The sequence below is a fragment of the Oncorhynchus masou genome, chromosome 16 (assembly GCF_036934945.1).
Source record: "Oncorhynchus masou masou isolate Uvic2021 chromosome 16, UVic_Omas_1.1, whole genome shotgun sequence".
In the NCBI taxonomy this organism is placed as follows: Eukaryota; Metazoa; Chordata; class Actinopteri; order Salmoniformes; family Salmonidae; genus Oncorhynchus; species Oncorhynchus masou.
In genome coordinates this window covers 37,567,515-37,639,603 of record NC_088227.1, presented here as the reverse complement: position 1 = coordinate 37,639,603, position 72,089 = coordinate 37,567,515, and positions in this window count along the sequence as shown.

The window sequence follows — 72,089 nt, the reverse complement described above, 5'->3', positions numbered from 1 at the left end:
CTGAGACTAGTGCCGGGCTACACTCCCCCCCACTGAGACTAGTGCCGGGCTAAACCCCCCCCCACTGAGACTAGTGCCGGGCTACACTCCCCCCACTGAGACTAGTGCCGGGCTAAACTCCCCCGCCCCCCCCCCACTGAGACTAGTGCCGGGCTAAACCCCCCCCACTGAGACTAGTGCCGGGCTAAACCCCCCCCCCACTGAGACTAGTGCCGGGCTACACTCCCCCCACTGAGACTAGTGCCGGGCTACACTCCCCCCACTGAGACTAGTGCCGGGCTACACTCCCCCCACTGAGACTAGTGCCGGGCTACACTCCCCCCACTGAGACTAGTGCCGGGCTAAACCCCCCCCCCCCCCCCACTGAGACTAGTGCCGGGCTACACTCCCCCCCCACTGAGACTAGTGCCGGGCTACACTCCCCCCCCTGAGACTAGTGCCGGGCTAAACTCCCCCGCCCCCCCACTGAGACTAGTGCCGGGCTACACTCCCCCCACTGAGACTAGTGCCGGGCTACACTCCCCCCACTGAGACTAGTGCCGGGCTAAACTCCCCCCCCCCCCCACTGAGACTGGTGCCGGGCTACACTCCCCCCACTGAGACTAGTGCCGGGCTACACTCCCCCCCCACTGAGACTAGTGCCGGGCTACACTCCCCCCCCCCCCCCACTGAGACTAGTGCCGGGCTACACTCCCCCCCCACTGAGACTAGTGCCGGGCTACACTCCCCCCCCCCCACTGAGACTAGTGCCGGGCTACACTCCCACCCCACTGAGACTAGTGCCGGGCTACACTCCCACCCCACTGAGACTAGTGCCGGGCTACACTCCCACCCCACTGAGACTAGTGCCGGGCTACACTCCCACCCCCCTGATACTAGTGCCGGGCTACACTCCCACCCCACTGAGACTAGTGCCGGGCTACACTCCCACCCCACTGAGACTAGTGCCGGGCTAAACCCCCCCCCCCACTGAGACTAGTGCCGGGCTACACTCCCCCCACTGAGACTAGTGCCGGGCTACACTCCCACCCCACTGAGACTAGTGCCGGGCTACACTCCCACCCCACTGAGACTAGTGCCGGGCTACACTCCCAACCCACTGAGACTAGTGCCGGGCTACACTCCCACCCCACTGAGACTAGCGCCGGGCTACACTCCCCCCCACTGAGACTAGTGCCGGGCTACACTCCCACCCCACTGAGACTAGTGCCGGGCTACACTCCCACCCCACTGAGACTAGTGCCGGGCTACACACCCACCCCACTGAGACTAGTGCCGGGCTACACTCCCTCCCCACTGAGACTAGTGCTGAGATGGCTCTCCTTACATAATGCTACTGCTGCTGCTGTCGTACACACCAAACACACACACTGCACGCAAATATATACACATATACATGCATATACACTCAGAGTGTACAAAATAAATAGATTGTGTATGTGTGCCATTCAGAGGGTGAACGAACAAAACACAATATTTAAGTGCCTTTGAACGGGGTATGGTAGTAGGTGTCAGACGCACTGGTTTGAGTGTGTCAATAACTGCATCGATGCTGAGTTTTTACGCTCAACAGTCTCCAGTGGGTAGCAAGAATGGTTTCCCACCCAAATGACATCCAGCAAACTGGACACAACCGGGGGAGGAAAGTGTTAAAGAAATAAAATAATATTTTATGTTTGAGATTCTTTAATAAACAAATTAGGCACATTTGGGCAGTGTTGATACAACATTTTGAACGGAAATGAAATGGTTCATTTGATCAGTCTAAAGCTAATACACTGCTGCCATCTAGTGGCCAAAATCTAAATTGCACCTGGCCTGGAATAATACATTATGGCCTTTCTCTTGCATTTCAAAGATGGTACAGAAAAATACAGAATGGTTGTTTTTTTCTTTGTATTATCTCTTACCAGATCTATTGTATTATATTCTCCCACATTATTTTCAAATTTCCACAAACTTCAAAGTGTTCCCTTTCAAATGGTACAACCAATATGCTTATCCTTGCTTCAGGGCCTGAGCTACAGGCAGTTAGATTTGGGTATGTAATTTTAAGCGAAAATTTAAAAAAAGGGGAGGATCCTTAAGAGGTTTTAAAACACTCACTCCCTAAACTTGCTTCCCGACTCTCAGCGCACACCGCTACACCTTCATTATCAAATTGCTGCAAAGAAACCACTACTAAAGGAGACCAATAAGAAGAAGACACTTGTTTGAACGAAGAAACACAATCAATAGAAATTAAACCGGTGGAAATATGTCCTTTAGTCTGATGAGTCCAAATTTGAGATTTATGGTTCCAACCTCTGTGTTTTTGTGAGACGCAGAGTAGGTGAGCGGATTATCTCTGCATGTGTGGTTCCCACAGTTAATGGAGATAGAGGTGAGATGGTGTGGGGGTGCATTGCTGGTGACACTGTCTGTGATTTATTTTAAATTCAAGAGACACTTAACCAGCATGGCTACCAAAGCATTCTGCAGCATTACGCCATCTGGTTTGTGCTTCGTGGGACTACTATTTGTTTTTCGACAGGACAGTGACCCATTACACATCCAGGCTGTGTAAGGGCTATTCGACCAATGAGAGTGATGGAGTGCTGCATCAGATGCCCTGGCCTCCACAATCACCAGACCTCAACTCAATTGAGTTGGTTTGGGATGAGTTGGACCGCAGATAGAAGGAAAAGCATCCAACAAGTGCTCAGCATATGTGGGAACTCCATCAAGACTGTTGGAAAAGCATTCCAGGTGAAGTTGGTTGAGAGAATTCCAAGAGTGTGCAAAGCTGTCATCAAGGCAAAGCGTGACTACATTGAAGAATCTCAAATATTTTGATTTCTTTAACACTCTTTTGGTAACTACATGATTCCATAATTTTTATTTCATAGTTTTGATGTCATCACTATTAGTCTGCAATGTAGAAAATATTATAAAAAAAATGTAAAAACTGGAATGAGTAGGTATGTCCAAAACTTTGACTGGTATTGTGTACACACACACACACACACACACACACACACACCTTCTGCTCCATGCAACTGTTTGGTCACACTTCAAGTCACCTCGCTCCCATCCACTTTCGTAAGGAAAGGACCAACCCTTTAGGTAGGGTGGGATTCATATTGATTTGTCTTCAAATCACATGATCCATGCTCAGTAAAAAGGATCACTTTAGGCTACACATTGTGTAAAGCCTTAGTAGAATTCAATAATTTGATAAACTGTATCAGATGATCGTCTGTGTAACATTTAAGCATGTTAATCCTGCCCAGACGGCATCCTTAGCCACATCAGAGCATGCGCAGACCGGCTGGCTGGAGTGTTTACAGACTAACTCAATCTCTCCCTATCCCAGTCTGCTGTCCCCGATTGCTTCAAGATGCCCATCATTGTTCCAGAACCCAAGAAAGCAAAGGTAACTGAACTTAATGACTCGCCCTGTAGCACTCACGTCTGTCATTATGAAGTCCTTTGAGTGGCTAGTTAAGGATCATATCACTTCCAATTTACCTGACACCCTAGACCCACTGCAATTAGCATACCGCCCAATAGTTCCACAGGCAATGCACTCCCCATCGCACTACACTGCCTTCTCCCATCTGGATAAGATTTATAACTATGTAAAAATGTTGATCATTGACTACAGCTCAGCCTTCAACACCATAGGACCTTCAAATTCATCATTAAGATCAGGGCCCTGGGTCTGAACCCCGCTCTGTGCAAATGGGTCCTAGACTCATACTCAGCCCCCTCCTGTACTCCCTGTTCATCCATGAATGTATGGCCACGCACACCTCCAACTCAATCATTAAGTTTAAAGACAACAACAGTAAATGGCCTGATTACCAACAATGACGAGACAGCTTACAGGGAGAAGGTGAGGGTCCTGACAGAGTGGTGCCAGGAAAATAACCTTTCTGTCAACATCAACAAATGAAGAAGCTGATCGTGGACTTCAGGAAACAGCAGAGGGAGCACGCCCACATCCACATTGACGGGACCACAGTGGAGAAGGTGGAAAATGTAGTTACTCAGTGTACACATCAATGACAATCTGAAATGGTCCACCCACACTGACAGTGTGGTGAAGAATGCTTAACTTCATATTGCTGCAGGTGCAGTATTGAGTAGCTTGGATGAAAAGGTGCCCATTGTAAACGGCCAGCTCCTCAGTCGCTAATATGCATGTTATTATTAGTATTGGATAGAAAACTCTAAAGTTTCCAAAACTGTCAAATATTGTCTGTGAGTATAACAGGACTGATATTGCAGGCGAAACCCTGAGGAAAATCAAAATAGGAAGTGGTTTCTATTCTGAAAACTGCATGTTCCATAGCCTCCCTTTGCTGGATTTAAAGGGATATGAACCAGATTCCTTTTTCTATCGCTTCCTCAAGGTGTCAGTCTTCAGACAGTTTCAGGCTTTTATTTAGAAAAATGAGCCAGAACGATAACATCGCGTCAAGTGGTCACGAGTTTTGCTCGCACAACGGAGTTTGGAGAGGTATTGCTTTTCCCTCTCCTACTGTGAAAGACATTTGCATTTGATATATTATCAATTATATATTTTAAAAACAACTTGAGGATTGATTATAAAAAACGGTTTGACATGTTTCTGTGGACATTATGGAAACTATTTGGAGTTTGTCTGCGTTGTCTTGACCGCTCTTTCCTGTGGTTTTCTGAACATAACGCAACAAACAAACGGAGGTATTTTGGATATAAAAATAATCTTTATGGAACAAAAGGAACATTTGTTGTGAAACTGGGAGTCTCGTGAGTGAAAACATCCGAAGATCAAAGGTAAAACGATTAATTTGATTGCTTTTCTGATTTTCGTGACCAAGCTTCCTGATGCTAAGTGTACTTAATGTTTTGTCATGCGATCGATAAACTGACACAAACGCTTGGATTGCTTTCGCTTTAAAGCATCATTTCAAAGTTTGACACAACAGGTGGATTAACAAAAGGCTAAACTGTGTTTTCCTATATTGCACTTGTGATTTCATGAATATAAATATTTGTAGTAATATTTATTGAATGTAGCGATATGCTTATCAGCGGTTGTTGATGACACTTATCCCTATAGTGAGATTGCAGACATAACAAGTTCTGTGTCTTCAACCTCAGAATGATGAAGAAATTCATCTTGGCCCTTACAAACTACTTATGGCTTGGGGGCAGTATTGAGTAGCTTGAATGAATAAGGTGCCCAGAGTAAACGGCCTACTCCTCAGTCTCAGTTGGTAATATATGTATATTATTAGTAGTATTGGATAGAAAACACTGAAGTTTCTAAAACGGTTTGAATGATATCTGCGAGTATAACAGAACTCATATGGCAGGCTGTTACGAATCCCTTTTGGCCCGACAGTCTAGGGGAGATGGCAACGAGACCCGTAACATAACTCATGCAAATTATAATAGTGAAAAAGTAAGTGTGAACCACGACAACTCTACCGTCAAACTCAGGGTTTATTAAACTCCCCATCCCGGATCCGGGATCGTGAATAAAGCCTCAGGCTCATTAGCATAACGCAACGTTAATAAACACATGGTAATGGGTGGAGCAGGAAAGGGGGCTGAGATGGACCCAAGGAAAGAAACAATAAGTATTCAAAAAAACCCTAAGCTAGACTAGCCTACTTTAACAACAGCTAACTAACTGACCAAAAAATACAGTGGGTGGTCCGCCCAGTTCTAACTAGTGTTTTTAACAAAGTTTACCTACGGGTAGTGTATGCCCATGGGCGACTTGTCTTGGTTCCCCCTTAACCAAAAACAATACTCACAGGTGATGACAAAGTGCTATGGTGGTGCTCAAACAAAAGAGAGGTCAATACACAAAGCGAGAGTGCAACAGAGTCCTACAGACATGGCACTTACAGAGAGATTGAGCTCCACAGCAAACTACTGACAGGGTTTTTAAACAAAGGGAAAGGAACGGTGATTGGGTAGGAAACAGGAGGAGGTGTGTCTTCTGATTGATGATTGGTGACTGATTGGGGAGTGATGATTTTCACCTGTGAGGTGAGAAGGAGAGAAAAGAAACACACATACACAGGATACACACACAGGATACTTGTATCCGTAACACAGGCCAAAACCTGAGAAGAAATCCAAACAGGAAGTGAGAAATCGGAGGTTGGTAGATTTTCAACACAGTTCCAATTGAAATCCCATTGAGATATGAATGAAGTTGCACTTCCTAGGGCTTCCACTAGATGTCAACCGTCTATAGAAATTTGAATGAGGCTTCTAATGTGTTATGGGACTGAATAAGAGCAGAATGAGCCATGTGTCTGGCAGTCAGCCATTTCCTGGTCTTGCGCATTCCACATGATATCCACTTGCGTTCCGTTGCTCCTCAATACACAAGGAATTCTCCGGTTGGAACTTTATAGAAGATGGATGATAAGAACATCCTAATGATTTATTGTGTACTTAGTTTGAAATGTTTCGACCTGTAATATAACTTTTTGAAGTTTGTATACCAAACGCGCTAACAAAAGGAGGTATTTGGACATTATAACGGACATTATCGAACAAAACAAACATTAATTGTGGACCTGGGATTCCTGGGAGTGCATTCTGATGAAGATCAAAGGTAAGGGAATATTTATCATGTAATTTCTGGTTTCTGTTGACTCCAACATGGCGGCTAATTTTATTATTTTTCTGAGCGCCATCTCAGATTATTGCATGGTTTGCTCTTTCTGTAAAGTGTTTTTTAAATCTGACACAGCGGTTGCTAAGGAGAGGTATAATTCCATGTGTATAATTTGTATTATTATCTACATTTATCATGAGTATTTCTGTTGAATCGATGTGGCTATGCAAAATCACAGGATGTTTTTGGAACTAGTGAATGTAACGCGCCAATGTAAACTCAGATTTTGATATAAATATGAACTTTATCAAACAAAACATACATATATTGTGTAACATGAAGTCCTATGAGTGTCATCTGAAGATCATCAAAGGTTAGTGATTCATTTAATCTCTATTTGTGCTTTTTGTGACTCTGGCTGGAAATTCTTTGGCTGTTTTTCTGTGGCTTGGTGGTGACCTAACATAATCATTTGTGGTGCTTTTGCTGTAAATCACATTTGAAATCAGACATGGTGGGATTAACAACAAGTTAACCTCTAGCGTCGAACAATCCCGTATCCGGGAGCGTAATCATAGCCTCAAGCTATGCTTAACGCAACGTTAACTATTCATGAAAATCGCAAATGAAATTAAATAAATATTGGCTCACAAGCTTAGCCTTTTGTTAACAACACTGTCATCTCAGATTTTCAAAATATGCTTTTCAACCATAGCTACACAAGCATTTGTGTAAGAGTATTGATAGCTAGAATAGCATTAAGCCTTGCATTCAGCAGGCAACATTTTCACAAAAACAAGAAAAGCATTCAAATAAAATCATCTACCTTTGAAGAACTTCGGATGTTTTCAATGAGGAGACTCTCAATTAGATAGCAAATGTTCAGTTTTTCCAAAAAGATAATTTGTGTAGGAGAAATCGTTCCGTTTTCTTCATCACGTTTGGCTAAGAAAAAACCCCGAAAATTCAGTCATTACAACGCCAAATTTTTTTCCAAAATTAACTCCATAATATCGACAGAAACATGCCAAACGTTGTTTCGAATCAATCCTCAAGGTGTTTTTCACATATCTATTCCATGATAAATAATTTGTGGCAGTTGCCTTTCTCCTCTGAACTTAATGGAAAAGTGGATGCAGCTGGAGATTGCGCAATAATTTTGGAGGACACAAGCGGACACCTGGTAAATGTAGTCTCTTATGGTCAATCTTCCAATGATATGCCTACAAATACGTCACAATGCTGCAGACACCTTGGGGTTACGACAGAAAGTGTAGGCTCATTCCTGGCGCATTCACAGCCATATAAGGAGACATTGGAACACAGCGCATTCAACATCTTGGGCATTTCCTGTATGAAATTTAATCTTGGTTTCGCCTGTAGCATTAGTTCTGTGGCACTCAGACAATATCTTTGCAGTTTTGGAAACGTCAGTGTTTTCTTTCCAAAGCTGTCAATTATATGCATAGTCGAGCATCTTTTAATGACAAAATATCTTGTTTAAAACGGGAACGTTTTTTTATCCAAGAGCGCCCCCTATATCGAAGAAGTTAACCTTTAAAATGGTACAAGATACACGTATGTTTGAGGAATTTTAATTATGAGATTTCTGTTTTTAATTTGGCACCCTGCACTTTCACTGGCTGTTGTCATACCATCCCGTAAACGGGATTTCAGCCCTAAGAAGTTTTAAGACCCTCACAAACTTTTACAGATGCACCATTGAGAGCATCCTGTTGGGCTGTATCACCGCCTGGTACAGCAACAGCAACTGCACCTCTAGCATCCACAGGGCTTTCCAGAGGGTGGTGTGGTCTGCCCAATGCATCACCAGGGGCACACTGCCTGCCCTCCAGGACACCTACCCCACCCATGTCACAGGAAGGCCAAAAAGATCATCAAGCACAACAACCACCTGAGCCACTGCCTGTTCACCCCGCTATCAGCCAGAAAGCGAGGTCAGTACAGGTGCATCAAAGCAGGGACCGAGAGACTGAAAAACAGCTTATATCTCAACAGCCATCACTAACATTGAGTTGCTGCTGCCAACATACTGACTCAACTCCAGCCACTTTAATAATGAAAAAATATATGTAATAAATATATCACTAGCCACTTTAAACAATGACACTTTATATAATTTTTACATACCCTACATTACTCATCTCATATGTATATATTGTACCATCTACTTCATCTTGCCTAAGCTGTTCGGCCATTGCTCATTCATATATTTGTATGTACATATTCTTATTCATTTCTTTACACTTGTGTGCATAAGGTAGTTGTTGTGAAATTGCTAGGTTAGATTACTTGATAGATTTTTACTGCATGGTCGGAACTAGAAGCACAAGCATTTTGCTACACCCACAATAGCATCTGCTAAATATGTGTATGTGACCAATACAACTTCATTTGATTTGACTTGTGTGTGCATGTGTTCTTGCATGATCATGTGTGTTTTTATATTATCATTATTATTGTTATAAACTTTTATTTTACCCAGGTAAGTTGATTGGGAACACATTGTCATTTACAGCCATGACCTGGGGAATATTTATAGGGGAGAGGACAGATAAGTATTGTCTAAAGTGGTTATAATCCATATGAACACACACACACACACACACACACCTGAGTAAATATTGTGTGTGTGTGTGTGTGTGTAGCCCTTATTATAGTAATATCCAGACTGGCTTGCTATTTCCCCCAGGGCAGAGGCAGTAACACAGTTTAATCAGAGGATGGAAAAACTGTCAACTGTCAAAATTCCTTTTGTACTCTCAGCAAAAGATAATTTAACAAACCACAATTTGTAACGCTAATGCAGCCTGTGTGTTTGTAAATGTGACCTGCAATGTTTATCCCAATCAAATTGAATAGCGTGTCAAATCAAATGTGCCAGGCTCAAATAATTAAAAAGGCGATGACTGAAGGCTTGCTGGGGGGTTGGTGGTGTTAGCCGGCGGATTGTTGTTGGTGTGGGCTGGCGGGTTGGTGGTGTTAGCTGCCGGATGGTTTGTTGGTGGTGTGGGTTGGTGGTGTGGCCTTGCAGGTTGGTTGTGTTGGCTGGTGGGTTGGTTTGTTGGTGGTGATGCCTGGCGGGTTGGTGGGTTGGTGGTGTGGGCTAGCAGGTTGATTTGTTGGTGGTGTGGGCTGGTGGGTTGGTTTGTTGGTTGTGTGGGCTGGTGGGTTGGTGGTGTTGGCTGATTGGTTTGGTTTGTTGGTGGTGTGAGTTGGTGGTGTTGGCTGGTGGGTTGGTTTGTTGGTGGTGTGGGCTGGCGGGTTGGTGGTGTTGGCTGATTGGTTTGGTTTGTTGGTGGTGTGGGTTGGTGGTGTTGGCTGGTGGGTTGATGGTGTTAGCTGGCTGGCACATTGGCTGTCGGGTTGATGGTGTTGGCTGGCGGTTTGGCTGGCGGGTTGGCTGGCGGTTTGGTGCTGTGGGTTGGTGTGAGCAGGTGGGTTGCTGCTGTTGGCTGACTGGTTTGGAGGTGTTGGCTGTCGGGTTGATGGTGTTGGCTAGCTGGCGGGTTGGCTGGTGGGTTGGTGCTGTGGGTTTGTGGTGTGAACACTGTTAAACTAAGCTTCCAGTAATAGAGTTGGTAGAAAGGGTCTGGCTTTGACAATGAGTACAGGATAGCCACAGCCAGACGTAATTAACGATATCTTCCAGGTTGAATCATCATAGCGTCAGAAAACCTCTACACTCCCACACCCTTGTTCTTTCCTCGATGTCTTGATAGGATTCCTCTCTCTCTCTCTCTGTTTCATTCTCCATCTAACTCCTTAGCCCAACCTCTTATGTCGTAGTTGTGTTGTCATGTCATTTCAACTATAATTGATGATAATGAGGTAGAAAGAGAAGTGTAGTTTCCTGACTCTGTCTTTGCCGTGTAGGCATGATTCAGCACTTTCCTGGACAATAAACTATTTTCCATTTGTTTTACTAGGTCAGTGAGATGTGTTTCACCCATAATTGCCTATGAGGAAGGCAGGTCTGGTCTTTGCGCACTGAATAATACACTCTATGATGGCTTCTGGTGAATTGATAGGAGATGAGAGATCTGAAAATAAATGTAGTCCTGCTTTGTGGCATTTCGCAAAGGCTCTATGTTATACTGATCGTACTATAAGGCTCTATGTTATACTATGTCACAAGACGCAGGCCTCCTAATTGTCCCTAGAATTTCTAAGCAAACAGCTGGAGGCAGGGCTTTCTCCTATAGTGCTCCATTTTAATGGAACGGTCTGCCTACCCATGTCAGAGACGCAAACTCGGTCTCAATCTTTAAGTCTTTACTGAAGACCCATCTCTTCAGTGGGACATATGATTGAGTGTAGTCTGGCCCAGGAGTGGGAAGGTGAACGGAAAGGCTCTGGAGCAACTAAGCGCCCTTGCTGTCTCTGCCTGGCTGGTTCCCCTCTTTCCACTAGGATTCTCTGCCTCTAACCCTATTACAGGGGCTGAGTCACTGGCTTACCGGGGCTCTCTCATACCGTCCCTGGGAGGGGTGCGTTACCTGAGTGGGTTGAGTCATTGATGTGATCATCCTGTCTGGGTTGGCGCCCCCCCCTTGGGTTGTGCCATGGCGGAGTTCTTTGTGGGCTATACTCAGCCTTGTCTCAGGATGGTAAGTTGGTGGTTGAAGATATCCCTCTAGTGGTGTGGGGGCTGTGCTTTGGCAAAGTGGGTGGGGTTATATCCCTCCTGTTTGGCCCTGTCCGGGGGTGTCCTCGGATGGCGCCACAGTGCCTCCTGACCCCTCCTGTCTCAGCCTCCAGTATTTATGCTGCAGTAGTTTGTGTCGGGGAGCTAGGGTCAGTTTGTTATATCTGGAGTGTTCATCTGTTCAAACAATAGTACGCAAGTATAAACACCATGGGACCACGCAGCCGTCATACTGCTCAGCAAGGAGACGCGTTCTGTCTCTTAGAGATGAACGTACTTTGGTGGGAAAAGTGCAAATCAATCCCAGAACAACAGCAAAGGACCTTGTGAAGATGCTGAAGGAAACAGGTACAAACGTATCTATATCCACAGTAAAACAAGTCGTATATCGACAAAACCTGAAAGGCCACTCAGCAAGGATGAAGCCGCTGCTCCAGAACCGCCATAAAAATGCCAGACTACAAGCACACATTCAAAGTTGTGGCAAAATGGAAAACAAAGTCAAAGTATTGGAGTGGCCATCACAAAGCCCTGACCTCAATCCTATATAGAAAATGTGTAGGCAGAACTGAAAAAGCATGTGCAAGCAAGGAGGCCTACAAACCTGACTCAGTTACACCAGATCTGTCAGGAGGAATGGGCCAAAATTCACCCAACTTATTGTGGGAAGCTTGTGGAAGGCTACCCAAAACGTTTGACCCAAGTTAAACAATTTAAAGGCAATGCTACTAAATACTAATTGAGTGTATGTAAACTTCTGACAGACTGGAAATGTGATGAAAGAAATAAAAGCTGAAAAAAATAATTCGCTCTACTATTATTCTGAGATTTCACATTCTGGAAATAATGTGGTGATCCTAACTGACCTAAGACAGGGAATATTTACTAGGATTTACTGTCGTAATTGTGAAAAACTGAGTTTAAATGTATTTGTCTAAGGGGCATGTAAACGTCCAACTTCAACTCTATGTTCCTTTTTAATGTATTGTTCATAGACCATAGCAGCAAATGGTAGCAAAATGTTAGCTCAGGTCCCCTTTAATTAAGGCATGACCCTTTAGCCACGGCTGTATAAAAAATGAGCCTATCTGTGTAGGAGTGCATTCATCCGTTGCTCTGACAGACAATAGGAGTGAATGGTGAGACCTTGCATTGTACCTGACAGGGTCAGATATGTGTTGGCGCTGTGTAGGTGTCAGGACCTCAGGGATCTTCTCTGTTCTCTGCTTGAATCGGCACGCACGCACACACACACACTACGCACATACGCATGCACGCTCGCACACACACACACACACACACGTCTTTGCATCTCCAAAGGACTCCTAATGACCTCCCGCTCTTCCTGAACAGCTCCCACAATCCCCCAGGGCGCCAAGAGTGTGTGAGTGTTCTCAGTGTGACGATCAGAGACTTTTATTAAGGAATAGGATGCCATTTGGGATGCTTTCTATGTTGTTCACTACTTTTGACCAAAGCCCTATGGGCCCTATAGTGCACTATGTAGGGAATATGGTGTTATCTGGGACACACCCTTAGAGGCTCGACAGCCAATCATCATTCTTCCCTCGTCCTGTTTGGCTGCTTCACTTCACATTCCAGGAGAGGACTTTCATTTTGGATTTCCTGGCAGACTGAAAGATAGGACTATGCTTTATCTCTCTCTCTCTGTCTCTCTTTCTTTCTCTCTCTATTTCTCTGGCTGAGATGTGACAGAAACGTCATGTTTTACTATACCATAGTATCTGCAGTAGTCAGACACGTTTTTCTTCATAACCATCTGCCATGTCCAAGTTGTATGATTCTGACTCGATTTCAGGAAAGTACATGGATTAGTCGCCAAGGAAACAAAAATGATCATCAGCCGCAAAATGTTTTCTAGAGGGCGTCTCCCCAATTTAAAATGTTCTGGCTCTCAGTTCAGTTCTGTTTGTGAGGAGAACAGTTCAGTTCTGTTTGTGAGGAGAACAGTTCAGTTCTGTTTGTGAGGAGAACAGTTCAGTTCTGTTTGTGAGGAGAACAGTTCAGTTCTGTTTGTAGGGAGAACAGTTCAGTTCTGTTTGTGAGGAGAACAGTTCAGTTCTGTTTCCGAGGAGAACAGTTCAGTTTCCGAGGAGAACAGTTCAGTTCTGTTTGTGAGGAGAACAGTTCAGTTCTGTTGGTGAGGAGAACAGTTCAGTTCTGTTTGTAGGGAGAACAGTTCAGTTCTGTTTGTGAGGAGAACACACCAGAGGGATTTTGCCAGAGCAAATTAGAGATGTCTTCATGGTCACATTCCAATATTAGTCTGGAACTAACCCTGAATCACTGTTCCTTTTGTGCTTAATTAACCTTGTGAAGTCAAGAGACACATAGTGGCTCTGAACATGGACACACGACACCACCCCTGTAGAGATGTTTCTCCACTGAAACTCCCTGCAGTAGTGAACACAAACGCACACATCATTGTGTACACACACACACACACACACACACACACACACACACACACACACAAAAGCATCCAATGGCTCTGTAGTGTCAGTGGATGGAGTCAGATATCCTCTGCCAATACAGTCTGCTCTCAGCCCTGTCCAAACAGTCTGCTCTCAGCCCTGTCTAAACAGTGGGTCTGCTCTCAGCCCTGTCTAAAAACAGTGGGTCTGCTCTCAGCCCTGTCTAAAAACAGTGGGTCTGCTCTCAGCCCTGTCTAAACAGTGGGTCTGCTCTCAGCCCTGTCTAAACAGTCTGCTCTCAGCCCTGTCTAAACAGTGGGTCTGCTCTCAGCCCTGTCTAAAAACAGTGGGTCTGCTCTCAGCCCTGTCTAAACAGTGGGTCTGCTCTCAGCCCTGTCTAAAAACAGTGGGTCTGCTCTCAGCCCTGTCTAAAAACAGTGGGTCTGCTCTCAGCCCTGTCTAAAAACAGTGGGTCTGCTCTCAGCCCTGTCTAAACAGTCTGCTCTCAGCCCTGTCTAAACAGTCTGCTCTCAGCCCTGTCTAAACAGTGGGTCTGCTCTCAGCCCTGTCTAAACAGTGGGTCTGCTCTCAGCCCTGTCTAAACAGTGGGTCTGCTCTCAGCCCTGTCTAAACAGTGGGTCTGCTCTCAGCCCTGTCTAAACAGTGGGTCTGCTCTCAGCCCTGTCTAAACAGTCTGCTCTCAGCCCTGTCTAAACAGTGGGTATGCTCTCAGCCCTGTCTAAACAGTGGGTCTGCACTGAGACCTGTCTAAACAGTGGGTCTGCTCTCAGCCCTGTCTAAACAGTGGGTCTGCTCTCAGCCCTGTCTAAACAGTGGGTCTGCTCTCAGCCCTGTCTAAACAGTGGGTCTGCTCTCAGCCCTGTCTAAACAGTCTGCTCTCAGCCCTGTCTAAACAGTGGGTCTGCTCTCAGCCCTGTCTAAACAGTGGGTCTGCTCTCAGCCCTGTCTAAACAGTGGGTCTGCTCTCAGCCCTGTCTAAAAACAGTGGGTCTGCTCTCAGCCCTGTCTAAACCGTGGGTCTGCTCTTAGCCTGTCTAAACAGTGGGTCTGCTCTCAGCCCTGTCTAAAAAGTGGGTCTGCTCTCAGCCCTGTCTAAACAGTGGGTCTGCTCTCAGCCCTGTCTAAAAAGTGGGTCTGCACTGAGACCTGTCTAAACAGTGGGTCTGCCCTGAGACCTGTCTAAACAGTGGGTCTGCACTGAGACCTGTCTAAACAGTGGGTCTGCACTGAGACCTGTCTAAACAGTGGGTCTGCACTGAGACCTGTCTAAACAGTGGGTCTTCACTGAGACCTGTCTAAACAACAGTGGGTCTGCCCTGAGACCTGTCTAAACAACAGTGGGTCTGCCCTGAGACCTGTCTAAACAACAGTGGGTCTGCCCTGAGACCTGTCTAAACAACAGTGGGTCTGCCCTGAGACCTGTCTAAACAACAGTGGGTCTGCCCTGAGACCTGTCGAAACAACAGTGGGTCTGCCCTGAGACCTGTCAAATGTCTGCCCTGAAACCTGTCTAAACAACAGTAGGTCTGCCCTGAGACCTGTCTAAACAGTGGGTCTGCACTGAGACCTGTCGAAACAACAGTGGGTCTGTCCTGAGACCTGTCGAAACAACAGTGGGTCTGCCCTGAGACCTGTCTAAACAGTGGGTCTGCACTGAGACCTGTCGAAACAACAGTGGGTCTGCACTGAGACCTGTCGAAACAACAGTGGGTCTGCCCTGAGACCTGTCTAAACAACAGTGGGTCTGCCCTGAGACCTGTCTAAACAACAGTGGGTCTGCCCTGAGACCTGTCTAAACAACAATAGGTCTGCCCTGAGACCTGTCTAAACAGTGGGTCTGCACTGAGACCTGTCTAAACAACAGTAGGTCTGCCCTGAGACCTGTCTAAACAACAGTGGGTCTGTCCTGAGACCTGTCTAAACAACAGTAGGTCTGTCCTGAGACCTGTCTAAACAACAGTGGGTCTGCCCTGAGACCTGTCTAAACAACAGTGGGTCTGCCCTGAGACCTGTCTAAACAACAGTGGGTCTGCCCTGAGACCTGTCTAAACAACAGTGGGTCTGCCCTGAGACCTGTCAAAACAACAGTAGGTCTGCCCTGAGACCTGTCTAAACAGTGGGTCTGCCCTGAGACCTGTCTAAACAGTGGGTCTGCACTGAGACCTGTCGAAACAACAGTGGGTCTGCACTGAGACCTGTCGAAACAACAGTGGGTCTGCCCTGAGACCTGTCTAAACAACAGTGGGTCTGCCCTGAGACCTGTCTAAACAACAGTGGGTCTGCCCTGAGACCTGTCTAAACAACAATAGGTCTGCCCTGAGACCTGTCTAAACAGTGGGTCTGCACTGAGACCTGTCTAAACAACAGTAGGTCTGCCCTGAGACCTGTCTAAACAACAGTGGGTCTGTCCTGAGACCTGTCTAAACAACAGTAGGTCTGTCCTGAGACCTGTCTAAACAACAGTGGGTCTGCCCTGAGACCTGTCTAAACAACAGTGGGTCTGCCCTGAGACCTGTCTAAACAACAGTGGGTCTGCCCTGAGACCTGTCTAAACAACAGTGGGTCTGCCCTGAGACCTGTCAAAACAACAGTAGGTCTGCCCTGAGACCTGTCTAAACAGTGGGTCTGCACTGAGACCTGTCTAAACAGTGGGTCTGCTCTCAGCCCTGTCTAAACCGTGGGTCTGCTCTCAGCCCTGTCTAAACAGTGGGTCTGCTCTCAGCCCTGTCTAAACAGTGGGTCTGCTCTCAGCCCTGTCTAAAAACAGTGGGTCTGCTCTCAGCCCTGTCTAAAAACAGTGGGTCTGCTCTCAGCCCTGTCTAAACAGTGGGTCTGCTCTCAGCCCTGTCTAAAAACAGTGGGTCTGCTCTCAGCCCTGTCTAAACAGTGGGTCTGCTCTCAGCCCTGTCTAAACCGTGGGTCTGCTCTTAGCCTGTCCAAACAGTCTGCTCTCAGCCCTGTCTAAAAACAGTGGGTCTGCTCTCAGCCCTGTCTAAAAACAGTGGGTCTGCTCTCAGCCCTGTCTAAACCGTGGGTCTGCTCTCAGCCCTGTCTAAAAACAGTGGGTCTGCTCTCAGCCCTGTCTAAAAACAGTGGGTCTGCTCTCAGCCCTGTCTAAACCGTGGGTCTGCTCTTAGCCCTGTCTAAAAACAGTGGGTCTGCTCTCAGCCCTGTCTAAAAAGTGGGTCTGCTCTTAGCCTGTCCAAACAGTCTGCTCTCAGCCCTGTCTAAAAACAGTGGGTCTGCTCTCAGCCCTGTCTAAAAACAGTGGGTCTGCTCTCAGCCCTGTCTAAACAGTGGGTCTGCTCTCAGCCCTGTCTAAAAAGTGGGTCTGCTCTCAGCCCTGTCTAAACAGTGGGTCTGCCCTGAGACCTGTCTAAACAGTGGGTCTGCACTGAGACCTGTCTAAACAGTGGGTCTTCACTGAGACCTGTCTAAACAGTGGGTCTGCACTGAGACCTGTCTAAACAGTAGGTCTGCCCTGAGACCTGTCTAAACAACAGTGGGTCTGCCCTGAGACCTGTCTAAACAACAGTGGGTCTGCCCTGAGACCTGTCTAAACAACAGTGGGTCTGCCCTGAGACCTGTCTAAACAACAGTGGGTCTGCCCTGAGACCTGTCGAAACAACAGTGGGTCTGCCCTGAGACCTGTCAAATGTCTGCCCTGAGACCTGTCTAAACAACAGTGGGTCTGCCCTGAGACCTGTCTAAACAGTGGGTCTGCACTGAGACCTGTCGAAACAACAGTGGGTCTGTCCTGAGACCTGTCGAAACAACAGTGGGTCTGCCCTGAGACCTGTCTAAACAACAGTGGGTCTGCCCTGAGACCTGTCTAAACAACAGTGGGTCTGCCCTGAGACCTGTCTAAACAACAGTAGGTCTGCCCTGAGACCTGTCTAAACAGTGGGTCTGCACTGAGACCTGTCTAAACAACAGTAGGTCTGTCCTGAGACCTGTCTAAACAACAGTGGGTCTGTCCTGAGACCTGTCTAAACAACAGTAGGTCTGTCCTGAGACCTGTCTAAACAACAGTGGGTCTGCCCTGAGACCTGTCTAAACAACAGTGGGTCTGCCCTGAGACCTGTCTAAACAGTAGGTCTGCCCTGAGACCTGTCTAAACAACAGTGGGTCTCTCCTGAGACCTGTCTAAACAACAGTAGGTCTGCCCTGAGACCTGTCTAAACAACAGTAGGTCTGCCCTGAGACCTGTCTAAACAACAGTGGGTCTGTCCTGAGACCTGTCGAAACAACAGTGGGTCTGCCCTGAGACCTGTCTAAACAACAGTGGGTCTGCCCTGAGACCTGTCTAAACAACAGTGGGTCTGCCCTGAGACCTGTCAAATGTCTGCCCTGAGACCTGTCTAAACAACAGTAGGTCTGCCCTGAGACCTGTCTAAACAGTGGGTCTGCCCTGAGACCTGTCGAAACAACAGTAGGTCTGCCCTGAGACCTGTCTAAACAGTGGGTCTGCCCTGAGACCTGTCGAAACAACAGTAGGTCTGCCCTGAGACCTGTCTAAACAGTGGGTCTGCCCTGGGACCTGTCTAAACAGTGGGTCTGCCCTGAGACCTGTCAAATGTCTGCCCTGAGACCTGTCTAAACAGTGGGTCTGCACTGAGACCTGTCTAAACAGTGGGTCTGCACTGAGACCTGTCTAAACAGTGGGTCTGCACTTAGATCTGTCTAAACAGTGGGTCTTCACTGAGACCTGTCTAAACAAACATCTGCCCTCAGCCCTGTCAGACGTCTGCCCTCAGCCCTGTCAAAAGTCTGCCCTCAGCCCTGTCAACTGTCTGGTCGGCAGGTATCCTAGTGGTAGGAGAGTTGGGCAAATAACTAAAAAGGTTGCTCGTTCGAACACCTGAGCTGACAAGGTGAAAAATCTGGCGATTTGCCATTGAGCAAGGCAGGGGTGCCGTACTACTATGGGTGACGCTGTACAACAACGCAATTCACTTCACCTATCCCCTGGACTCTATGGCATCTCAAAACCATACATCCATAGGCTGCATTTGTTGTAGCTGGGGATTTTAACAAAGCTAACTTAACTTCTTATGGCTGGGGGGCAGTATTGAGTAGCTTGGATGAATAAATTGCCCAAAATTAAACGGCCTGCTCCTCAGTCTCAGTTGCTAATATATGCATATTACTATTAGTATTGGATAGAAAACACTCTACAGTTTCTAAAACTGTTTGAATGATGTATGTGAGTATAACAGAACTCATATGGCAGGCAAAATCCTGAGGAGAAATCAAAACAGGAAGTGAGAAATCTGAGCTTCGTATGTATTCACCACAGTTCCCATTGAAATCCCCTTGAGATATTAATGATGTTGCACTTCCTAGGGCTTCCACCAGATGTCAACCGTAAATAGAAATTTGAATGCGACTTCTACTGTGTTGTGGGACTGAATGAGAGCAGAATCAGGTGAATGGCAGTCAGCCATGTTCTGAGCACGCGCATTCCTCATAGTATCCACTTGCGTTCCACTGCTCATCAAGACACAAAGGAATACTCCGGTTGGAACTTTATTGAAGCTATATGTTAAAATCATCCTAATGATTGATTCTGTACTTAGTTTGAAGTGTTTCTTCGACCTGTAATATAACTTTTTGAAGTTTTTGTCCGACATAACGCTGACCAGAATGAGAATTTGGATATGTATACCAAACAGGCTAACAAAAGGAGGTATTTGGACATAAATAACAGATATTATGAACAAAACAAAAATGTATTGTGGACCTGGGATTCCTGGAGTGCTTTCTGATGAAGATCATCAAAAGTAAGGGAATATTTATCATGTAATTTCTTGTTTATGTTGATGCCAACAGGGCGGCTATTGTGACTATTTTTCTGAGCGCCGTCTCAGATTATTGCATGATTTGCTTTTTCCGTACAGTTTTTTTTAAATCTGACACAGCGGATGCATTAAGGAGAGGTAAAATTCTGTAAAATTGATGTGGCTATGTAAAATCACTGGATGTTTTTGGAACTAGTGAACGTAACACGTCAATGTAAACTCAGATTTTTTTATATAAATATGAACTTTATCAAACAAAACATGCATGTATTGTGTAACATGAAGTCCTATGAGTGTCATCTGATGAAGATCATCAAAGGTTCATGATTCATTTTATCTCTATTTGTGGTTTTTGTGACTCCACTCTTTGGCTGGAAAAATGGCTGTGTTTTTCGGTGATATGGCTCTGACCTAACATAATCATTTGTGGTACTTTCGCTGTAGAGCCTATTTGAAATCGGACATTGTGGTGGGATTAACAATAAGATTACATTTGAAACGGTATAAGATACATGTATGTTTGAGGAATTTTAATTATGAGATTTCTGTTGCTTTGATTTTGGCGCCCTACACTTTCACTGGCTGTTGTCATATCAATCCCGTCAACGGGATTGCAGCCCTAAGAAGTTGTTTAAGAGGCCCAATCAATTAGAAGCCCAGCTGAGAAGCAGCCAGTGACAATTTTCTCATGGCTTCTGGGAGGAAATGCTGTAGGAATGCTCAAACGGTGTCGCTAACTTTCAGAAACTTTCAACCGGTTTTCCCATTAACAGCGAGTCAGAGTCAGAGCCAGAGTCTTCTATGGTCTCTCCTCCACTCGTTATGGGGTCTGATATGCCAAAGCCCCCAACCATTAGCTCTGACAAATTAAACACCCTAGTCATTGGCGACTCCATTACCCATAGTATTTGACTTAAAAATAATCATCCAGCGATCATACACTGTTTACCAGGGGGCAGGGATACCAACGTTAAGGCTAATCTGAAGATGGTGCTGGCTAAGTCTAAAACTGGCGAGTGTAGAGAGTATAAGGATATTGTTGTCTACGTTGGCACCAACGATGTTAGCATGAGACAGTCAGAGGTCACCAAGCGCAACAAAGCTTCAGTGTGTAAATCAGCTAGAAAGATGTGTCGGCATCGAGTAATTGTCTCTGGCCCCCTCCCAGTTAGGGGGAGCTCTACAGCAGAGTCTCACAACTTAATCGTTGATTAAAAACTGTTTTCTGCCCCTTCCAGATGATAGAATTTGTAGATAATTGGCCCTCTTTCTGGGACTCACCCACCAGCAGGACCAAGCCTGGCCTGCTGACGAGTGACGGACTCCATCTTAGCTGGAGGGGTGCTCTCCTCTATCTATGAACATAGACAGGGCTCTAACTCCTCTAGCTCCATAATGAGATAGGGTGCAGGCCAGGCAGCAGGCTGTTAGCCAACCTGCCAGCTTAGTGGAGTCTGCCACTAGCCTAGTCTGTGTAGTTAGCTCAGCTATCCCCATTGTGACAGTGTCTGTGCCTCAATCTAGGTTGAGCAAAACTAAACATGGTGGTCTTAGCCTTAGTAATCTCACTGGAATTAAGACCTCCTCCATTCCTGTCATTATTGAAAGAAATTGTGATATCTCAGATCTCAAAATAGGGCTACTTAATGTTACATCCTTCACTTCCAAGGCAGTTAAAGTCAGAATCTTGATGTGATTGGCCTGACTGAAACATGGCTTAAGCCTGATTAATTTACTGTGATAAATGAGGCCTCTCCTCGTGGTTACAGTAGTGACCATATCCCCCACGCATCCCGCAAAGGCGGAGGTGTTGCTAACATTTATGATAGCAAATTTCAATTTACAAAAAAAAGACTGTTTTCGTCTTTTGAGCTTCAAGTCATGAAATCTATGCAGCCTACACAATCACTTGCTATAGCTACTGTTTACAGGCCTCCTGGGCCTTATACACCGTTCCTCACTGAGTTCCTATTGGACCTTGTGGTCATGGCAGATAATATTCTATTTTTTGGTGACTTCAATATTCACAGGGAAAAGTCCACAGACTCACTCCAAAAGGCTTTCAAAGCCATCATTGACTCAGTAGGTTTTGTCCAACATGTCTACTCACACCTACTCACTGCCACAGTCATACTCTGGACCTAATTTTGTCCTGTGGAATAAATATTGTGGATCTTAATGGTTTTCCTCATAATCCTGGACTATCGGACCACCATTGTATTAAGTTGCAACAAATAATCAGCTCAGACCCCAGCCAAGGAACATCAAAAGATTCCTTGATGCCCTTCTAGACTCCCTCCACCTACCCAAGGACATCCGAGAACAGAAACCAGTTAACCACCTAACTGATGAACTAAATGTAATCTTGCATAATACCCTAGATGCAGCCACACCCCTAAAAACAAAAAAACGTTTGTCATGAGAAACTAGCTCCCTGTATTACAGAAAATACCCGAGCCCTGAAGCAAGCTTCCCGAAAATTGGAACGTAAAATGGCGCTACACCAAACTGGAAGTCTTCTGACTGGCTTGGAAAGACAGTACTATGCAGTATCGAAGAGCCTTCACTGCTGCTCAATCATCCTATTTTTCCAATTTAATTGAGGAGATTATGAACAATCCAAAATGTATTGTTGAAAATGTCGCAAAGCTAACTAAAAGCAGCATTCCCCAAGTGAGGATGGCTTTCACAGTGATAAATTCATGAACTTCTTTGACGAAAAGATCATGATCATTAGAAAGAAAATTGCGGACTCTTCTTTAATGATCAGTTGTCCTGAGTCTGCACAACACTGCCAGGACCTAAGATCAAGGGAGATAAGTTTTTTTAATACTCTATCTCTTGACACATTGATGAAAATAGTATTGGCCTCTAAACCTTCAAGCTGCATACTAGACCCTATTCCAAATCATCTATGGAAATAGCTGCTTCCTGTGCTTGGCCCTCCTATGTTGAACATAATAAATGGCTCCCTATCCACCGGATGTGTAACAAACTCACTAAAAGTGGCAGTTATAAAGCCTCTCTTGAAAAAGCCAAACATTGATTGAATCTCCCATTCCTCATTAAAAACAAATTAAAAGCTATTGCACAGAAACTCACTGCCGTCCTGAAGACAAACAATATATACGAAACACTTCAGTCTGGTTTTAGACCCCATCATAACACCATCATTGCACTTGTGAAGGTGGTCAATTACCTTTTAATGGCATCAGACTGAGCCTCTGCATCTGTCCTCGTGCTCCTAGACCTTAGTGCTGCTTTTGACACCATCGATCCTCACAATCTTTTGGAGACCCTAATTGGTCTACAAGGACAAGTTCTGGCCTGGTTTAGATCTTTTCTGTAGGAAAGATATCAGTTTGCTTCTGTGGATGATTTGTCTTCTGACAAATCAACTGTAAATGTCAGTGTTCCTCAAGGTTCCGTTTTAGGACCACTATTGTGTTTATATATATTCTACCTCTTGGTGATGTCATTCAGAAACACAATGTCAATTTTCACTGCTATGCGGACTACACACAGCTGTACATTTCGATGAAACATGGTGAAGCCCCAAAATGGCCTTTTCTGGAAGCCTGTGTTTCAGACATACGGAAGTGGATGGCGGCAAATGTTTAACTTTTAAACTCAAACAGAGATGCTTGTTCTAGGTCCCAAGAAACCTACAAAGCATTACATGGGTTTGCTCCTACCGATCATCCCAATTTGGTCTTGCCGTACATACCTACACATACGCTATGGACACAAGACGCAGGCTTCCTTACTTTCCCTAGAATTTCTAAGCAAACAGCTGGAGGCAGGGCTTTCTCCTATAGAGCTCCATTTTATGGAATGGTCTGCCTATCCATGTGAGAGATGCAGACTCATTCTCGACTTTAAAGTCTTTATTGAAGACTCATCTCTTCAGTAGGTCCTATGAATGAGTGTAGTCTGGCCCAGGGGTGTGAAGGAGAACGGCAAGGCACTGGAGCGACAAATCTTCCCCTCTCTCCACTGGGATTCTCTGCCTCTAACCCTATTATAGGGCTGAGTCACTGGCTTACTGGTGCTCTTCCATGCTGTCCCTAGGAGGGGTGCGTCACTTGAGTGGGTTGAGTCACTGACGTGATCTTCCTGTCCGGGTTGGTGCCCCCCTCTGGTTCTTGCCTTGGGGGAGATCTTTGTGGGCTATACTTGGCCTTGTCTCAGGGTAGTAAATTGGTGGTTGAAGATATCCTTCTAATGCTGTGCGGGCTGTGCTTTGGCAAAGTGGATGGGGTTATATCCTGCCTGTTTGGCCCTGTCCGGGGGTATCGTCGGGCAGGGCCACAGTGTCTCCTGACCCCTCCTATCTCAGCCTCCAGTATTTATGCTGCAATAGTTTGTCTCAGGGAGGCTAGGGTCAGTCTGTTATATCTGGAGAATTTATCCTGTCTCATCCTGTGTGAGTGAATCGCTCTCGCTCTCTCTCTCTCTCTCTCTCTCTCGCTCTCTCTCGCTCTCTCTCGCTCTCTCTCTCTGAGGACCTGAGCCCTAGGACCATGCCTCAGGACTACCTGGCCTGTGATTATTATTATTATTAACCGCTGTGATCATTATTATCTGACCCTGCTGGTCATCTATGAATGTTTGAACATCTTGGCCATGTTCTGTTATAATCTCTATCCGGCACAGCCAGAAGAGGACTGGCCACCCATCATAGCCTGGTTCCCCTCTAGGTTTCTTCCTTGGTTCTGGCCTTTCTAGGGAGATTTTCCTCGCCACCATGCTTCTACATCTGCATTGCTTGCTGTTTGGGGCTTTCGGCTGGGTTTCTGTACAGTACTTTTTGACATCGTCTGATGTAAAAAGGGCTTTATAAATACATTTGATTTGTTGATTGTCTGTCTGTCTGTCTGTCTGTCTGTCTGTCTGTCTGTCTGTCTGTCTGTCTGTCTGTCTGTCTGTCTGTCTGTCTGTCTGTCTGTCTGTCTGTCTGTCTGTAATCAATAATCTCTTCATTATCCAAATGAAAGAGAATTTGAAGAAAGCTCAGCTGGAGAGCCAATCAGATAATGGAAATGTCAGTTCGAGACTAGAAATGAAGGACGTAGTAGATCTGAATCAGTCTGGAGGACAAGATGCTCTTGGTTTAGATAAATTGAAAATACACTAAGCTGAAAGCAGAATGTACTATAGCCTAGTCTAGGGCCCTCCAAGGCTTTCTGATTCCTATCCATTTAGCTATCTTATGGTAAATTCAACACACTGTATTGTGCTTGCCTTCGGCTTGTTCATATATAACTCTATAACTCTATATCTCCAGCTCATAACTCTGTAGCTCAGACAAATTTACCCATTAGCCCTCTGAATTCTAACTCCTAACCCTTCCTTCCTGCCATTGACTGAGCCGTCTCCTATCACCCTACAGAAGCTCTACTGCTATTCGAAAAGCAAACATTAGCCTTGTCGAGGACCGCTAGCTCTCAATCCAGCTCTCTTTCAGTCATCTCTCCACCTCTCTACACTATTGTATCGAGGGATCACCAGTCAGTGGAATGTGGGAAGAGTGAGGGTGTGTGTGTGTGTGCGCGTGTGTGTGTGTGTGTGCGTGCGTGTGTGTGTGTGTGTGTTAATTTGGGCTCCATGCAGGGCAGGTCGAAGTGACTGCTGTACCTTTCATTACCGTGCCAGTCAGTATGTGATTGCCTTGCAGATGGAAGGTGTGGAATATGAATGAAGTGATCCCTGATGAGAAAGTGTGTTAAAGGGGCTTGCACAGATCTGATTTGGCTCACGACCACACACACACACACACACACCCTCTTTCTCTTGCACCGTGAGCCTGGAGAAACAGAGGGAACGTGGTCCTTCACATATCTGGCTGCTTGGTTCGTTCCCTTTCTATGCATTTCATGGAAGATACATTTGAGAGTAGCTAGACCCAGTGTTCTTAGGTTTTTATTTTCCAAGCCAAGGGAGGACAACTTCAATGAAATGTCTGTTCCCTCCATCTCACAAAAACTTCAAAGTCGGGAACCTTTTCTTTGGAAAACAAATTTCCTCTCCTCCAGAAAGTAAAACTAGTAGAAAGTGTGGATAACTGAGGGTGTATCCCAAAGGACACCCTTTTCCCTACACAGTGCAATACTCATTACCAGATCCCTATTGGTCCTGGTCAAAAGTAGTGCACTATAAAGGGAATATGTGTGCCACATCTGACAAAACCAGTGACAACATGATGTCATGTCCACTTGATTGGTGTGTTTTCATTTTTGTCTCTCTTTCTTTGCTGAGGAAGCAACAGAGGGAATGGGAGGAGTCATGTACCATATGAAGGTCTGCCATGAATGGACCCTTTCTATTCTTGTAAAGAAAGACACATTCACGTGTTCCTCAGACACAATCACGTGTTCCTCAGACACAACCACGTGTTCCTCAGACACAACCACGTGTTCCTCAGACACAATCACGTGTTCCTCAGACACAATCACGTGTTCCTCAGACACAATCACGTGTTCCTCAGACACAATCACGTGTTCCTCAGACACAATCACGTGTTCCTCAGACACAATCACGTGTTCCTCAGACACAATCACGTGTTCCTCAGACACAATCACGTGTTCCTCAGACACAATCACGTGTTCCTCAGACACAATCACGTGTTCCTCAGACACAACCACGTGTTCCTAAGACACAATCACGTGTTCCTCAGACACAATCACGTGTTCCTCAGACACAATCACGTGTTCCTCAGACACAATCACGTGTTCCTCAGACACAATCACGTGTTCCTCAGACACAATCACGTGTTCCTCAGACACAATCACCTGTTCTCTTCTGTCTGTTCTATTTGTCTCTCTTTTTCTTTGTCTCTCTTCGATCTGGCTATCTCTGACTCTCCATGTGATTCTATCTTCCTTTTCTCTCTCTGTCTCTGGCTTGTTGCCTTTCTGTCTCTCTCAATTCAATTCAAAGGGCTTCATTGGCATGGGAAACACATGTTTACATTGCCACAGAAAGTGAAATAGATAATAAACAATAGTGCACTACTCTCTCTCTCTCTCTTACTCTCACACACACACACTCACTCACACACACAATTTCCCCCAATGTTCTGACACGTCACAATGAAAAACGCACACAAACACACGCACACACACAAAATCACACACTATATAATTACACATTGTGACAGATTCACCTGCCTCTATGTTGATAATCTCTACCTGCCTCTATGTTGATAATCTTCCTAACAGTTGTGGCTGCTTTACGTGATGTATTGTTGTCTCTACCTTCTTTCCCTATGTGCTGTTGTCTGTGCCCGCTAATGTGTGTACTATGTTTTGTGCTGCTACCATGTTGTGCTGCTACCATGTTGTGCTGCTGCCATGCTGTGATGCTACCATGCTGTGTTGTCATGTGTTGCTGCCATGCTATGTTGTCATCTTACGTCTCTCTTTATGTAGTGTTGTGGTGTCTCTCTTCTCGTGATGTGTGTTTTGTCATATATATATATATATTTTTTCAGTCCTGACGGCCAACCAAAAGGCCTCCTGCGGGGACTGGGGCTGGGAGTTCCTATATATATATATATATATATATATAGGAACTCCCAGCCCCAGTCCCCGCAGGAGGCCTTTTGGTTGGCCGTCATTGTGAGTAAGAACTTGCCTAGTTAAATAAAGGTTAAATAAATAAAAATATATTAATGACAGTAATGTACTGTAGATGCTAGGGCTGCAGCTGGAATGAACAGCATGCGACCCAAATGGCACCCTATTCCCTTTAAAGTGCACTACTTTTGACAAGGATCCACAGGACACTATATAGGGAATAGGGTGCCATTTGGGAAACAAACAATGATACGAGCTGGTCATAGCTGTTTTAGTTGGTTCAAGCTGTTTTAGCTGGTCCTAGCTGTTTTAGCTGGTCCTAGCTGTTTTAGCTATTCCTAGCTGGTCCTAGCTGATGCTAGCTGATCCTAGCTGGTCCTAGCTGTTTTAGCTGTTTTAGCTAATCCTAGCTGTTTTAGCTGGTCCTAGCTGGTCCTAGCTGTTTTAGCTGGTCCTAACTGGTCCGAGCAGTTTTAGCTGATCCTAGCTGTTTTTAGCTGGTCCTAGCTGTTTTTGCTGGTTCTAGCTGTTTTAGCTGGTCCTAGCTGTTTTAGCTGATCCAAGCTGGTCCTTGCTGTTTTAGCTGATCCTAGACAGTTTTAGCTGGTCCTAGCTGGTCCTAGCTGTTTTAGCTGGTCCTAACTGGTCCGCGCAGTTTTAGCTGATCCTAGCTGTTTTTAGCTGATCCTAGCTGTTTTAGTTGGTCCTAGCTGTTTTAGCTGATCCAAGCTGGTCCTTGCTGTTTTAGCTGATCCTAGACAGTTTTAGCTGGTCCTAGCTGGTCCTAGCTGTTTTAGCTGGTCCTAACTGGTCCGAGCAGTTTTAGCTGATCCTAGCTGTTTTTAGCTGATCCTAGCTGTTTTTTGCTGGTTCTAGCTGTTTTAGCTAGTCCTAGCTGTTTTAGCTGATCCAAGCTGGTCCTTGCTGTTTTAGCTGATCCTAGACACTTTTAGCTGGTCCTAGCTGATCCTAGCTGGTCCTAGCTGTTTTAGCAAGTACTAGCTGTTTTAGCTGGTCCTAGCTGTTTCAGCTGTTCCTAGCTGTTTTAGCGGGTCCTAGCTGTTTTACCTGTTATAGCTGGTCCTAGCTGTTTTAGCTGGTCCTAGCTGGTCCTAGCTTTTTTTAGCTGGTCCTAGCTGTTTTAGCTGGTCCTAGCTGTTTTACCTGGTCCTAGCTGGTCCTAGCTGTTTTAGCTGCTCCTAAATGTTTTAGCTGGTCCTAGCTGTTTTACCTGGTCCTAGCTGGTCCTAGCTGTTTTAGCTGCTCCTAGATGTTTTAGCTGGTCCTAGCTGTTTTAGAGGGTCCTAGCTGGTCCTAGCTGTTTTACCTGGTCCTAGCTGGTCCTAGCTGTTTTAGAGGGTCCTAGCTGGTCCTAGCTGTTTTAGCTGGTCCTAGCTGTTTTACCTGGTCCTAGCTGGTCCTAGCTGGGTCTAGCTGGTCCTAGCTGTTTTAGCTGCTCCTAGATGTTTTAGCTGGTCCTAGCTGTTTTACCTGGTCCTAGCTGGTCCTAGCTGTTTTAGCTGCTCCTAGATGTTTTAGCTGGTCCTAGCTGTTTTACAGGGTCCTAGCTGGTCCTAGCTGTTTTAGCTGGTCCTAGCTGTTTTACCTGGTCCTAGCTGTTTTAGCTGGTCCTAGCTGTTTTAGCTGGTCCTAGCTGTTTTACCTGGTCCTAGCTGGTCCTAGCTGTTTTAGCTGCTCCTAGATGTTTTAGCTGGTTCTAGCTGTTTTAGAGGGTCCTAGCTGGTCCTAGCTGTTTTAGCTGGTCCTAGCTGGTCCTAGCTGGGTCTAGCTGGTCAGATACAAATGGATTTGTCCATTCTAGTCTGAAATCAGACTTGGTCTGAGAAACAGAAGATCATTTCTATAAATGTGTTTTTGGTATGGAGGAATTTGTAGATCTTTTAGTTTTGCATCTGTATTCACCGTGGGTATCAAGGTCAACTGAAGGTCAAGGTTACAACTGGCTGATACACATTATTATTATTATTCTATGTGTGTGTCTGTGTATATGAGAATGGACAGAAGTGTATCTGGTCCTCGGGAATTATATCTGGGTGCCACCTGTAAGCGTGTGTGTGTGTGTGTGTGTGTGTGTGTGTGTGTGTGTGTGTGTGCGTGTGCGTGTGTGTGTGTGGTCAAACGCATATGCGCTCACATTTCCATATCTGTGCGTGTGTGCTTGAGCATCTATGTGTGTTTGTGAGTAGCAATCTCCCCGCGACCATCTGGCCACAGCACTTAGTTATCACACAACTAGCCTTGCCAGGTGCCCAGGTGTCAGGGTGATCAGATGCCACAGCCGGGCCACCAACACCTCCATGCTTCCTGGACCCAGGGCAGTTCTACACTCAGGCAGGCTGACAGTGATCCTAGCCAGGTAATCTTTAAAGTTATGAACTGAAGGGCTGTGGAGTGTAGTGGAGCTCAGCAGATCGGATGTCTGCCATTTAAATGGAGAGGGCATGTCCCTGTTGCATACATCCACTATGATAGGCTCATGGTCCCACCCTCCCAAAAGCCTGGAAGGGATGAGAGTGCCAAGCCTTTGAGTTCCTAGCTTCGACCCCACAGCACACAAACTCTTACACAAACTAACTGAATGATGATTTTCTAAATAATGTGTTTTTGTTATTGTTGCTTTGCTTAGTATTTCCCTTAAGCTACCCAGGAAATAGCTAGAAATAGCCCATATTACATTTGTTTCTGATTGCTTAGGCACTCTCTTTGAAACTATAGGCTCTTTTTTGAAAAACTCTAACCACACAACCTTACACCAAACCAGCAAAACATTATACATCTCTTACAAAAGCAAACAAGTCTAGCAAAGCTCTTCAAACTCTTTTAAAAATGGGTGGTTTTGGGTCAATACAGTACAGTACACCCAACCATCATTTGAATAAGCACACGAAGCACCTACTAGGCATTGATAGTATAAATGAAAAACACTTGTGGCTTTTTCTTTTTCTGTGTGCACGGCAGTTTGCAATAAAGGTTTGTCATACATGTAGTAAACACACATACACACAGGTATCCATATAAGTATGGATGTGTATTCCGAACATAACACACTCTCAAAACAAATTAAAAAGTTGTTTTTCTCAATATGTTCTAACACTCCTCAAACAACAACAAGCGCAGTAGAAGAAAACAAAAACATTTGTGCTGGAAAACAAAATAACAGAAAAAAAATGAAGCTACATCTCACCTTCTTTATGGGTCTGGCCATAAGACCTCCTCCACATCACATGTTGTCTTGAGCTAGGCAGCGTGGACGGTATGGCCTGGAGGGCTGTATCCAGGCCTGGCATGACCCCTGACCCATGTCTCCACAAGCCTCCTCCATTGCCAGTAGAAGTGGTATGCGTTGGTGGGACTGGCGATTATACACCTTCCAACGCCATGCAGAGAAGAATTCTTCAATTGGATTCAAGAACAGAGAGTATGGAGGGAGATTGAGTGCAATGAGAAGTGGGTGACCTGTGAACCAATTGCGGACCACAGCAGCCCGGCGGAAACTAACATTGTCCCAGATGATAACGTACCTGGGCTGCTCTGGCCCCTGGTCATTAGGGATTAGTCTGGTGACAAAACAATGTAGCACAGTACAGAAAGACAGAGATCAGTCAATATGATGTAGCACCATACATAGCTTACATGCACATATTCATATCTCAGTTGTTTTACACGGTCTGAGTCTCTTTCGAAAGGGACTCTGTACAGCTGCTTCATTCTATTTCTATTGTGTTTCAGTTGACGAGACAGTGCAGAGAGACTCACTCTGTTTCAGTAGTTGAGACAGTGCAGAGAGACTCACTCTGTTTCAGTAGTTGAGACAGTGCAGAGAGACTCACTCTGTTTCAGTAGACGAAACAGTGCAGAGAGACTCACTCTGTTGACGTTTTGGGAATATGGTGTTATCTGCCAGTATGTGGTCCTGCAGGTCTCTGAGTCTGATGCAGTTATTTGCAATGACCATATTTACAATGTGGGTCCCCTGCTCTGGGGTGAACAGTCAACCTCTTCCACCAGATGCTGGTTTTCTTGCAGTTCTGTAAAAACATTTGATTGGTTTTAGTGATAGATCCTTCTCGTTATGAAAGTACAGTACATATTACTGTACCAGTCAGACTACAGCCCTTACAGTTACTTACCGGTTCTCATTTAGTATAGCGGCTCAGATGTGGTTGAACCCGTTGCCCAGCCTCCCTCATGGTCATCCCATGGTTGACATCATGGTCAACCATAGTCACTCTGATGTCATCAGTTGTTGTATTCCTGACTCCCCTTCCTCTTCCTCTTCCCTGTCCTCTCCTTCTCCCCATCCTACTTCACCTCTTCCTCCTCCTCCTCCTCTTCCCCGTCCTCTCCTTCTCCCCCGTCCTACTTCACCTCTTCCTCCTCCTCCTCTACCCCGTCCTCTCCTTCTCCCCTGTCCTACTTCTCCTCTTATTTCTCATCCTCATCCTTGTCCTCCTCGTTGTCCTCTGCCTCCTCTTCCTCCTCTTTGTCCTCATCTTGTTCTCACCCCCTCTTACTCTCTGTCCAATATTGGCCTCCATTGTTGTCCAAACTAAATGTTTCCCTGTGGCCTATTTATAGTGCTCAAGCTCTGATTTGTAAGTGAACTCATTATCTAAAAGTGTTTTCACGTCTGTCAATGTGGAAAGGCAATTGGCAAAATAGTGTCGCAATGTAGAGACAGACCAATGTTTACAGTTTTGCTCGAAGTGTGTTATTAAATTGCAAACTGAGTGTAAAGAAGTGAGTTGTGTTTACAGTTTTGCTAGAAGTGTGTTATAAAATGACAACCTGAGTGTAAAGCAGAGAACGTGCATTCAGTCTGACACACTTGGTAAATGCATTGGCTACAAGTGTTAATGGTTTCAGAAATACACTGTTAGTGTTTAAGCATTCAGAGACAACTGTAATACATGTAGCCTTAGAAATAAAGATCATGAAATCAATAACCTGCTAAGATCAGATAACATTAATATATTAGCCATTTGTAAGACTAACTTAAATAATTCATTTTATTATACAGCAGTAGCAATAGAAGGATATGACATATACAGAAGAGACATGAATGCCTATGTGGGAGGTGCTGCTGTATATATTCAGAGTCAAATCCCTTTAATGCATAAAGAAGATGCTTATGTCAAGTTATTGAAGTGCTGTGCATGCATGTTCACCTAGCTCATCTAAAGCCTATTCTGGACCAAAAAAAGCCGATACCGATTAATCGGACAATTCATGTATTTATTTATTTGTAATAATGACAATTACAACAACACTGATTTAACACTTATTTTAACTTAATATAATACATCAATAAAAATCTATTTAGCCTCAAATAAATAATGAAATATGTTCAATTTGGTTTAAATAATGCAAAAACAAAGTGTTGGAGAATAAAGTAAAAGTGCAATATGTGCCATGTAAAAAAAGTTAACGTGTAAGTTCCCTGCTCAGAACATGAGAATATATGAAAGCTGGTGGTTCCTTTTAACATGAGACTTCAATATTCCAAGGTAAGAGGTTTAGGTTGTAGTTAATATAGTATTTATAGGACTATTTCTCTCTATACCATTTGTATTTCATATACCTTTGACTATTGGATCTTCTTATAGGCACTTTAGTATTGCAAGTGTATCAGTATAGCTGCCATCCCACTACTCGCCCCCTACCTGGGCACGAAACAGCAACACATCAATAACAACCACATTGCTCCACAAAATCCATGGCCCTTGGGGAACAAAGGGGAACAAACACTCCAAGTCTCAGAGCGAGTGACGTCTGAAACACTAGTAGCGTGCACCCTGCTAACTAGCTAGCCATTTCAGTTACACCAGCCTAATCTCAGGAGTTAATAGGCTTGAAGTCATAAACAGCGCAATGATTGAAGCACAGCGAAGAGCTGCTGGCAAAATTCACGAAAGTGATGTTTGAAATAATCCTTACGAGCCTGCTGCTGCCTACCACCGCTCGGTCAGACTGTTCTATCAACTATCAAATCATAGACCTCTTGAATCTAGGGGGCACTATTTTCATTTTTGGAAAAACGGCAAATTTGTCAGGACAAGATGCTAGAATATGCATATAATTGACAGCTTAGGATAGAAAACACTCTAAAGTTTCCAAAACTGTAAAACTATTGTCTGTGAGTATCACAGAACTGATATTGCAGGCGAAAGCCTGAGAAAAATCCAACCAGGAAGTGCTGTTTTTCCTGAAAGCTGTCTGTTCCATTGCATGCCTTCCCTCAATTTAAATGGATATCAACCAGATTCATTTTCCTATGGCTTCCACATGGTGTGAACAGTCTTTAGACATACTTTCAGGCTTTAAAAAAAAATGAGCGAGAAAGATCACATCGCATCATTGGATGGCTGGGTGCCAGCAGCGTTTTGCATGCACCAACAGAGTGGAGCAAACATTTTCTCTCTCACTCCTATTGAAGAAGCTACAGTCCGGTTGAAATATTATCGATTATGTATATTGTAAAAACAACCTGAGGCTTGATTGTAAAAAAACTGACATATTTCTATGAACTTTACAGATACTATTTGGAATTTTCGTCTGCCCCATCGTGTCTGCTCGAGCGTGTGGATTTCTGAACATAGCGCGCCAAACAAATGGAGGTATTTTGGATATGAAAATAATTTTTATTGAACAAAAGGAACATTTGTTGTGTAACTGGGAGTCTCGTGAGTGCAAACATCCGAAGATCATCAAAGGTAAGATATTCATTTTATTGCTTTTCTGACTTTCGTGACCAATCTACTTTGCTGCTAGCTGTTTGTAATATTTTGACTACTGAGAGAGATGTCCTTACATAAACGCTTGGTATGCTTTTGACGAAAAGCTTTTTTGAAATCTGACACGCCAGGTGGATTAACAACAAGCTAAACTGTGTTTTGCTATAATGCACTTGTGATTTAGTGAAAATTGTATATTTTTAGTAATTTAATTTGAATTTGGCTCTCTGCAATTCAGCGGATGTTGACGAAAATGATCCCGCTAACGGGATGGGTGCATCAAGAAGTTGTTAAACACATCAGACCAAAAAATTATTTTAACACCATCCACATAAGAGTCACAGCAAATCGATAACACTTTACTCGACACCCAGTCTGAGAACCATGTCAGAAAATGTCATAACAGCTAACATAGCGTTCACAGAATTAAAGATAGACTTCTTGGTGACAGGGAGCAGTATTTTCTCGTCCGGATGAAATGCATGCCCACATTCAACTGCCTGCTACTCATCCCCAGAAGATAAGATATGCATATTATTAGTAGACCTGGATAGAAAACACGCTGAAGTTTCTAAAACTGTTTGAATCATGTCTGTGTGTATAACATAACTTATGTAGCAGGCAAAACCCCGAGGACAAACCATTCAGATTTTTTTTGAGGTCACTCTCTTTTCAATGGAGTTTCATTGTGAATCCAGATTTCTAAAGGACCTTCTTGCAGTTCCTACTGCTTCCACTGGAGTCACCAGTCTTTAGAAAATGGTTGAGATTTTTCCTTTGTGTAATGAAGAAGTTCAAAACGAGGGTCACTTCAAGTGTGCTGTTAGATAGAGGGGCGTGACCAGAAAGGTAGCGTCAATTTGTTTTCTTCCTGTATTGAACACATATCATCCCGTCTTCAAATGTATCAATTATTTACTTAAAAAAATACCTAAAGTTGTATTACAGAAGTAGTTTGAAATATTTTGGCAAAGTTTACAGGTAACATTTGAGATATTTTGTAATCACGTTGCCCAAGTTGGAACCAGTGTTTTTCTGGACCAAACACGCCAAATAAATGGACATTTTGGATATATATCGATGGAATTATTTGAACAAAAGGACCATTTGTGATGTTTATGGGACATATTGGAGTGCCAACAAAAGAAGCTTGTCAAAGGTAAAGGCATGATTTATATTTTAATTTCTGCGTTTTGTGTCGCGCCTGCAGGGTTGAAATATGCTTTCTCTCTTTGTTTACGGAGGTGCTATCCTCAGATAATAGCACCATTTGCTTTCACCGAAAAGCCTTTTTAAAATCTGACATGTTGGCTGGATTCACAACAAGTGTAGATTTAATTTGGTATCTTACATGTGAGATTTCATGAAAGTTTGGTTTTTATAGTAATTTATTTGAATTTGGCGCTCTGCATTTTTTGGCCAGGCCACTAGCATCCCACAGAGAGGTTAATGCAACTGCTGTGTCAGATTTCAAAAAAACTTTATGGAAAAAGCATAATCAGAACCCAAAACAGCTGGAGGAATATCCGCCATTTTGGAGTCAACAGAAGTAAAAAATAACACCATAAATATTCACTTATCTTTGATGATCTTCATCAGAAGGCACTCCCAGGAATCCCAGTTTGACAATAAATGACTGATTTGTTCTAAAGTTCCATCATTTATGTCCAAATAGCCACTTTTTGTTAGCGTGTTCAGCCCAGTAATCTTCATGAGGCACAGGCAGTTCGTCCAGACAAAAACTCCAAAGTTCCACTATAGTCCTTTAGAAATATGTCAAACGATGTATGGAATCAATCGTTAGGATGTTTTTAACATAAAACATCATTAATGTTCCAACTGGAGAATTCCTTTGTCTGAAGAAAAGCACTGGAACGAGAGGTAACTCTGTCAGGAGCGCACGTCATGAAACCAAGGCTCTCTGCCAGACCACTGACTCAAAAAGGTCTCATGAGCCCCTCCTTTATAGTAGAATCCTCATTCAAGTTTCTAAAGACGGTTGACGTCTGGTGGAAGCCGTAGGAAGTGCGACTTTATTCATATCTCAATGTGTATTCTGTAGGCCAAGCTTTGAAAAACTACACACCTCAGATGTCCCACTTCCTGGTTTGATTTTTCTCCGTTTTTTTGCCTGCCATATGAGTTCTGTTATACTCACAGATGTCATTCAAACAGCTTTAGAAACTTCAGAGTGTTTTCTATCCAATACTAATAATAATATGCATATATTAGCATCTGGGACAGAGTAGGAGGCAATTCACTCTGGGCACGCTATTCATCCAAAAGTGGGCATGGCAATGATAGGGGCAGCAACCTTAAAGAGGAAAGGATCTAAACCATCTGACCCAGATGTTTTTTGGGGTCATGTTTAAGGAGCTCCTTTAACAGCCCGGACTCAGTGAGCTCCTGCAGGGAGAATCTTTGTAGAGGGGCAGGGGAAAAAGAGGGAGGAGCATTGGGGATAGAGGAGCAGAGGAGCCTTTTCTGTGTGTTTGGAGTCATACCTTGGGGGATTGGTAATAATCAAAGAAAGATTTAGGGAGTCCCATTGCTTTAGGAACTTGGTTAGGTTGTTTAAGCATGTCCCGGTTTAGGTCACCTAGCAGGACAAATTCAGGCTTAGTGTAAGGGGAAAGGAATGAGCTTAGGGCAGGTAGGGTACCAAGTAACAGTCAATGAAGAGCTATTTGAAAGTTTAATGCTTAAAACCAGCAAAACAAATTGTTTGGGGACAGACTTGGTGGAGACAACCGAGCACTGAAGGTGTTCCTTGGCAAAGATTGCCACTCCACCACCTTTGGAAGGTCTGTCTTTCCAAAAGCAGTTAAAACCAGAAAGGGTTAATTAACATCAGTATTCAAAACACTCTTCCTTAACCATATCTCAGTAATGACCAACACATATGGATTGGAGCTGTGAACCCACACTTTCAATTGATCCATTTTAGGTAATAAGTGTCACGCTTTGGTCTTAGTATTTTGTGTTTTCGTTAATTAGTTGGTCAGGCCATGGTGTGACATGGGTTTATGTTGTTGTATTTCATAGTGTGGTTTTTTAGTTATTGGGATTGCGGCTGAGTAGGGGTGTTGTATAGGTTTGGCTGCCTGAGGCGGTTCTCAATCAGAGTCAGGTGATTCTCGTTGTCTCTGATTGGGTACCGTATTTAGGTAGCCTGGGTTTCACTTTGTATTTCGTGGGTGATTGTTCCTGTCTCTGTGTTAGTGTTCACCAGACAGGCTGTATAGGTTTTTCACGTTCCGTTTGTTGTTTTTGTATTTATAAGTTATTTCATGTATCGTCATTTGTTTCATTAAAGACATGAGTAACCAACACGCTGCATTTCGGTCCGACTTTCTTGCGACAAACGAAGAACGCCATTACAATAAGCTTCTAGTGTTAAAGCAGAACCGTACTGGTGATGTGTAGTGCTGTACTACAGTGCAGGAAACCAGGCTTTTACTAGAGCAGAAATCAGTGAAGCAGATATCAGAGCACAAGTCAGAATAGCAACAGTAGATGGGTCAGGGGGTACATGCACAGTTCCAGATATCATCAACAGGAATACAATCAAGGCACGGCAGAGAGAGCTCTATAGTGCTGATTTATGACATAGGAATGTGCATGAGGTGGCAACAAGATCATATAATACAGCCATTTCAATTAGGTATCATGAATACAAAGCCGGCGAGAGGTGGTTAGAATAGGATGGAAGGCCAAGAGTCCATCTAACCAATAGAGAGTCAGCGTCCAGAGTGTGGGAACAATCATAGTCTGTCCCACCGCTGGGTAAACATACTCTACGCTACAACCCCATGAGAGGGAAAACACAGTTTCTCTCTTCACCCTCTAACAGAAAAGTGCCAAAATGTGAGGCTCGCCCTTCGGCAAACTAGGCAGTTTAATGCAAATGCTAAAAGTAACTCAAATATTTCAAATAGTATCTCAACCAAAGACTGCTACTGTATCTATACAACTCTTTAAAGGTGCCCCCGTATCTTTCTTAAGGGCTGACGTCAGTGTGAAAAAGCATCAGAACTCTCCTTACCACCCTACTGTACCACGTATATCCTGCCCAGGGCTTGATGGTTACATTAACATGGCATTTATGATGAAATATCAGCCTCTCATTTCAGAATGTTAGTTCAGTCCACCTACAGCCTCCTCCTCCATTGATCTGAATATCCATCCTGTTGAGCACCAAACACTTTGCTTGTGTGTTCATCTCTCCCTCTGTGTGTGTGTGTGTGTGTGTGTGTGTGTGTGTGTGTGTGTGTGTGTGTGTGTGTGTGTGTGTGTGTAACACACTTGGGAAGATAAATTGGTTCCATTAAGAGGAGAGTTAGATCTGTTTTACTGACCAGAATCTGCAAAATTGGTTTCTCATCGATGTCCTTGGGAGTGTAATCACTTTGACCCTCTAACGGTCTCATCACACACACACACAGTATGAAACTGGATCTCGTCTAAACCCACAGGGTTGGCGCATTAGGATGCGTAATAGTAGGCTGGTAACAATGGGATGGTATTATGGCATGGCAGTGTACACACACACCCACTGTACACAAACACACACGGTCTCTATTGCCATGGTGTTCTGTGAATTCTCACAGTGCAGGCCACTAAAAAGCTAGCGATCCCTCTTTGTACTGGTATTCTTTATGAATGGATGCAGGACTGCAGCTATATTTGGCACATGATTCACTTTACAGAAACAGAACTATGAACGGTCAGAAAACAGAGATAGAGAAAAATATATAGACAGGGATGATGAAAGCAGCAGGACTACAGAGGGAGAGAGATGAAGAGAGCAGGAAGACAACAGAGTGAGAGAGAGGAGGAAGACAACATAACCTTCACTATGTCACCAGGACATATATACAGGATACTGCCCTCTACAACATAACCTTCACTATGTCACCAGGACATATATACAGGATACTAGCCTCCACAACACTATGTCACCAGGACATATACAGGATACTAGCCTCCACAACACTATGTCACCAGGACATATACAGGATACTAGCCTCCACAACACTATGTCACCAGGACATATATACAGGATACTAGCCTCCACAACACTATGTAACCAGGACATATACAGGTTACTAGCCTACACAACACTATGTCACCAGGACATATACAGGATACTAGCCTCCACAACACTATGTCACCAGGACATATATACAGGATACTAGCCTCCACTATGTCACCATGACATATACAGGATACTACCCTCCACTATGTCACCAGGACATATACAGGATACTAGCCTCCACTATGTCACCAGGACATATATACAGGATACTACCCTAAACAACATAACCTTCACTATGTCACCAGGACATATATACAGGATACTACCCTCCACTATGTCACCAGGACATATACAGGATACTACCCTTCACTATGTCACCAGGACATATATACAGGAAACTAGCCTCCACAACACTATGTCACCAGGACATATATACAGGATACTAGCCTCCACTATGTCACCAGGACATATACAGGATACTACCCTTCACTATGTCACCAGGACATATATACAGGATACTACCCTCCACTATGTCACCAGGACATATATACAGGATACTAGCCTCCACAACACTATGTCACCAGGACATATATACAGGATACTAGCCTCCACAACACTATGTCACCAGGACATATATACAGGATACTAGCCTCCACAACACTATGTCACCAGGACATATACAGGATACTAGCCTCCACAACACTATGTCACCAGGACATATACAGGATACTAGCCTCCACTATGTCACCAGGACATATATACAGGATACTAGCCTCCACAACACTATGTCACCAGGACATATATACAGGATACTACCCTCCACTATGTCACCAGGACATATACAGGATACTGCCCTCCACTATGTCACCAGGACATATACAGGATACTAGCCTCCACAACACTATGTCACCAGGACATATATACAGGATACTAGCCTCCACAACACTATGTCACCAGGACAGATATACAGGATACTAGCCTCCACAACACTATGTCACCAGGACATATATACAGGATACTAGCCTCCACAACACTATGTCACCAGGACATATACAGGATACTAGCCTCCACAACACTATGTCACCAGGACATATACAGGATACTAGCCTCCACTATGTCACCAGGACATATATACAGGATACTAGCCTCCACAACACTATGTCACCAGGACATATATACAGGATACTAGCCTCCACAACACTATGTCACCAGGACATATACAGGATACTAGCCTCCACTATGTCACCAGGACATATACAGGATACTACCCTCCACTATGTCACCAGGACATATACAGGATACTACCCTCCACTATGTCACCAGGACATATACAGGATACTAGCCTCCACTATGTCACCAGGACATATATACAGGATACTACCCTCCACTATGTCACTAGGACATATACAGGATACTACCCTCCAACACTCCACTATGTCACCAGGTCATATACAGGATACTGCCCTCAACAACATTACATTCACTCCAAATGAAAACTCCAAACCTACAACCTGATTTTGGACGGAATTACCTGGAATGATTCCTACACTCAAGGATTATTATTCCCAAACTATACATCAAATGGCTCCGTCAAACAAACAGAAACCTGAAAACACCATCCAACCTGGAACTGAGCCAGTAATGCTTAGTCTGAAGTAATTTTTTACTTCTAATAGCCAAGAAGAAAAATACATTACAATGATGTATTTTGCTTTATAAGGACTGAATGCTGAGGCTACCAAGCATGATATGACAAAGAGATACAACTTGAAATAGCACTGATGTGTCAAAGCCCTTTCTTACTCCACCTTTATTTAACCAGGTAGGCAAGTTGAGAACAAGTTCTCATTTACAACCGCGACCTGGCCAAGTTAAAGCAAAGCAGGACTACACATACAACAACACAGAGTTACACATGGAGTAAAACAAACATACAGTCAATAATACAGTAGAAACAAGTCTATATACAATGTGAGCAAATGAGGCGAGATAAGGGAGGTAAAGGCAAAAAAAGGCCATGGTGGCAAAGTAAATGCAATATAGCAAGTAAAACACTGGAATGGTAGATTTACAGTGGAAGAATGTGCCAAGTAGAAATTAAAATAGTGGGGTGCAAAGGAGCAAAATAAATAAATCCAATAAATACAGTAGGGAAAGAGGTAGTTGTTTGGGCTAAATTATAGAAGGGCTATGTACAGGTGCAGTAATCTGTTGCTTAAGGCAGCAGAGAACAGGAAGGAGAGGCGGCCAAAGAAAGAATTGGTTTTGGGGGTGACCAGAAAGATATACCTGCTGGAGCGTATGCTACAGGTGGATGATGCTATGGTGACCAGCGAGCTGAGATAAGAGGGGACTTTACCTAGAAGTGTCTTGTAGATGACATGGAGCCAGTGGGTTTGGCGACGAGTATGAAGCGAGGGCCAGCCAACGAGAGCGTACAGGTCGCAATGGTGGGTAGTATATGGGGCTTTGGTGACAAAATGGATGGCACTGTGATAGACTGCATCCAATTTGTTGAGTAGGGTATTGGAGGCTATTTTGTAAATGACATTGCCAAAGTCGAGGATTGGTAGGATGGTCAGTTTTACAAGTGTATGTTTGGCAGCATGAGTGAAGGATGCTTTCTTGCGAAATAGGAAGCTAATTCTAGATTTAGAGATGTTTGATGTTGGTCTGGAAGGAGAGATTACAGTCTAACCAGACACCTAGGTATTTATAGTTGTCCATATATTCTAAGTCAGAGCCATCCAGAGTCGTGATGTTGGACAGGCGGGCAGGTGCAGGCAACGATCGGTTGAAGAGCATGCATTTAGTTTTACTTGTATTTATGAGCAATTGGAGGGCACGGAAGGAGAGTTGTATGGCATTGAAGCTTGCCTGGAGGGTTGTTAACACATTGTCCAAAGAAGGGCCAGAAGTATACAGAATGGTGTCATCTGCGTAGAGGTGGATCAGAGACTCACCAGCAGCAAGAGCGACATCATTGATGTTTACAGAGAAGAGAGTCGGTCCAGGAATTGAACCCTGTGGCACCCCCATAGAGTCTGCCAGAGGTCCAGACAACAGACCCTCCGATTTGACACACTGAACTCTATCAGAGAAGAAGTTGGTGAACCAGGCAAGGCAATCATTTGAGAAACCAAGGCGAGTCTGCCGATGAGGATATGGTGATTGACAGAGTCGAAAACCTTGGCCAGATCAATGAATACGGCTGTACAGTGATGTTTCTTATCAATGGCAGTTAAGATATCGTTTAGGACCTTGAGCGTGGCCTGTTCGCTGAAGTGTTTCAGGGAGCGTTTGACAGTGATGAGTGGAGGTCGTTTGACCGCTGACCCATTACGAATGCAGGCAATGATCGCTGAGATCTTGGTTGAAGACAGCAGAGGTGTATTTGGAGGGCAAGTTGGTTAGGATGATATCTGTGAGGGTGCCCGTGTTTATGGATTTGGGGTGGTACCTGGTAGGTTCATTGATAATTTGTGTGAAATTGAGGGCATCAAGCTTAGATTGTAGGATGGCTGGGGTGTTAAGCATGTTCCAGTTTAGGTCGCCTAGCAGCACGAGCACTGAAGATAGATGGGGGGCAATCAGTTCACTTATGGTGTCCAGAGCACAGCTGGGGGCAGAGGGTGGTCTATAGCAGACTGCAACGGTGAGAGACTTGTTTTTAGAGAGGTGGATTTTTTAAAGTAGAAGTTCAAACTGTTTGGGTACAGACCTGGATAGTAGGACAGAACTTTTCAGGCTATGTTTGCAGTAGATCACTGCCCCCTATGGCAGTTCTATGTGCTAAAGCAGTGAATAAAACAAACTTAGGGAGGAGGCTTCTAATGTTACCATGCATGAAACCAAGGCTATTACGTTTACAGAAGTCATCAAAAGAGAGCGCCTGGGGAATAGGAGTGGAGCTAGGTACTGTAGGGCCTGGATTCACCTCTACATCACCAGAGGAACAGAGGAGGAGTAGAATAAGGGTACGGCTAAAAGCAATGAGAATTGGTCGTCTAGAACGTCTGGAACAGAGAGTAAAAGGAGGTTTCTGGGGGCGATGAAATAGTTTCAAGGTATAATGTACAGACAAATGCATGGTAGGATGTGAATACATTGGAGGGAAACCTAGGTATTGAGTGATGATGAGAGAGATATTGTCTCTAGAAACATCATTGAAACCAGGAGATGTCATCTCCTGTGTGGGTGGTGGAACTAATAGGTTGGATAAGGTATAGTGAGCAGGACTAGAGGCTCTACAGTGAAATAAGCCAATAAACACTAAGCAGAACAGCAATGGACAAGGCATATTGACATTAAGGAGAGGCATGCTTAGTCGAGTGATCAAAAGGGTCCAGTGAGTAGTAAGGTTGGTTGGGGTCACGGCGATTCAGACAGCTAGCCTGGCCATCGGCAGCCAGCTAGCATGTTTTTAGCCACCTTGTGCATTTCCGTCGGTAGGATTCATGGGGTTCCGTGTGGTAGAGGGGATCAATCCAATTCGCAAAAAAAAATAGATTATATAGAGCCCAACAATGGCAAGAAAGGCCATCTTAATGGAGAGGCCTTAGAAGCACCCTCCCGCTGTTCAGAGGTAATTAATATACAGTACCCTCTGTATGTAACAAATAATAAGACACGAAAATAATACAAACTCAAGCTCCTTATGGAAAATAAGTAGACACGTTTTGCTGACTATTATAAAAATAGGAACATAAGCAACCTTATCTTCCACACAGACCATCTCCTGGCATGGAACAGTGCTATATTAGCACACTACTTTTAAGAGAGGGGGTGTTAACGAGGGGTTGAAAAACAGGATACTAGACAACGACTCTGAGTCAGCTAATATGAATCTCTATAAGTCTGGAAGAATATTGGTACAGGGCAACTCCAAACAGTTTCAGCTGGACTTTCACCTAATCAAAGAAATAGCTCAGCAGGAGAAGCTTTCCCTTGAGAAAGATACCCCCACCCCAAGTGGGTCAGACCAGACCTCTTCATTGCATAACCCCACAAACAAGCAACCCCAAGCGGAAAGTCAACCTCCCAGCACAGAATAATACTCCCTCCTTGAAATGATGGATACATTTACCCAGCTGGAGGTAAGGCAGGTGGAGCTGGAACAGCAGGTGATTACACTCCAGTCAGCACAGATCTAGACAACAGTCCAGCACAACAACACCCCCTTAAACCAGACCAAAAATCAGTAATTATGTCCCTGAACAATGCAGTTAACCCACTGTTCCACAGTAGGCAGTCATTGTAAATAGGAATTTGTTCTTAACTGACTTGCCTCATTAAATAAAGTTTAAATATATATTTTTTAAAGACCAACCCATTAGAAAGGTGCCTCCCCCCAGAACAGCCAACCTCAGCTCCCGACAAAAGTCTCAACACAGCAGAACAGTCCACCCCAGATCCTGACCACGTTGATAACACAGCAGGACAGGCAAATGAAGAACCCCAAGCCCAGGGGATCCCACCCCATCTGAGCACCCCCTCTGAGCACCCCCCCTGTCAGCCACCCTGATGACCCTTCTGACAACCCCCCACACCAACTGAGGACATACACAAACCACAGATTATACTCCTTATGGACTCAAAAGGGAAATATATTCAAGGAAATACACTTTTCCCCAAACACACAGTGTCTAAACTCTGGTGTCCAAACAACCAGCGTACCCTACACCTTCTGTCTGAGGTCCAACTAGGGTCACCAGTCACATAATAATACACACAGGCACAAACGACCTGAGAGCACAGCAAGAAAGGGTGGACACCCCACTGAAGGGAGTGATTGAAAAGCTTATTCTACTTTCCCCAACGCACAAGTGGTTATCTCCACTTTTCTACCATGAAAAGACTTCCATGCTGCTACCATCCAATGGTTAAACGCAAGTATTTCCCGTGACTGTGCCTCAAAACCAAATATTTACCTGGCCCACCACTGCACATTGGACTTGAACAACCTTTATGACCAGGTCCACCTATACAAGGCAGCAGTGCCTACCTTCGCCAGGACCCCAAAGGACATCACTCTCAACCGCAACCCCAACACTTCACACAGGAGCAACAGATCAGTAGACACATTGCCCAGACCAGTGAGACACTCTCCCAGAACTGCGGGAACCCCCAGCACAGACCTGAAAATAGAGGACCCACGCCGAGAGGACCTTCATCCAGACCACAACACCACCTGCCACATACAAACCCCCACCACAGTCAATCAACACCCATCCAAGTCAACAATGCCCATAGCCCATTTAGGCCTTCTCAGATTAGACCTATGCCCTCCTGCCCACCCCATTCCCCACACTCCCGCAAAGAGGGCCTCAACATAGAAGTCACACATACGCCCAGGCTGTGAACAGGCAAACAGGCCCAACCTCTGTGCTTACACTAGCCCAAGTCAATGACATGTACCAGATGCTCAGCAGGCTCTGCTCACACTTACTTGCCTGAGGCCAAACCACACAAACAACAACGTTGGACACTTTATGGAACACAAGACCTTCACTATTTCATCCTGGAATATCCAAGCCCTGAGGTCATCTGCCTTTGGCCAAAAGAGCAGGAACCTGGACTTCAAATAAATCGAAAATACAAACATTGTCATCCTACAATAAACATGGTATAGAGGAGACGGACCCACTGGTTGCCCACTGGGTTTTAGAGAGCTGGTAGTCCCATCCACCAAACTACCAGGTGTGAAACAGGGAAGAGACTCAGGGGGTATGCTAATTGGGTATAGAGCAGACCTAACCCACTCTATAATATTAGTCAAAACAGGACATTTTTAAATTTGGCTAGAAATAAAAATAAAAATACATCTTAGAGAAAAGTGTCCTCCTCTCTGCTACCTATATCCCCCCACTAGAATCCCAATACTTTAATGAAGACAGCTTCTCCATCATGGAGGGGGAAAGTTACTAGTCTGTGGCAACCTAAATGCCAGAACCGGACAAGAACCTGACACCCTCAGCACACAGCGGGACAAACACCAGCCTGGAGGTGACAGCATTCCCTCCCCCATATGCCCCCTATGCACAACTATGACAACATAAGCAACAAAAACGGGTCACAACTCCTGCAGCTCTGTCACATACTGGGTATGTACAAAATCAATGGTAGGCTTCGAGTGGACTCCAATAGCTCATCTCTTGGCAGTAGTACTGTAGACTACTTTATCACTGACCTCAACTCCGAGTCTCTCAGAGCGTTCACAGTCAGTCCACTGAGACCCCTATCAGACCACAGCAAAATCACAGTCTTCTTGAACAGAGCAATAACCAATCACAAAGCATCAAAACCAAAGGATCTGAATAATATTAAGGAATGCTATAGATGGAAGGAATGTAGTTTGTAAACCTACCAAAAAACAATTAGGCAACAATAACCTCAATCCCTTTTAGACAACTTCCTGTACAAAACATTCCACTGTAATAGTGAAGGTGTAAACTTGGCAGTAGAAAATCTTAACAGTGTGTTTGACCTCTCAGCTTCCCTATCAAAAACAATTAACAACAATGACAAATGGTTTGATGAAGGATTAAAAAACCTAAGAAAGAAATTGAGAAACCTGTCCAATCAAAAACATACAGTGCCAAAAGTAATCATCCGCCTTGGTGTTTTTCTGTCATTTAAATGGATTTTTATTTGGATTTCTGTCACGACTTCCACCGAAGTTGTTCCCTCGCCTTGTTTGTTCGGCGGTCGACGTCACCGGCTTTCTAGCCACCACCGATCCATGTTTCATTTGTCCTTTTGTTTTGTCTGTTTACACACCTGGTTCCCATCTCATAATTATGTTCCTTATTTAACCCTCTGGTTTCCCTTTCTGTTTTGTGCGTGATTGTCTTTTGTGTATTCCGGTGTGTTATATTTTGAGTCCTGTTTTGTCCTTGTTTGGAATGGGATTTTGTTACGTTTTGGATTGAGTAAGTCAGTTATTGTTACCTGTGTCCTGAGCCTGACTCCTTCGCTATCTTTTAGATAGACTCTGACAATTTCATGTAATGGACATACACAAATGAATCTAAATTGGTGAAGTGAAATGAAAAAAATTACTTGTTTCAAAAAAGTATAAAACATTTAAGACTTAAAAGTGGTGCGTGCGTAATTATTCACCCCATTTGCTATGAAGACCCTAAATAAGATCTGGTGCAATCAATTACCTTCAGAAGTCACATAATTAGTTAGATTGCACACAGGTTGACTTTATTTAAGTGTCACATGATCCGTCACATGGTCTCAGTATATATACACCTGTTCTGAAAGGCCCTAGAGTCTGCAACACCACTAAGCAAGCAGCACTACAAAGCAAGCGGCACCATGAAGACCAAGGAGCTCTCCAAACAGGTCAGGGACAAAGTTGTGGAGATATACGGATCAGGGTTGTGTTATAAAAAAATATCTGAAACTTCTAACATCCCACAGAGCACCATTAAAACATTTTTTTAAATGGAAAGAATATGGCACCCCAACAAATCTGCCAAGAGATGGCCGCCCACCAACACTCATGGACCAGGGAAGGAGGGCATTAATGAGAGTGGCAACAAAGAGACCAAAGATAACCATGAAGCAGCTACAAAGCTCCACAGCGGAGATTGGAGTATCTGTCCATAGGACCACTTTAAGCAGTACACTCCACAGAGCTGGGCTTTACGGAATAATGGCCAGAAAAAAAGCCATTGCTTCATCAAATAAATAAGCAAACATGTTTGGTGTTCGCCAAAAGGCATGTGGGAGACTCCCCAAACATATGGAAGAAGGTACTCTGGTCAGATGAGACTAAAATTGAGCTTTTTGGCCATCAATGAAAACGCTATGTCTGGCCCAAACCCAACACCTTTCACCACCCCAAGAAAAGCATGCCCACAATGAAGCATGGTGGTGGCAGCATCATGCCGTGGGGATGTTTTTCATCAGCAGGGACTGGGAAACTGATCAGAATTGAAGGATGGCGCTAAATACAAGGAAATTCTTGAGGGAAACCTGTTTCAGTCTTCCAGAGATTTGAGACTGGGACGGAGGTTCACCTTCCAGCAGGACAATGACTCTAAGCATACTGCTATAGCGACACTCGAGTGGTGTAAGGGGAAACATTTAAATGTCTTGGAATGGCCTAGTCAAAGCCCAGACCTCAATCTAATTGAGAATCTGTAGTGTGACTTAAAGGTTGATGTACACCACCGGAACCCATCCAACTTGAAGGAGCTGGAGCAGTTTTGCCTTGAGGAATGGGCAAACATCCCAGTGGCTAGATGTGCTAAGCTTATAGAGACATACCCCAAGAGACGTGCAGCTGTAATTTATGCAAAAGGTGGCTTGACAAAGTATTGACTTTGGGGGGGGGGGGGGGGTGTACAGTTATGCACGCTAAAGTTTTCAGTTGTTTATTTCTTGATTGTTTCACACAAAAAAATATTTTCCATCTTCAAAGTGGTAGCCATGTAAATCAAATGATACCTACCCCCCAAAAATGTATTTAAATTCCAGGACAAGGGGGTAAATACTTTTGCATGCCACTGTGGCGACCCAGAAAAGCTGAGTATACGCCTTCACTATGGTGAATCACGAAAACAATACAGAAATACACTACAGAAAAAGAAGGAACAGCATGTCAGAAATCAGCTTAAATGTAATTGAAGAATCCATAGACTCTAACCACTTCCGGGAAAATTGGAAAACACTAAAGAAATGACAACACAAAGAGTTACGTATCCAAATGGAGATGTGAACCACTTCTCCAAAATTTTTGGCTCTATAACAACGAACGAACAAACAGCAAAGACATATACATGATCAAATATAAATCTTAGAATCAACTATTAAAAACTACCAGAATCCACTGGATCCTCCAATTAGCTTGTATTAACTACAGGAAAAAATAAAATCCCTCCAACGCAAAACAGCCTGCAGTGTTTATGGTATCCTCAATGAAATGACAACAAATTCCAAATGCTTATACTTAAACTATTTAACATCATCCTTAGCTCTGGCGTCTTCCCCAATATTTGGAACCAAGGGCTGATCACCCCAATCCACAAAAGTGGAGACACATTTGGCCCCAATAACTATCGTGGGATATGCGTCAACAGCAAACTTGAAAAAACCCTCTGCATTATCATTAACAGCAGACTTGTACATTTCCTCAGTGAAAATGAAGTACTGAGCAAATGTCAAATTTGATTTTTACCTAATTATCGCACAACAGATTACATATTCACCCTTTATACCCTAATTGACAAACAAACTAACCAAAATAAAGGCTTCTCATGATTTGTTTATTTAAAAAAAGCCTTAGACTCAATTTGGCATGAGGGTCTGCTATACAAATGGATGAAAAGTGGTGTTGGGGGAAAAACATACGACATTATAAAATCCATCTATTAATGCGGTTGCATTAAGGAGAAGTGTATCTAAAGTTCCATGCATAACACTTGAAATTTCATCAACATTTCTAATGAGTATTTCTGTGAATTCATGTGGCTCTCTGCAATATCACTGCATGTTTTGGAACTACTGAACATAACACGCCAATGTAAAATAAGATTTTTGGATATAAATATGAACTTTACAGAAGAAAACATATATGTATTGTGTAACATGAAGTCATATGAGTATCATCTGGTGAAGATCATCAAAGGTTAGTGATTCATTTTATCTCTATGTGGGCTTTTTGTGACTCCTCTCTTTGGCTGGAAAAATGGCTGGGTTTTTCTGTGAGTTGGTGGTGACCTAACATAATCGATTGTGGAGCTTTCGCTGTAAAGCATTTTTGAAATCAGACACTGTGGCTGGATTAACAAGAATTGTATCTTTAAAATGCTGCCTAATACTTGTATGTTTGAGAAATGTGATTTATGAGATTTCTGTTGATTTGAATTTGGCGCCCTGCAATTTCATTGGCCTTTGGCGAGGGGTTCCACTAGCGGAACGGGGTTCGCCAGTCCTAGACATGCAAGAATCTGAAGTCAAATGTCTACTATTTGCTGATGATCTGGTGCTTCTGTCCCCAACCAAGGAGGGCCTACAGCAGCACCTAGATCTTCTGCACCGATTCTGCCCTGACAGTAAATCTCAGCAAGTCAAAAATAATGGTGTTCCAAAAAAGGTCCAGTTTCCGGGAACCACAAATACAAATTTCTTCTAGACACTGTTGCTCTAGAGCACACAAAAAACTATACATACCCCAGATTAAACATCGGCGCCACAGGTAACTTCCACAAAGCTGTGAACGATCTGAGACAAGGTAAGAAGGGCGTTCTATGCCATCAAAAGGAACATAAAATTTGACATACCAATTAGGATCTTGCTAGAAATACTTAAATCAGTTATAGAACCCTTTGCCCTTCATGGTTGTGAGGTCTGGGGTCCGCTCACCAACCAAGAATTCACAAAATTGGACAAAAAACAAATTGAGACTGTGCATGCAGAATTCTGCAAAAATATCCTCTGCGTGCAAAGTGAAACACCAAATAATGCATGCAACGCAGAATTAAGCCAAAACCCGCTAATTATCAAAATCCAGAAAGGTGCCATTAAATTCTACAACTACCTAAAAGGAAGCAATTCTCAAACCTTCCATAACAAAGTCATCACCTACAGAAAGATTAACCTGGAGAAGATTCCCCTAAGCATTCTGGTCCTGCGGCTCTTTTCACAAACACAAACAGACCCCACGGAACCTTAGGATAACAACACAATTAGACCCAACCAAATCATGAGAAAACAGAAAGATAATTACTTGACACATTGGAAATAATTCACAAAATAACTGAGCAAAGTAGAATGCTATTTGGACCTAAACAGAGAGTACACAGTGGCAGAATACCTGACCACTGTGACTGACCCAAACTTAAGGAAAGATTTGACTATGTACAAACTCTGTGAGCCTTGCTATTGAGAAAGCCACCGTAGGCACACTTGGCTTTCAAGAGAAGACAGGCTATGTACACACTGCCCACATGCACAGTGCCCAAATGAGGTGGAAACTGAGCTGCACTTCCCAACCTCCTGCCAAATGTATGACTATATTTGATTACACAGATCACACAGATTACAGATTACAGAGATCAACAAATAATTTGAAAACAAACACTCTTTTGATAAACTCTCATATGTGAAATACCAGTGTGCCATCACAGCAGAAAGATGTGTGACCTGTTGCCACAAGGGCAACCAGTGAAGAACAAACACCATTGTAAATACAACCCATATTTATGTTTATTTATTTTCCCTTTGTACTTGATCCATTTGCACATCATTACATCACTGTCTATATACATAATATGACATTTGTAATGTCTTTATTCTTTTGGAACTTCTGAGAGTGTAATGTTTACTGTTAATTTTTATTGTGTATTTCACTTGTGTTTATTATCTACTCTAATTGCTTTGGCAATGTGAACTTATGCTTCCCATGCCAATAAAGCCCCTTGAATTGAATTGAGAGAGAAAGAGAGGGAGAGAGCAGGAAGACTAAAGAGAGAGAGAGTACGAGAGAGAGAGAGCAGGAAGTCTACAGTTCAATTTCCAGGTCAAGGAATCATTGTATCATTGTATTGTTTAATGAGGGAAGATAATATATTACACCACTTTCATTTGAGAAAATGTACTATTTCTAAGAGGCTAGCTCTCTCATGGACAGTGACATTCTTTATCAACATGATTATATACTCACAGCACAGACCTGTGTGTGCGCCTGACAGAGCACCCTCATTATAGCATGAGATTAGGCCTACCTTTAAAATATGGCCTAGTCTTTGTCTTGTTCAGGTAAAATGTTTACCAGTTTTGCCAATTGGAGGATTTACCTAAAATGTATTCAACTAATATATACCATAAGTGACTCATGAGCAATTAAACTGTGTCATCCATCGTGGTCGTGACTCGTGAAACATTCAATATGGCCGTTGCTCTGTCTGTGACTTCAGCACCATGGACAGCATCACCGCATTCAGATTCGAGAGAGTTCTCCGCAGAAGGCAATTGTACAATTTCATTGCATGACATTGCAAAACAAGTCACGTTTTCACTTCCGCAATGTCCTCCAGAAGTTATTTAGAATACTATTCCCCAGGAGGTCGAGCCATGCTAGCCTCTCCTAGCAGGGAAATTGAGCCTATAATGCTCTTTTTCTCATAATGAGAATTATGATGACTGGCAATTGACTACATATACATTCTGATAGTTCAGCTGGATGCTTTTGACATTAATTAGGCTTGCTTAGCCTCAGGACCAAACTTCCCTTCACTTCGTCGTCCTACCTACTGTACGTCTTTAAATGGCGTGTTTTGGAAAGTGAGTAGAGGGAGGGACGGTAATTCTCGTGTGTGAGAATCTAGTGCGAGCCCATCAGTTGCGCTGAGTAGCGCGAACAGAGCGGCGCTGTAGAGAAGCGCGTTCACAGAGAGAGGGGGATAAAGAGAGAGAGAGAGAGATTGAGCCACTCCGGGGACAGAGAAAGAGAGCGCTGCACTGGTAATAACCTTCTTATCACCTTACCATCATCATCACGAGCATCTACTGGATGTACTAAAACCAAACGGTGTTTTGCTGTATATGAGACTTTATTTGGGATTATTGAGATATTGTTTGAACCTTTTTACGGTAATGAAGGTAAAAATAGCTGGGGTTTTTTGTATTTCAAAAATAATAATATTCTCTGTTCTTTATTTTACTGAGTGTAACCGGTGAAACGACTCATGTATTCTACAACAGTTTTGGGTTTATTTTGACATCTTCAAAAGGTTATCTTTGGACGAGGGGATACAGTGATGCACATACATTTTGCGTCGGACAGTTTTGGGGATATTTTAGACTGATGTGGAATTCTAGGACCGCTGGACGATTTTTTTGGAGGAGAACTCTCCTTATCAACAAACAAAGTAAGTAACTTATATGGCGTTTGAAACAAGCAATTTGTGGATAAGGTCAAGGCATAATTATTAGGATATAAATATAGCTCGTCGTGTTGAGGAGGGAAACGCAAGCATGGCAAAGTTTCAGTTCATTTAACGGCTGTATAAATGCGCTCACATTCTGGGACTAGTCATCTGAATATAAGGATATAAGGATATAAGGATGAGGTAAGCGTCATAATATGAACTATCACCACGAATGCACAAAGTTGTAATTACACAATGTTCCAGTAAACGAAGGAACGAAACCAAATCCTGTAACAAATCCTTGTTGGTCACATCGTGCAGACTGCCCTCGTGCCCGGAGCAGGAATTGAGCGCGAGGAGGAGAGAGCATCACGAAGTAGGCTACCTTCGCTCTCCGTTGATATAGTCTTTATCGGAGCCCTATCGTTGAAAATGTATTTTGAATGATTTGAATAGTTGATATAGGTTTATTGCAGCTGATATAGTCTAACAATTCCACATTACTTCAGTTGATGAAGATCAATGTTCTGGTAAACGCGGGCATGTGGCCGGGCCCTCTGAGTTGGCTGTTCTTTGTAAGGATTCATTTTTATTTCAAGGGCAACCCTTCAAATGTAGATTAAGGCATACGGTCAGAGGTAGCCCATAGGCCTATATTCGAATCGAAGTATCTAAACCCTATGAGAGTAAAAGATATGACCATTAATTCATAAATCACATTATTTTCTATAGGTAATGACAGAAAACTGCAAAGCTGAAAAGTGTGTTTGACCTGTTAAGCATTTCGAAGCAGCAGCGTGTATGTTAAAGTCTTGCGGGATTTGATGTCATATTAAACCGTACCCCCCAATGAGATTCCCCCTCAATGAGATTTCCCCTCAATGAGACAGAATCTCGGTGCTGAGTGAATGTGACAGATAGGGAACGCAGCGGATGGAGGCAGAGAGTTCAGCTCACAGTGTGAAATACGTTACCCCCGACCGACAGACACATGAACCTTCACCTGTTCCGTCAAATACATTTCACACCAACCCCCCTCATAGATTTATCTCAAAATAAAGTTTACAACCACACCTTAGTGCTGAGCTATTAACCAAAATGTCAGTTATTTTTTGTTTTTTTAAACAACTAATTATCTTACAATTAAATTAGTTGAATTCCATTTTTTTTTATGTGAGCTCAAGAGTGTCACAGAATGAGTCATAATACCCATACAACCTAGAGTTCAACAGGGAAATCGTTCCAATCAGGGAAATGGTTCCAATTGTTTTTCCTTCATTCATTTTTCCCATAGGGGATTTTAGAAACACTAAAAATAAGGGCTGTGTTTTGGGTACTGTATTCTTACCCTGCCGTGAGGTTTTGATTACCATGTAAATCTCTCTAGGACAAGGTGACTTTTATCAGTATATTCTCCTGTATTTACCCCCCAAAATGAAATGCTAATTAGGCTATAAGAACAAAGTCTTATCTTCAATGACGGCCTACCTCGGCCAAACCCTAACCTGGACGACGCTGGGCCAATTGTGCGCAGCCCTATGGGACTCCCAATGGTGGAAAAACGATTGGAACCATTTCCCTGTTTGACCGCTAGGTTTTATGGGTATTATGACAACTCCACTATGGAGTTCTATGGGCAGATTGCTCTGCAATTTATCTAGAGATAAATCAGATAATGCCCAAACTGTAGAATGTAGTAGGGAGTTGTAATTTCCAACAGGCCAGTGTTCTACATAGTTTAGTGCAGACAACATAATTAACTACAATGACCACAATCCATTGCGCAGCTACATCATCTGATCTGTTTCTTTTACACCTGCTATGAATGCGTGATAAAAAGAGGGGATTCGCGAGGGTTCTCTACCTGAAAATACATGATCTAAGTGATTGGTTGTTGGTATTCAGCAGTCATAACAGTAGACCTTATTGTCTTTTAAATACTAAAGTAGCAATTTTTTGTCCGACAGCAGATCTATAGACATGAGATGACTTGGAATGAAACAATAGTCATCAAATGAAACAAGTGTAATATCACACAACTGGAATCATAAAACACGGGACGAGATGTTAAAAACTGTCCATTGTGCCAATAGATGGAATGCAGTCGCATGAGATTTGCTGTGATGTTGACAGAGTGGCATGGGAGGTTTATTTCTTAGACTGGGTTAAGATGTCCATTTTGGGACACATCCTCAGTAGTGTGCCTTCGAATCAGTGGGTGTTTCGGCCTTTAATCACTAAACACCCTCATCAAAGGTGGCCAGCTAAAGGGTGATCAAGCCTTAGCTTGGTATTAAAGTCATGTGAATATATGATGGTTAATAACCAGTGATGGACAGTCACTACCATCATGGGACTTTACTTGTTTTATTATGTGTTGATGCAGCATTCAACCACCATGATGCATTTAATGTAAAAAAAAAATGGATAATTTTTTTCATAATCCAACCGAAACCAACTCAAAAAAGCACTAAATCGTGCTACAGGCCAGTAGGTCGAGGGTTCGCCGACCACCACAGATGGGCTCACTCTCCCTGCCCATTTCATTACACTACGATCAGAGCCAGCTGCACACAATCATCAACTGGGGGATATCAGATTTAACATTTTTATGCCATATTTATAATTAAATAAAATTGTTTCACAGGTTTCTGTGCCAACGCACACACAACTAAAAATCAAAGCATAACAACTTTGGGCACTTCAATATCATGGTTTGCGTTTGACACCAGAATCAATAGGCAATCTCTACAAACAGAAAATACATACCTCGCTACCTTGCAGGCCTACTCATTATCAAAGGATTGGCTTGACAATCACCAAACGTTATGGTGTTGAATGGCCGCTGCACAGTTTGGATTGATTGATTGATTTTATTTGTCAGCAATAAAAATCTATACATACAGTCCCTTCAGAAAGTATTAAAACCCCTTGGATTTTTATAAAATTTGTTATAGTATAGCCTTATTCAAACATTTATTGAAACACATTTTCCTCATCTACACACAATACCCCTTAATGACAAAGCAAAAAAAGTTGAAATGTTTGCTATTTTATAAAAAATATATATTTTTAATTAGACATTTACTTAAGAATTCAGATTAGTTTTCTTCATAAATCCGTTTTAGAATATGTCTGTAACGTAACAAAATGTGGAAAACAATCAATGGTTCTGAATACTTTCCCAAAACACTGTAAGGGATGTTTTTCCATTGTGCTCCCTATGAATTAAAATGTAGTGTGTATAAAAACAACTTCCCATATACCAAATGAAAATTATAAGCTAAATGGGTTTCCACCTCATTTGCAACTCTAGGCCTACTGTTGGTTTTGCCACAAAAAATTGTTGCGTATGTATAGGGAATCTGCCCACTCTGGTATCGGTATGTGCTCTCTAGTCAACAGCTCACAGATACAGTGGGGGTATATTCTACTACACGATGAGATTATGGACAAAAGTGGGCAAGATATTTTTGGGGGACAAATGGCAGCCAAACATCAATAATGTCACCAGAATAAGACCCTCAATATTTATTGAAAGGATCATCAAGCTCATCACCCTGTGAAGTTCATCTTTACTGATTTCATCTGCACCCTAATATTCCGCATGCTTTCCCATCATGAAATTTTTGATCCGACATGTACTTTACCCACTTAAAAATGTTGGATGGAAACCTGATTAATGTTAAGGCTTTTTGAGGATGCTGGAATGATATTTTAGACAAACGCTGGCATGCCTAGAGAAGAAATGCTGGCATGCCTAGAGAAGAAATGCTGGCATGCCTAGAGAAGAAACGCTGGCATGCCCAGAGAAGAAACGCTGGCATGCCCAGAGAAGAAACGCTGGCATGCCCAGAGAAGAAACGCTGGCATGCCCAGAGAAGAAACGCTGGCATGCCTAAAGAAGAAACGCTGGCATGCCTAGAGAAGAAACGCTGGCATGCCCAGAGAAGAAACGCTGGCATGCCCAGAGAAGAGACGCTGGCATGCCCAGAGAAGAAACGCTGGCATGCCCAGAGAAGAAACGCTGTCATGCCCAGAGAAGAAATGCTGGCATGCCTAGAGAAGAAACGCTGGCATGCCCAGAGAAGAAACGCTGGCATGCCCAGAGAAGAAACGCTGGCATGCCCAGAGAAGAAACGCTGGCATGCCCAGAGAAGAAACGCTGGCATGCCTAGAGAAGAAACGCTGGCATAATCAGATCTGTAATGTCGACACAGGGAGTCGGGAAGCAGGTGCAGTTAGGGAGTTTAATATGAACGAATATAGAACGATACAAAAGAGAAACGTTGGACAAGGAAACATAACCAAAACTGGCTGATAACTGATAACAAAGAGTGCTATATAAAGGGTAAGTAATCAGGGAGTAATTAAGTCCAGGTGAGACTGGTGATGAGACGCAGGTGTGCGTAAAGATGCCATTACCGGTGTTAGTACACCAGCGATGTTGAGCGCCGGAGAGGAGGAGTGGGGGTAGACGTGACAGTACCCGACGCAGGATGATGCCAGCCAGGAGGACGGCCCAAGGGCAAGGAGTGGGCCGGTCCGGATGACGAAGGTGGAATTCTCAGATGCTGTTGGGATCTAGATTTTTTTTTTAAATTTCCCCGAAAATGTTTTACCTTTATTTTACTAGGCAAGTCAGTTAAGAACAAATTCTTATTTTCAATGACGGCCTAGGAACAGTGGGAACAGTGCCTGTTCAGGGGCAGAACGACAGATTTTGTACCTTGTCAGCTCGGGGATTTGAACTTGCAACCTTTCGGTTACTAGTCCAATGCTCTAACCACTAGGCTACACTGCAGTCGTTCACCTGAACCCAGCACTGTTCCTGTGGACCGTGTCCCTCCCAGTCCACCAGGTACTGGAACCAACTCCCATGACGTCAGGAGACCAGAAGTGATCTGACGGCATAGGCGGGGCTCCCCTCGATGTCCAAGAGAGGCAGAGGGGTGTCATGGGGGACATCAGCCAGGGGACCAGGAACCACTGGCCTGAGGGGGGAAACATGAAAAGATGGTGATATCCGGTAGTTAGTCGGGAGTTTTAATCTGTAAGTTACCTCGTTGACCCTCCGGATGACCTTGAACACCCCCACAAACAGGGGACTCAGCTTTTTACAGGGCAGGCGGAGTGGGAGGTTCCTGGTAGAGAGATCACCAGGATGGAACACGGGAGCATCATCGCGGTGGTTATGCGCCTGTTCTTTCTGACGGTGCACTGGAGTCTCATGTGGGCATCGTTCCATACCTCTTCTGCGCACTTGAACCACTCGTCCACAGCAGGAGCTTCGTTCTGGCCTGGAGTCCACAGAGCCAGGTCCGTCTGATAACCCAGAACACACTGGAAGAGACTCAGCCTAGTGGAGGAGTGTTGCAATGAATTCTGGGCGTATTCATCCCAAGGAACGAATCGGGACCACTCCCTCTGCCGGTCCTGGCAGTGACTTCTCAAGAACCTCCCCAGCTACAGGTTCATCCGCTCCACCTGCCTGTTAGATTGAGGCCGGTACCCGGAAGGGAGGCTTGCCGTGACACCCAGCCGTCCATACACAAGTTGTGAATTGGGGATCACAATCTGAGATGATATCCTCTGGAAGGCCAAAGTGCTGAAAGACCTGCTGGAACAGTGCCTCAGCGACCAGGAGAGCGGTAGGGAGACCAGAGAGAGGGATGAAACAGTATGATTGAGAATCTGTCTACAACCATCAGAGGGGAGATTAGTGATGAAAGCAATGGACAAATGAGACCAGGGATGCTGAGGCACTGGAATGTGAAGGAGTTTTCCTGCTGGTGCGTGCCGGGGAGATCTAGATTGAGTATATAGTGAACATGAGTTGACATAGTGTGCAGAGTCCTGCTCCAAAGTGGGCCACCAGTATTTCACAGAAAGGGATTGATTGGTGACATCGCTGACCTGGGTGGACTGCTGGATGGGCTGGGGTGCTGGCTCTGTAACGTCGACACAGGGAGTCGGGAAGCAGGGGAACTTAGTGAGTTTAATATGAACCTACATAGACCGATACAAAACAAGAGAACCGTCTGACAAGGAAACATAACCAATACTGGCTGATGACTGATAACAAAAGAGTGCTATATAAAAGGGTAAGTAATCAGGGAGTAATGAAGTCCAGGTGTGACTGATGATGAGATGCAGGTGTGCGTAAAGATGAGTTGCCATTTACAGTGGTTAGTAGACCGGCGATGTTGGGCACCGGAGAGAGGGAGTAGACATGACAGATTATGACATTGTGACTGGTTGTGTTGATGGCACACATAAAAGGTCATACATTTTAAAAGTTAAATGATAAATATTTTGTCTTTAGTACAAGGAATAGCCACTCAGATTGTAGAGGAGGCAGTGCGCATAACTGGGCTTACTGGGAGCGTATGTGGCCAAGCTATTATAGGACGACTTGGGAGAATGATGATCTGCAACAGCCAGCTCATCTCAATATCAGAGGTAAAAATGCAGCCAGACTGGCCTGCTACTGTGCCTTTCTAGACCTTACAAACTGCCCAGAGTAGTCCCACATCTGATCCAAATGGAATTATTAAACATTCAAATCACAGGGCTTTTGCGTCATTATTTCAATGACATTTTCACTGCATCCTAGAGTAGAGATTTGTTCTCCCTTGAAAACAATAATGCAATTATTCATTGCATTGTTGTGTTCTGTTGTAGGCTGGTCTAGGTACATAATTATATCGTCCCCGAACAAGATTAATAGGGGAGCTTTTTTAGCTGCATGTCTCATGTCTAAATGTGTTTTTCATGCCATGAACCGGCCTCTCAGCTGCTTATCAGCTATTCCTATTTGTTCTTGTGGATTCATATTGAAAATTGATGCAGCTTGGAATGCTTTTATGCGTGGTATGATTGCTAGTTAGTCTACTGCAGACTTGGACAAACAATCCACTATTGTCTCTATGAATGGTGGAGAGGGCAGAATAGATAGTTAGACTGGCAGACTATATTGACCTGTAGTATAGTAAATGAAAGCATAGTGCATAAGGGAAGTACCAGAACACCTTGATATAGGGGAGGTGCATGTACAAATATTAGTACATTTGTCTATGATGGATCAAAATTATATATTAAAACGTGCAAAGGAGTGAATGTAACCCAGTGAAAAAACTCACTTCTCCCCTCTGCCCAATAACAAAAAAATACAACCCTCCCCAAAGTAAAAAAAATACAACCCTCCCCAAAGTAAAAAAAATACAACCCTCCCCAAAGTAAAAAAAAATACAACCCTCCCCAAAGTAAAAAAAATACAACCCTCCCCAAAGTAAAAAAAAATAAAGAAAACGGTTTTACAACCCTCCAATATTTCAGTCCCAAATGTAGATCTGTCCCTAACGGTACCTCATGCCATCTTCTCATATCCGTTGGCCTTGAATAATTAAATGCATATATAACGGAAAAAGTAGGCGATATACAGCAACGCATCCTTTAACAGCGACGGGTTAATGCCAACAGAAATGAGATGGAAATCTGACTACGCCAGTGGAGGCTGCTGAGGGGAGAATAGCTCATTATAACATCTGGAACTGAGCGAATGGAATGGCATCAAACCACGTTTTTATGTATTTGATACCATTCCACCGATGCCACTCCAGCCATTAAAACGAGCCCGTCCTCCCCAATTAAGGTGCCACCAACCTCCTTTGGACTATGCCTATAGTTCATGTCTGTAGTGTATAATTTAGTCGTTTAATACGTAGTTTAATTTAAGGCACATTATATAAAACATACTCGATCTGTTTTAACAGCAATTACAGGCCTAATATGGACAAAGAATCTGACTATATTATAATGGAGTCCTTGAATATGTAAAATAACCCCTGAAATATTGTTTTTTATTCAAGAGATGGACACCCGATCCCATAGTATTGTGCTCCCAATAACTCATCCTGATTGACTGAAGCAGGTCTAGAGAGAGGCAGCATGGGCCATTTTCATAGAGAGACTAGCTGGATATCAGGCTTCATGGAACCATGGCCCCTTAGCTAATTATCACTACCACTTCTGAATAGCAACCTGTGTACCTTATTAGCTGATACTCGGTCTGCTTCCCCATAGGCCCTGGTCAAATGTAGTGCGCTATGTAGGGAATATGGTGCCTTCTGGAGGATGCACATTAAGCCTTATGCATCTATATATCTCTCACTATGGGGCAATAACATGGACATACTGTATATCAATTTGTTACAGGTCAATACACCCTTCCAGGCCCTTTGACCTCTCTCTGGATTTAACTTTAGATAGTGGCATGACTTCTCAATAACAACGCTAACTAGTACCTTATCAGCTAATACTACAAGTCTGTATCTTACATTTGAGTCATTTAGCAGACACTCTTATCCAGAGAGACTTACAGGAGTAATTAGGGTTAAGTGCCTTGCTCAAGGGCACATCGACAGATTTTTCACCTAGTTGGCTCGGGGATTCAAACCAGCAAACTTTCTGTTACTGGCCCGACATTACTGGCCCAATGCGCTTAACCACTAGGCTACCTGCCTCCTCACAGTGGAGCAATAGCGTTGACAGGACATACCAATGGGTCACTAAGCCTTCCCAGGCCCTGTAACCTCTCTCTAGACCTACTATCCCCAGAAGGAAACACCTTTAGACAGGTCCAGAGAGCAGAGCAGGCTCAACAATGGCGGTTGTCAATGCCTGCTTGTCAATGGCGGTTGTCAAATGGCACCCTATTCCCTATAGAGTGCACTACTTTTGACCAAGGCTCTGGTCAAAAGTAGTTTACTGCGTAGGGAATAGGGTGCCATTAGGGACGCAGCCCAATAGAGAGCAGGCCCAGGATGGTGGTTGAGGCATTGTCAATGAGAGCCACCACATTGTATTAGCATTAGAGAGTATCGGTGCCCAGAAGTCAACAGAAGGCTTACTGCTCTCTGCAAATAGATTAACTTCTCAGAACAGGCAGGTGGTTAAAGAGCCTATTGTGTGTCAGCATATGTTGCTCTGGTAACACCATGATTGGACTCGGCATTTGTCTGGGGCTGAAGAGACCATGGCCAGAGACCACACAATGACAAGGGCAGCAGGCTGGATGAGTCCACACGTTGGCCTACTAATGTATGAAGAAGGATATAAGGCTTATCTGACCGAAGACAATGAATGAATCATCTTTTGTATTGCTCTTTTGAGCTCATGAAAGAGAACAAGATAAATGTTTGGTTAGACTTATGCCTTTTAATTGGATGGTTTATAAAGGCCTCATGTCGTGTTTAGGTCACTTGTAGGGTAATGAGTTACCTTTCAGTCAGTCAACTTCGGTACAACATCCTATTGGGGCATCACACTCTCACGACTTCGGTATAACATCCTATTGGGGCATCACACTCTCACGACTTTGGTATAACATCCTATTGGGGCATCACACTCTCACGAATTCGGTACAACATCCTATTGGGGCATCACACTCTCACGACTTCGGTACAACATCCTATTGGCGCATCACACTCTCACGACTTCGGTACAACATCCTATTGGGGCATCACACTCTCACGACTTCGGTACAACATCCTATTGGGGCATCACACTCTCACGACTTCGGTACAACATCCTATTGGGGCATCACACTCTCACGACTTCAGTACAACATCCTATTGGGGCATCACATTCTCACGACTTCGGTTGAGGGATTTACAATCACGCCTGACAAGGCCAAAACACGGCCTCGCTGGAAGCCCTGCCTTCCACAGGTGTTAAGCTTGAGGATCAGATTCATTCCTTCAATTATTCTGCTCCTTACCTCGGTGTGAACAGGAAGGATTCACGCTACTAAATCAAACATTTGGAACATGAGAATGTATTGTGCCAACTAAGCTGTCCTTTAGTGGTAGATGGTTAGATGGTGCTCACACACTGGACATTGCAGTAGTAGTAAAATCACTGGGGAAGACAATCCCCCCAAAAAGGGTGTATTGTGTTGTGATAATTGTGTTGTTTGCTCTATAACCTGTTAGTTCATATGCCTTGACACCGTGATCCTGTATGTAGGCCTAAGGCCAAGACCATAAGAAGACACAGTGACAGAACACGTTCAACCACACATTTTGTTTCATTACAAAACCGGAGAGACTTCATCTGTCCAGTGAAGTCCACCAAACATATTGCATGTAACAGACAGTTACATGACCTACAGCATGGTCAAACAAGGTGTCATGACTGGCCTGTGAGGATCAGGTCTACAGAGATATCTCTCCCTCCCTCAGAGGGAAAGAGGTATGGCGGTGGGTGGTTTTATGACATCATCGCAAATTATAAGGCAGCAGACCAACTCCTGTCTGGTCTTTAATGTGAGAGATCGGAATGTCTGTATGCCCTGTGAAGAGTCTAAAACTAATTACAGAACATCAAATAAATAGACTTTGGGACAATATATTTCATCTTCTGAATGGGTGGGAATAATTATGGACGGGATATGAAAATTAATGTCTATTTTATGATGTAATTGAAAGTTAAATGAGGACGTTATAATGAAAAACATTGGAACTTGAAGAGTTTATGATGTTTACATCATTCACTTTGTGTAGAAAATATCCAGATTAAAGAGAATGTTTTTGTGACGATGAGGCTGTGATTTTAGTTGACTATCGAGATCATAGTAAATTGTGATACCTTGCTTTGTAACTAGCTACGCCCCAGGGAACCCAGGGAGTGTGTCATAAAGCCTGAAACGCCACCTATCTACCCTAGGGTATAAACATGTGAGTTAAGAATTTACATATCAGAATAGAGGGCCATGCGCAGCAGCCAGGGTCCACAATTAGTGGATGACCCCATAATGCAATACGAGGTTGAAGAGGACAAATTAACCTCTTAGCAATCAATGCTACATTTGAGTACTGTATCTAAGAAGGTGAATTCAAGCAGGACCACCCGGGTATTCTTTTCAAATCACCGGTTGTCTACACAGCCCTCCTACCCACGCTGGGAGCATCGACACGGCTGATTAGCCTCCTCAGAAGATCACTCTCACAGAAATATTACAAGGAAACAGACAACTAAGAGAAGGGAAATTGTGACATCTTGTGGACAATCAGAGACTTACAACCGATAACGAAGGAGACGGCCATCGAAAGGCCGTACCTATCCCACTAAGCGGAACTCGGTCCACGAAGACATACCCAATGGAAACCTTCAACACGTAAATACATGCATTACAATTCTTACCCATAAGAGCGGCAGTTCGGGGCAAGGTGTTTGGGCTAAACTAAGCATAGTTTACAAATGCATCCAGGTGTTGCTTTTCTCTCTTGCATTTCTTTCTTTCTCTCTCTCTCTCTCTCTCTAAATCTCCATCTTGTGTAACACGTGTCATATTGTGTTGGTCTGCTAGGGACCTGTTGTCATTGTATTAAGTTCTAATCAATAACTGCAACTGTGTGTGTGTGTGTGTGTGTGTGTGTGTGTGTGTGTGTGTGTGTGTGTGTGTGTGTCGCTCTCTCTTATGTTATCATTTAGCTTATCAGTAAATAAATAATGAACTAAATTTGTGAAATGATTAGTGAGACCTGGGTTTGTGTAAATTATTTATTTAAATTTTACCCCCTTTTCTCCCCAATTTCGTGATATCCAATTGTTAGTAATTACTATCTTGTCTCAACGCTACAACTCCCGTATGGGCTCGGGAGAGACGAAGGTCGAAAGCCATGCATCCTCTGAAACACAATCCAACCAAGCCGCACTGCTTCTTAACACAGCGCGCCCCCACCGCACCAATGTGTTGGAGGAAACACCGTGCACCTGGCTACCTTGGTTAGCGCGCACTGCGCCCGGACCGCCACAGGAGTCGCTGGTGCGCGATGAGACAAGGACATCCCTACCGGCCAAACCCTCTAACCCGGACGACGCTAGGCCATTTGTGCGTCCCCCCACGGACCTCCCTTTCGCGGCCGGTGGAGGGGGGATTGTGTAAATTTATATGAATATGGGATGTTCAGAGTGAGACTGATATGAGGAAATTATTGACTGCTGTAAGGAAATGATTAACTGCTATGATATTGAGATTCTGATTAATTATTGAGTTAATTTGGGAAACGGTAACTCATTATTTGAGGGCAGCGCCCCACATACAAAAGCATGAAAAACATATTTCAACCAGGCAGGTGCAACACGGAAGTCAGAAATAGCGATATAATGAATGCCTTACCTTGGATGATCTTCTTCTGTTGGCACTCCAAAAGGTCCCAGACACATCACAAATGTTCCTTTTGTTTGATAATGTCCTTCTTTATATCCATAACAACTCAGTTTAGCTGGCACGCTTCAGTCAATAATCCATCCAGTTTCCCTCCATCAAAATGCATACAAAATTAATCCCAAACGTTACTAATAAACTTTTCCAAATCAAATCAAATTTATTTATATAGCCCTTCGTACATCAGCTGATATCTCAAAGTGCTGTACAGAAACCCATCATAAAACCCCAAACAGCAAGCAATGCAGGTGTAGAAGCACGGTGGCTAGGAAAAACTCCCTAGAAAGGCCAAAACCTAGGAAGAAACCTAGAGAGGAACCAGGCTATGTGGGGTGGCCAGTTCTCTTCTGGCTGTGCCGGGTGGAGATTATAACAGAACATGGCCAAGATGTTCAAATGTTCATAAATGACCAGCATGGTCCAATAATAATAAGGCAGAATAGTTGAAACTGGAGCAGCAGCACGGCCAGGTGGACTGGGGACAGCAAGGAGTCATCATGTCAGGTAGTCCTGAGGCATGGTCCTAGGGCTCAGGTCCTCCGAGAGAGAGAAAGAAAGAGAGAAAGAGAGAATTAGAGAGAGCACACTTAAATTCACACAGGACACCGAATAGGACAGGAGAAGTACTCCAGATATAACAAACTGACCCTAGCCCCCCGACACATAAACTACTGCTGCATAAATACTGGAGGCTGAGACAGGAAGGGTCAGGAGACACTGTGGCCCCATCCGAGGACACCCCTGGACAGGGCCAAACAGGAAGGATAAAACCCCACCCACTTTGCCAAAGCACAGCCCCCACACCACTAGAGGGATATCTTCAACCACCAACTTACCATCCTGAGACAAGGTTGAATATAACGCACAAAGATCTCCGCCACGGCACAACCCAAGGAGGGGGGGGCGCCAACCCAGACAGGAAAATCACATCAGTGACTCAACCCACTCAGGTGATGCACCCCTCCCAGGGACGGCATGAAAGAGCCCCAGTAAGCCAGTGACTCAGCCCCTGTAATAGGGTTAGAGGCAGAGAATCCCAGTGGAAAGAGGGGAACCGGCCAGGCAGAGACAGCAAGGGCGGTTTGTTGCTCCTGAGCCTTTCCGTTCACCTTCCCACTCCTGGGCCAGACTACACTCAATCATATGACCCACTGAAGAGATAAGTCTTCAGTAAAGACTTAAAGGTTGAGACCGAGTTTGCGTCTCTGACATGAAAAATGGAGCTCTATAGGAGAAAGCCCTGCCTCCACCTGTTTGTTTAGAAATTCTAGGGACAATTAGGAGGCCTATGTCTTGTGACCGTAGCGTACGTGTAGGTATGTACGGCAGGACCAAATCAGAAAGATAGGTAGGAGCAAGCCCATGTAATGATTTGTAGGTTAGCAGTAAAACCTTGAAATCAGCCCCAAACAAGTCAAACAACGTTTATAATCAAACCTTAGGTACCCTAACATGTAAATAAACAAACAAAATTTAAGATGGAGAATCGTCATTGTCTTTACCGGAGAATTTTTCCAAAAACCAGCATGAAACTCTTTTTAAAGAATGATGACATCTAGTGGAAGCCCTATGAACTGCAATCTGGGGGGATTTCGACTTATAATTGAAGTGAATGCCATTGGAAACAGTGGTAGGCTGAATTTTCTTTTTTTGAGATGGTTTGTCCTCGGGGTTTCGACCGACATATCAGTTCTATTATACTCACAAACATAATTCAGTGTTTTCAATCCAAATCTACCAATTGTATGCATATCCTAGCCTCTGGGCGTCAGTAACAGGCAGTTTACTTTGGGCACGCTTTTCATCTGGACGTGAAAATACTGCCCCCTCCCAAGAGAGGTTAAACAAACTTTTCCCGAGATGCCCCAGTTTACTGAGTTAATTGTTATATTATTGATTTAATCACGCAATAATAAACATAGTAAATTATTCGATAAATAGCATGTTATCGCATTAACAATTGCAACGTCGCGACAAAGGTAATGTTTCTGACAATTTCAAACTATTAAAAGCACCTTTTGATTTAGAACCATGGAGTGCTACTGCAAATCACAAAGAAAACAGGAGCTGCTTCCTCTATTCCAGCACCATTCCAACTTCAACATTTCAACATCATCTAATCACCTAAATATTTTGTCCAATCAATGTCAGCTAAATATGATGTGGCTGTCCATGGTACTGATTTCTGTGTTTGTGTGTGTGTGTTTTTGTATTTTTGTATTTTCTCTGTAAATGTTTTGGGGATCCTGGCTATAGCAATAAATAAGATGGCTGACGTGACTGAAACAACAAAGTCTAACAAGCCAGGTTTGGGTTGGTGCCCTAATTTCTAATTTGTTTATTTCACCTTTATTTAACCAGGTAAGGCACTTGAGAAAAAGTTATAATTTGCAACTGCGACCTGGCCAAGATTACGCAAAGCAGTTCGACAAAGCAGTTACACATGGAATAAACAAACATACAATCAATAATACAGTAGAAAAATCTATATACAGTATGTGCAAATGAGTTAGGATAAGAGAGGTAAGGCAATAAATAGGCCATGGTGGCAAATTAATTACAGTATAACAATTAAACACTGGAATGGTAGAATATGCAGAGATGAATGTGCAAGTTGAGATGCTGGGGTGCAAAGGAGCAAGATAAATAAATAAATACAGTATGGGGATGAGGGGGTGACCAGAGAGATATAACTGCTGGAGCGCGTGCTATGGGTGGATGCTGCTATGGTGACCAGTGAGCTGAGATATGTCGGGGCTTTACCTTGCAGAGACTTGTACATGACCTGGAGCCAGTAGGTTTGGCGACGAGTATGAAGCGATGGGGCTTTTGTGACAAAACAGATGGCACTGTGATAGACTGGAATCCAATTTGTTGAGTAGAGTGCTGGAGGCTATTTTGTCAAGACATCGCCGAAGTCTAGGATTGGTAGGATGGTCAGTTTTACGAGGGTATGTTTGGTAGCATGATAGAAGGATGCTTTGTTGCAAAATTGGAAGCCGATTCTAGATTTAATTTTGGATTGGAGACGTTTAATGTGAGTCTGGAAGGAGAGTTTACAGTTTAACCAGACACCTAGGTATTTGTAGTTGTCCACATTAGAGGTTGACCGATTAATCGGAATGGCTGATTAATTAGGGCCGATTTCAAGTTTTCATAGGAATCGGAAATCTGTATTTTTGGACACCGATTTGACCGATTTAAAAAAAAAAATACTAATCATATTTTTTTACAACTTTTATTTAACTACGCAAGTCAGGTAAGAACACACCTTACCTTTTCAGCTCAGGGATTCAATCTTGCAACCTTACAGTTAACTAGTCCAACGCTCTAACCACCTGCCTCTCACTGCACTCCACGAAGAGCCTGCCTGTTACGCAAATGCATTAAGGAGCCAAAGTAAGTTGCTAGCTAGCATTTAAACTTATCTTATAAAAAACAATCAATCAATCAATCATAATCACTAGTTAACTACACATGGTTGATGATATTACCAGTTTATCTAGCGTGTCCTGCGATGCAACGCAGTGGGATGATAAAAAAAAACACAATTGTTGCACGACTGCATCTAACCATAAACACCAATGCCTTTCTGAAAATCAATAGACAGAAGTCTATATTTTTAAACCTGCGTATTTAGCTAAAAGAAATCCCGATGAAATTGTGTCACTTCTCTTGCGTTCATTGCACGCAGTCAGGTTATATGCAAGAGTTGGGCCGCCTGGCTTGTTGCGAACTAATTTGCCAGAATTTTACGTAATTATGACATAACATTGAAGGTTGTACAATGTAACAGGAATATTTAGACTTAGGGATGCCACCCGTTAGATAAAATTCAGAACGGTTCCCTATTTCACTGAAATAATAAACATTCAGTTTTCGATATGATAGTTTCCAGGTTAGACCATATTATAGACCATATTAATGACCTAAGGCTCATATTTCTGTGTGTTATTATGTTACAATTAAGTCTATGATTTGATATTTGATAGAGCAGTCTGACTGAGCGGTGGTAGGCAGCAGAAGGCTCGAAAGCTTCAAGCATTGCGTGGTTTATGACTTCAAGCCTATCAACTCCCAAGATTAGGCTGGTGTTATCGATGTGAAATGGCTAGTTAGTTAGCTGGGTGCGCGCTAATAGCGTTTCAATCTGTGACATAACTTGCCCTGATGAAGACAGCTTTGCTGTCGAAACGTTGGTAAAATTAAAGATCCTAGAGTGTGCGGCTCTCCTTTATTTTTACGTAACTCGCTCTGAGACCTTGAAGTAGTTGTTCCCCTTGCTCTGCAAGGGCCGCGGCTTTTGTGGAGCGATGGGTAACGCTGCTTTGAGGGTGGCTGTTGTCAATGTGTTCCTGGTTCGAGCCCAGGTAGGGACAGAAGCTATACTGTACTGGCAATACTAAAGTGCCTATAAGAACATCCAATAGTCAAAGGTATATGAAATATAAATGGTATAGAGATAAATAGTTCTATAAACACTATATTAACTACAACCTAAAACTTCTTACCTGGGAATATTGAAGTCTCATGTTAAAAAGGAACCACCAACTTTCATATGTTCTCATGTTCTGAGCAAGGAACTTAAACGTTAGCTTTTTTACATGGCACATATTGCACTTTGACTTTCTTCTCCAAAACGTTGTTTTTACTTTATTTAAACCAAATGTAACATGTTTCATTATTTATTTGAGGCTAAATAGATCTGTATTGATGTATTATATTAAGTTAAAATAAGTGTTCATTCAGTATTGTTGTAATTGTCATTATTACAAAATAAATAAAAAAATTGGCCGATTTAATCGGTCCTCCATTAATTGGTACCGGCGAGTCTGCCAATAAGAATTTTGTGATTGACAGAGTCGAAAGCCTTAACCAGGTCGATGAATATGGCTGCACAGGAATGTCTTTTATCGATGACGGTTATGATATCGTTTAGGACCTTGAACGTGCCTGATATGCACCCATGACCAGCTCTGAAATCAGATTGCATAGCGCAGAAGGTACGATGAGATAATGCTTTAAAATATACTCACGTTTGTTGTCTTGTACTGTATGTCTCGGCTTGGTGCATGTGTAAAGGACGTCACACTGCTTGCTTAGCGAGGACCACTTCCTCCCAATTCAGCCAATACCTTGCGTAGAACTCAGTACCACTGCCTCACAAACACACTTGACCGCCCTCAAGCGAATTAGCGGATCACCTCAAAAGCTAGTGAATGAAGGAATGCAAGCAAGACACTTCAGGCTGGGGAATAAGTTTCACACAACCCAATGTGCTACATTCACCCCTCAAACTTATTCAACAGCGACCTCAGCACAACAGCAGATCCAGGCCATGGCATAACTGTAAAGGACGTCACACCTGGGACGAACTCTGGCTTGGAATAGCACTGCTTGCCTCTCTTCACAGAAGGGTCTGGGTCCCACCTTGATGATCCAGTCCTAAGCAGACTTTTGAGACCAGGCTAGCTAACAAGCACTGCAGAGCATGCTAGCCAGGTTAGCTAACCCGCTAAGGCAAGATTCCTACTACTAGCTATTCCTGCCTCCCCATGGTGGAGTTGCTTGGGTAGCTCTTTTGTTTAGTGTACTTAGCGTTAAATCGCTTGGTTATTCTTAACGGACCGTGCTGCGGTCAAAGAGGCTAGCCTAGCTTAGACTAATGAGCCTCCTGGCTAATGCCGGTTCCCATGTATAACTTCCAGTGAATGACGCTTACTAGCATTCCCTCGGAGCATTGGCAACCTATTCCTATTTTAAATTCCTGGAGTTGGACGGAGTAAAGGAAGCGCGGGTTGCATGCTCCTTCGATGAGGAAGTAGACCCCGAGCGGCTGCGCCGCTCTACACAAACATAACTGTGATGCCAGTGCCCTGCGTTTTGTCATGGCAAACGGGGCACTATGTCAGCCTTTGCCTGACACCTCTGTGCCTATAAGTGACTTGGTCTTGGAATATCCAGTTATGTGACCAGATTTTTGTCTGTTTCACTAATCCAGCTCTAAGCAACGTCTTCCAAACTGGATCTCTGTGGCTATCTCATATAGCAGCAAGGGGCAAGTTGCTACCTAGCCCCACCAGGGGTCTGGCAGTGTCTTGGGCGTTGTTTTAAGGGTTGACTATAGGAGATATTTGTGCTGCAGCGATTTGGTCATCACCATACACTGTCTGCTCTTAGTGTGCTTACAGCTGGGACAAGGGAAATTCACTCATCAGTGCGGCATGTGCGCAATACTCAGACTGACGCATCTGGCGACCATGAGTCGTTTCATTTAGTATCCGTTGAGGTCCAGTTGGGGCGTGATTATATTTCCCCGTGTTATGTTGCAATGAATTTGACTGACTGAAAGGGAACATAACATTATGTCTAGAACTACTGTTCCCTGAAGGAGGGAAATGAGCTACAAAACCTGTTTGGCCCCACGCCGCCCGATCCCGGGCTTTGTGAAGAGCGGTATTAAGTGCTCGGATTCATTCCTTCAATTTATCACCTGTGGAATGCGGGACTTCCAGACAGTCACGGATTTCATTGGCCTTGTCAGGCGTGATTGTAGATCCTTCAACCGAAGTCACGAGAGACTCCCCAAAGTATGCTGTGTCTCGTTTCCCTCCTACATGGAACATGTTATAATCAATCATAATGTAAAAAGCTAATTCTGACCACGTGGCCTGACAGGGAAGAGGATATTTTGTTTTTGGGCCAGGTCACAAGGTCATGAAAAACTCCGGGCTCCAGTATTTGGTCCTGTGTGTGTTTTAGTGTAGTGTTTTATGTGTTCTCTACACCCGTCCTCACAAGAACGTGCTCAAGAGTACGTCCTCAGAGAATGCACTTGGAACATGAGTGTGTGGAGCACGGTAGTATGCATATTGAGAAACACCTAGAGTGTATGAATATTTGCATATTCAAAAACATTCCCCGCACCTATGGGAGCTACCTCATCAAGTGGGTAGCATCCATAACATCTTCATGAATAGCTGTTTATGATGGGAATCCCCTGAAGATATGGGAGTGAAAGGGAATATGGTGCTGCTGGATAATGAGTATGTTTTATCAGGCTGC